Raw genomic sequence first — 61900 nt, 5'->3', positions numbered from 1 at the left:
TAGGCCCAAGCATTATCTTATTCGTAACCAATAAAACAGCACATATACAGAACTTCCCACACCAACCTCTCCATTCCCCGCAGTTAACTTTGAATGCCTTGAGTGACCCCTTGTCTTCTTTCTAGGTTATACATTTAACAGTTAGGGTCTCACTGTGCAGCTTCTCTGACTTGGCCTGGAACTTGCTGTAGCCTTTAACTCACAGAGAGATCTCTGCCTATCTCTGCCACCACACATGCTCCATAGACTTTTTATTTTGAGACAAGGTCTTTTATTAGGCATGGTTTTCTAGAGGAACCCAATTTATAGAATGTAAGTAGGTGGGTAGAGAGATAGGTAGGTCGATGGTAGATATAAAGAAGATCTATTAGTCGCTTACAGGCTGTGGGTCGGCTAGTCCAGCAATGGCTGCCTAGCAACGGAAAAGTCCAAGAATCTAGTAGTTGTTGATTGAGGTGGGACACCTCATCTGGTCTTCAGCAGGTGCTGGAATCCTGAAGGAGGCTCTAGTGCCAGTGAAGGAATGGACCTGCCAGCAATAGCAAGCAGGCAAAGAAGAGCCACCTTCCCCATGTCCTTTCTCTAGGCTGCCACTAAAAGGTGTGACCCAGATTAAGGGTCGGTCTTCCTTCCTCAAAAGATCCAGATTAAGAGTGACTCTTCCCACTTCAAATGATTTAAGAGGAAAAAAACTGTCCCTCACAGGTGTGGCCAGTTGCTTGGGTTTTAATTAAATTCCAGATGTAGTCGAGTTAACAACCAAGAGCAGCCATTACAAGCCCACCCCTTGTCAACATACCATCATATCTCCAATGTTATGCTTAACTTCAAATGGAAATTATAACCATGTGATAATCATGCCTAACATGATAGAACTATCCCTCATATAACTACAAACACATTATAAATTGAAGAATATTTATCTTGGTAACTCAAAACAAATACTGATACTGTCTCTTAATTGATGCTACATTACATGATAAATCGAGCCAGTGTGGTAGGGCTCATTAACTCCGGCACCTGGGAGGCAGAGGCAGGCAGATCTCTTGAGTTTGAGGCCAGCCTGGTCTACAGAGTGAGTTCTAGGACATCTAGGGCCACACAGAGAAACCCTGTCTCAAAAAACCAAAAGAAGAAACACCTGTGCAAGCGCGGTGTTTTCCTCGGGGTTATTACTGGGATGAAACACCATGACTAAGCAACTTGTGGGGAAGAGTTTGCTTGACTTTTGTTCCCACATCGCTCTTCTCATTGAAGTCAGGATAGAAACCGGGAGGCGGGAGCTGATGCACAGACCGTGGAGGGGTGCTGCTTACTGGCCCCACCCAGAATGGGCTGTCTTCCCCCAACCTCGCCCAGCAGTCACTAAGAAAAGGCCCCAGGGCTCTGCAGTTGTTTTCTCAGGTGAGGTGTCCTCAGCTCCTGGTGTGCTGGCTTTTGTCAGGTTGACATAAAGCTATCCGGCACACACAGAAAGGTCGGTTATGATCCTCATTTCTGCAACTGGTCACGTAGCCTTAGCTAGTGTTTCATGACTGCCTTCTCCACCCATTCTGTCTCTCCTCTACCCTCAACACACCCCTCAGCTGGTCTTGATTCTTTTCCTCGAGGAGTGGCCCTTCCCTTCATTCCTGAGGGCCTGTGCCTTTTGTCATCCTGCCTGGATTAGACTGTAGTTTCCCATTGACTTTACTTACAGGACGTGGTTGCAACAAGAGATAACCTGAAAGATCTCCTGTACTCCAGACATCTTTCTTACCTCCATCGTGGAGAAACAGTCCAGTTTCCTCCTGGTGATAGGGATCAGTCACCCCTCCTAACACTGCTATTCCGTTCCTAGCCTGGAGGTGTAAGGACATCCAAAGCCCAAAGTGGCCAAGAGGCAGTCAAAGCTTCTAGTTCAAGGGAATGTTGGTTCTCCTACATCTCCTACATTAGGGAGCAGAAGCGCTCCCTAATCTGAAGCCAGAACTTAAGGTTGCAGGAACAGGAAGTAGCGTTCTTCTTAGAGGGTCACTAGGGGTAATAATGGGGCTATCCCCTTCCCACCCCTTGATTCCTGGACCTGTGGATCTTAACTAGAGGAGAAACTATCATATACTGGATGCTGACTGGAAGCACCCACATACTGCCTTCTGGAGAACCCTGCCTCAGCCCTCCATGCTGCTGCCAACTCCTTGGCACTGTAACTGTCTTCAAAAGGCCATTCCATCTTTCTATCGGGCCAGCTGCGTCAGGATGGTGGGGAACGTGGTGACCAGTGAATTCCATGGTCGCGGGTCCGCTGTCACACTTCTGGAGCTCAGGAGTAAGTTCCTTCCTTGGTCAGAAGCAATACTGTGTGGAATATGTCGGTGGATAAGGCATTTTGTAAATCCACTGATGGCGGTTTTGGCAAAGGCATTGTGTGCAGAAAGAGCAAATCCACAACCAGAACAAGTATCTACTCCAGTAGGGACAGAGAGTTGTCCTTTCCAGGGAGGAAGTGGTTCAGCATAGTCAGCTTGCCCTTGGGTTGAAGCTGGAGCCTGGCCAGCTTTGGTGAGTGATAGCCATGTTGTTGAGCCATCTATAGACCCCATCTCTGCCACTGTGGCCACTTTGTTCATGTGCCCATTGGGCAGCGACAGGGATGGCTGAGGAGGAAGGCTGCCTGTTCACAGAAGGAGTCATCCTCTAATTCACTTTTCTTCGGTGGTTTTTTTTTTTTTTTTTTTTTTTTTTGGATTTTCGAGACAGGGTTTCTCTGCGGCTTTGGAGCCTGTCCTGGAACTAGCTCTTGTAGACCAGGCTGGCCTCGAACTCACAGACATCCGCCTGCCTCTGCCTCCCGAGTGCTGGGATTAAAGGCGTGCGCCACCACCGCCCGGCCGGTTTTTTTTTTTTTTTAATTCATTTTTCAAGCCAGGACTATCTTCGTATCCTTCACCCATTTGGAGAGGCAGTATTTCAGGTTGTGGGGGTAGAAGTTCATCTTCTGCTAAGGGTGCAGAGACTACTTCCTCAGATGAGATAAACCCTCCAAATCTGAGGGTTCAAAGCTTTCAGTCTCCATGGGTCCTCCCTCACATCTCCACCCCAGGTCCCAGGATCCCAGTCTTTACGAGTCAGTGTCCACTCTAACTGCTGACACACTTGACGCTGGGACTTGAATTTTCTTTGCAATTCCGTCTTGGAATGAGTGCTTCCTTTGATTTTCTGCAACTGAGTTCTGTGGCTGCGGAAGAGGCTTCTCTCCCAGGGCGCACTTGGAGCCCTTCAGCGAGTTTATAGTCACCTGGAGCTGTTCACTTTCACCGCTGCATTTATTGTTGTCCTTCACCGTGTTCTGAGATATTTGAAGTTGGCTCATTTTTCATCACAGAGTCCATTCTCTTCCTTTGTCGAATCATCCAGAGATGCTAGGAGCGGAGCGTCCACCCAGCACCCACATTTTCTTTGCTTTCCCAGAAGCAGATTGTTATGTAGAATCACCAAATCCCTTGTCTTGCACAATTGGTGCATCAAAATAATCAAATGCATTTGTCTCCTCACGTGTGTAAAATACTTCGCACCATGGGTTTTCAGTACTTGTGCCCCCAGGAGAGGCTTCAGTAGCAGTAGGTGCTGGCAAATTGGAAAGCCTATTCCAGATACTTGGAAATTTTATCCTTGTACTTCTTTTGTTCCAGAACCACTTCTGGTACCAAATGTGTATTAGTGTCCTCTAGAGGAACAGGACTGAGAGAGTATGTGGGGGGTTTATTAAGGTGGCTGACAGCTGAGTGGTGGTAGCACATGCTTTTAATCCCAGCACTTGGGAGGCAGTAGATCTCTGCATTCTAAGACAGCCTGGGCTACACAGAGAAACCCTGCCGTCTTAGGGTTTCTATTGCTGCGAAGAGACACTGACCACACCAACTCATAAAGGAATAAAGGAAAACTTCTAATTGGGGTGCTTATATTTTCAGTTTAGTCCATTATCATGGCCTGACGTGGTGTGCAGCCAGACATGGCACTGGAGAAGTAGCTGAGAGTCCTACAGCTTGACTTGCAGGAAGTGGTCTGTCTTACTGGATGTGGCTTGAGCATATATGAGACCTCAGAGCCTGTCTACAGTGACACACTTCCTCTAACATGATAGTCCTCTTTCTTCCAGACCATACCTGCCTGTGGGGTGGCTGATAGGCTGTGGTTCAATTAGTCCAGCAATGGCTGTCTACCAACAGAAGATCCAAGAAATCCAGAAATTATTAAATTCATGATGCTGGATATCTCAGCTGGTCTTCTGTATATTCTGGAATCCTGAAGAAGTAGGCTCCAATGCCAGTGAAGGAATGCACTTGCCAGCAAGAGAGAGAGCAATTTCTTCTTCCCTGTCCTTCGTATAGGCTGCCAGCAGGAGATGTGGCCCAGATTAGCTATTAATGGTGAATCTCCCCACCCTAAAAGATCCAGATTAAAAGTGAATCTTCCCACTTCAAATGATTTAATTTAAAAAAAATCACTCTTGGGGGCTGGAGAGATGGCTCAGTGATTAAGAGCTCTGGCTGCTCTTTCAAAGGTCCTGAGTTCAATTCCCAGCAACCACATGGTGGCTCACAACCACCTGTAATGAGATTTGGTGCCCTCTTCTGGCCTGCAGGGACACATGCAGGCAGAGCACTGTATAAATAATAAATAAAATTTATTAAAAAAAAAAACATACCCAGCCATTGGGTTTAGTTAATTACAGATGTAGTCAAGCTGACAAGACAGGTCTCCTACAACCCATGCTGGCCTCACTGCTATGTAGGAGCAGTTGGAAGCTCACACTGCTGCTCAGAAGACTGGAGTTTAGTTCACAGGTGGTTTAGAAACACCGTTGTAGCCACGTCACAGGATCTAACACCCCCTCTTAGTCTGTGTGGGTACGAATGCACGTGTGCACACACACACACACAATACCCTCTTAGTATAAAGATAACCTTGAACATTTGGTCCTCCTGAGGTTGAGATTAGAGGTGTGAGCCACCACCCCTGGTTTATTCAGTGCCAGGGGATGGAACTCTTCCTATACAATAGGCAAGTCTTCCACCGAGGCTGTTCCCAGCTTCATAGATTTTTTTTTTTTTTTTTTGGTTTTTCAAGACAGGGTAGCTTCATAGATTTTTGGGGACAGTTGAGGAACAGGACAAATACTAGTCTACTCCACAAGGTACTTGCCAGGATGAGGGAGGGTTCGTGTGGCAAAGTGGTACCCCACCTAACAGAGATGGGTCCCTAGTTACATAAGGGATAACATGCTGGGCTCTAACAACATAGGGTGGTAAACCATGCACTCTGGGAATCCGGGGGTTGAGAAATGTTCTTTGTAGATCAGAGAGGTCTGGAAACTACGGCTTGCAACCTGCTGCCTGCTGTTGCTATAAAACAACACAGTGGGCTGGGCAGTGGTGGCGCACACCTTTACTCCCAGCACTCGGGAGGCAGAGGCAGGCGGATCTCTGTGAGTTTGAGGCCAGCCTGGTCTACAAGAGCTAGTTCCAGGACATCCAGGAAATAATAAACTAGAAATAGGGGACATTTCTTGGAACCCATGGTGGGGAATAGGATTTTACTGGTGGGTTTTTGAGTGACATCAACTTTGGTGGCAATGGAAAGAAAACAATAAAATGATGTCATTGCATGCCTTTAATCTCAGCACACATGAGAGTGGCAGGTGGATCTCCGTGAGTTCAAAACCAGCCTGGTCTACAAGAGCTCTAAAACTACAGCGAAACCCTGTCTTAAAAAATTAAAAAAAAAAATGAAAATAAAAAAAAAAATTAAAAAAATGGCCGGGCGGTGGTGGCACACGCCTTTAATCCCAGCACTCGGGAGGCAGAGGCAGGCAGATCTCTGAGTTCGAGGCCAGCCTGGTCTACAAGAGATAGTTCCAGGACAGACTCTAGAAACTACAGGGAAACCCTGTCTCAAAAAACCAAAAAAAAAAAAAAAATAAAAAAATAAAAAAAAAACAAAAACAAAAAAAGAGAAAAGACATGAGTTTAGAGGCTAGAGTAGAGGTGAGGCTTAATCAGTGGAGTGCCCACCTGGCATTCACAAAGCCTGGGTTTGATCCCCAGCTTCGTGTCCCACACCTGTAATCATAGTACTTTTTGGAGGCTGAGACAGGACTGAGAGTTCAAGGCCAGCCTGACCCTGGCAAGTCTAAAGAGTAGACTGGGGATTAGCAAGATGTCAGTGGTACATAGCATTTGGGCAGCTCACCTCCGCCGCCGCTAACTCCAGTTCCTGTCCATCCGCTGTGCTAACTCCAGTTCCTGTCCATCCACTGTGCTAACTCCAGTTCCTGTCCATCCGCTGTGCTAACTTCACTTCCTGTCCATCCGCTGCCTCTTCTGGCCTCCACATACATGCACAGCTGCACACATAGAAATCTTTTCAGGGGAGCCGGAGAGATGGCGCAGTGGTAAGAGCTCTTGTTGCTCTTGCAGAGGACCCAGGTTGGATCGTTGGCATCCACATGTTAGCTCACAGCCATTTGTGACTGCAGTTCTAGGGAACCCAATAGGAAGGCACAAGGTAAAGCAGTCACATACACAACTTCTTGAAAATAATTTTTTAGAAACAAAAAATGGGCTGGAGAGATGGCTTGGGGGTTAAGAGCACTTAATCTTGCAGTGGACAGAGATTTGACCCCAACACCTACAAGGTGGCTCACAACCATCCATAATTTCAGTCCCAGGAAATCTGATTCCCTCTTTTGACGTCCACAGGACCAGATACACAGGGGCTGCATAGGCAAAAACACAAAAATATTAAAAATAAAACAAACTGAGCATGATAGTGTTCCCCTTTAATCCCAGCACTGGAGAGTCAAGGGCAAGCAGATCTCTGAGTTCAAGGCCTGCCTGATTCACATAGTGAGTTCCAAAGGCTATAGTAAGAGCCTGTCTCAGAAAAACCAGACTGGCAAGGTTGTTAGCAGGGCAAACGTGCTTGTTGCTGAGCCTGCTGGTCTGAGTTCGATTCCTTGGATGGACATGAAGGAGAGAAGGGACTCCTACACGCTGTCCTTTGACCTTGATAGGCCTGCTTACGAACACACAAGGTAATTGCACACGCTGTATGTGGGGGGAGGGGCTGTGGATGGATCTGGACCTGGATGGATGGCTCAACAGCTAAGTGCTTGCTGCTCTTCCAGAGGACCTGAGTTCAGCACCCATGTCAAGCAACTCAAAACCACCTGTAACTACAGCTCACAAGATCCACTGCCAGGCCAGCACTCGGGAGGCAGAGGCAGGCAGGTCTCTATAAATTCAAGGCCAGCCTGGTCTACAAGAGCTAGTTCCAGGACAGGCTCCAAAGCTGTCTCGAAAAACAAAAAACAAACAACAACAAAAGATTCACTGCTGCCCAATGGTTTCTTCAGGCGCCTGCCTGAATAATACATGCACACAGACACACAAAATAAATTTTTTTCAAAAATAAAAGATGGATTTGGGGTTATTTGCTCAGAGATTATCAATATATGCTAGAGACTGATACTCATGATAGACTAGAGGAGCTGGTGCCCACCTATAATCCCGACTCTCTAGGGACCGATGCTGAGATAGATTAGGTGGTACCCGCCTGTATACCCGACACTCCGCAGGTGGAATAGGAAATGTGCCGTGAGTACCAGGCAAGCACAGACCATGTACCAAGCAGCCCTGCCTCCTAATAAAGCTACTTGTGGTGAGACATACCTATACTCCCAGTTTGTGGGAGGTAAATGCGAGAGGGACAGAAATTAACCTCATCTGCTACTTAGGGAGCTCCCAAGCTACCTGAAACCGAGCTCAGAAAGCTACACTTAGAGAAGACGCACAAAGAAATAGAAGGCAATGGATGGGACCTAGGTAAACGACAGAGGAATTAAAGAACAAAGGAAGAGACATGATGAAACTGACAGTTTTGAAGCAATGAATCATTGTAAGGTGGCTCGTAAAGCAGCTGTCAGGGGTTCCCGAAGTGTCCGCGCATGCCATCCTTCCTAGCAGCTCTGGGGTAAGGTCGGTTCAGCCCAAGTCCTCTGATTTGCTTTAGGACAAACCACAGATGCTTAACCAAGCCTTTTAAAATTTGAAGCAAGTCATTAAACTGAAAGGGGATATTAAGCTATGAGTGATGGATTCTTCCTACGGTTGTGCCCCCTCCCCATGTGTATGTGATGTGTAAAATTAGAATGACTCAGTGGGTTAAGAGCATTTGCTGTTTTTGCGTAGGATCTGAATTCAGTTCTCAGGAGCCATGTTGGGCAGCTCAGAACTGTCTGTTATTCCAGCTCAGAGGATCTTGCGCCTTCTCTGGGCTTCCTTGGGCACCGGCACTTATACATACATGCAAATATACACAGAAATAAAAAATTTAAATAATTTAAAAATCTATCAGTTACATGAAACTATTTTGGTTTGTAGTTGAGGTCATTGGAGAGTGGTGTTAGCCTGCTGCTGTTTATAATGAGAAGAGTCACCAGGACAGCAGGAACTTGCTGTCGCATGGAGTCACATGTCACCAACCTGCCTAGGTGTGGAATATTTTACTGGGAAGAATATAAGGTTTCCAGGCGGTGGTGGCACACCCCATTAATCCCAGCAGGTGGAGGCTTGCAGATCTCTGAGAGTTCGAGGCCAGCCTGGTCTATAGGGCGAGTTCCAGGTCAGACTACACAGAGAAAGCCTGTCTCCAAAAAACAAACAAAGGTTAAAAAGGAAGAGGTTCTAATAGAACTTAGAGGAATCAACCTGGTCCTGGATCCTATCCAAAAGTCTCTGCTGAGGACAAGCTCTCAAAACACCAGGAGGCCTTGTGCAAGCTGCCAAAGGAGAAAAATCAATCAATAGTCCTGCCAACTATAAAATCTATAGACCACAACAATGACCAGCATGGCAGGATAACCCGAAACATGCAATAGTGATTGTTAAACTGGATTTGAGGCCCATTCAACGGGAAAATTCACGCCTGGTGACTGATCAACCATTGTGGCTAGTGAGGTCATGGGGCTTGGAGGGCCTACCATTGGCAATTATTGGACCAGTATAATTTCCAACTGCATCCTAAATACTTATCCTAATACCCACAGATGAGTGTAGTTGGTTTGTTAATCTTTACTCTTTGGGGGCCCACCACCCAGACCCCAAATACATGGAAACCTAGTCTTACGTTTAAATACACAGCTTTAACTTGGCTTGTTTCTAGCCAGCTTTTAACTTAAATTGTCCCATCTACTTCCTGCCTCTGGGCTTTTTACCTTCCTGTATTCTATATTCTGTCTTTACTTCTTACTTCATGATTGGATGTGCGGCTGGCCCCTGGCACCCTCCTCTCCTCCTCTCTCCTCTTTTCTCTCCTCTTCCTATGTTATTCTCTCTGCCCACCAGCCCTGCCACTCTCCTGCCTTGCTATTGGCCGTTCAGCTCTTTGTTAGACCAATCAGGTGTTTTAGACAGGCAAAGTAACACAGCTTTACAGAGTTAAACAAATGTAACATAATGCAACCCATCTTTGCATCTTTAGGTAATACTCCACAACAGAAAAGTGTAGCTCTCGCCCCTCACAGGGAAAGCTTCCTCTTGAAGCAGAGAAGAGACCATTCCAGGAAGCCACAAGTGATCAAATGTAGCGAGCGTGGTTGGCCGGCAATGGGAAATAACCAAACTAGCCTTATATGAAATACTCAGCTTTGATAAAAGGAGAAACTTACAGAGCCAGAGTTCCAGCGAAGAGCAGGGAACCAAGAGAGCAAATCACCAAAACACTGATCTTTTAAAGGTATTTTGTGCCCTGGAGGGGTCATGCCCCTCAGACAAGGGATTGGTCAGCTACCCCATCAATCAAAGTGCAGAGAAATGACTGTGGGGTGCCCATCACCAACGAACACATCCACAACACGACTCCTACATCTAAGGACCAGGGGACGTTGAGGAAGAGGAGGAGGAAAGACTGTAAGAGCCAGAGGACAGGACATCTGCTGTGAGATTGTGTCTTGTGTATGACAGGAAGCTGCACCCATGAACCCTCAACAATATGACCAAACAAGAACAAGTCCAACACCAGCTGACATGCCAGCATGGCTGAGGGGACTCTCGTGGAGCCCCACTTCTAGATTTAAAGCTACAAACAGTGATTCCTGAAAGAGGCAGAATTGGTCTTTCCCAGGGTTGAGCCCCTAACTGGTCATCCAATCAGTGCCTAGCCCTAAAACACACGAACAACACAGTTTGTTCATAACCTCAGCAGGTTATATTTATTTTTTCTTTTAAGATTTTTATTTATTTGTTTATTATGTATACAGTGTTGATGCGTGCCAGAAAAGGGCAGCAAATTTCATTATAGATCATTGTGACTCACCATGAAGTTGCTGGGAATTGAACTCAGGACCTCTGGAAGAGCAGCCAGTGCTCTTAACCAATGAGCCATCTCTCCAACCCAGGTTATATTTATTTTATTTTTTTCTAGACAGGGTCTCTCTGACTGTCCTGGAACTTCCTCTGTAGACCAGGCTGGCTTAAACTCACAGATCCTCCAGTTTCTGCCTCCCAATGCTGCTAGGATTAAAGGCATGTGCCACCATGCTCAGTTTATATGTTTATATGAGTGTGTGTGTGTGTGTGTAAGAGAGAGAGAACGACAATAAGAAAGTGAGATAGGGCATAGTGGTGCACACCTTTAATCCCAGTTTTCAGGAGGTAGAGGCTGGTGTATTTCTATAAATTCAACGCCAGTCTGTGCTCTGTAGTGAAACCAGGCCTCAAAAGAAGGAAGGAAGGAGGGAGGGAGGGAAAGAAGGAAGGAGGGAAGGAAAAATAAGAAGGCAGAAGGAAGGCAGGCCATGAATTTAAGGGTTAGGAAATTACATGGGATGAGTTGGTAGGAGAAGGGAGAACTGTTGTAAATATATGAAATTTAAAGAATAATTTTAATCTAAAAGATATCCAGGTAGTGGGAAGCTAAAGGCAAAAAGACAAACTTTTTTTCTGATTTTTTTTATTGATATTTATTGAGCTCTACACTTTTCTCTGCTCCCCTCCCTGCCTCTCCCCACCCCCCTTCAGCCCTCCCCCCAAGGTCCCCTTGTTCCCAATTTACTCAGGAGATCTTGTCTTTTTCTACTTTCTACTTCCCATGTAATTATATCTATGTCTCTCTTAGTGTCCTCATTGTTGTCTAAGTTCTCTGGGATTGTGGTTTGTAGAATGGCTTTCTTTGCTTTATGTTTAAAAACCATCTATGAGTAAGTACATGTGATAATTGTCTTTCTGTGTCTGGGTTACCTCACTCAAAATGATGTTTTCTAGCTCCATCCATTTTCCTGCAAAAATCAAGCTGTCATTTTTTTTTTTCTGCTGTGTAGTTCTTCATTGTGTAAATGTACCACATTTTCCTTATCCATTCTTCGATCGAGGGGCATTTAGGTTGTTTCCAGGTTCTGGCTATGACAAACAATGCTGCTATGAACATAGTTGAGCACATGTCCTTGTGGCATGATTGAGCATCCTTTGGATATATACCCAAAAGTGGTATTACTGGGTCTTCAGGAAGGTTGTTTCCTAATTTTCTGAGAAATCATCACACTGACATCCAAAGGGGCTGTACCAGCTTGCATTCCCACCAGCAATGCAGAAGTGTTCCCTTTTCCCCATAACCTCTCCAGCATAAGTTGTCATCAGTGTTTTTGATCTTGGCCATTCTTACAGGTGTAAGATGGAATCTCAGAGTTGTTTTGATTGCATTTCTCTGATGACTAAGGATGTTGAACATTTCCTTAAGTGTCTTTCAGCCATTTTAGATTCCTCTATTGAGAGTTCTCTGTTTAGGGCTGTACTCCATTTTTTTAAATTGGATTATGTGTTCTTTTGATGACCAATTTCTTGCTTTCTTTGTATATTTTGGAGATCAGACCTCTGTCTGATGTGGGGTTATTAGTAAAGATCTTTTCCCATTCTGTAGTCTGTCATTTTGTCTTGTTGACCATGTTCTTTGCTTTACAGAAGCTTTTCAGTTTCAGGAGGTCCCATTTATTTGTTTCTCTCAGTGTTTGTGCAGCTGGGGTTATATTTAGGAAGTGGTTCAATGCGTTCAAGTGTACTCCCACTTTCTCTTCAATAAGGTTTAGTGTGGCTGGATTTTTGTTGAGGTCTTAAAAAGACAAACATTTTATCTGAAAAATAAAAATAAAAACTACTGTCAGCCAGGCAGTGGTGGTGCACGCCTGTAATCCCAGCACTCAGAAGGCAGAGGCAGGTGGATCTCTGAGTTCAAGGAACCCTGTCTGGAAAAACCAAAAATCAAAAACCAAGCCAAATCAAACAGAATACTGTAAGATCGTTCAGCAGTGAAAGGTGCTTGCCACCAAGCTTGAAGACCTCAGCTTGATCCCTGAGTCTACACAGTGGAGAGGACCCCTGAAGGCTGCTGGCTCACTTCTACAGGCATGTACTCAAACACCCCACATATACACACACTACAAACTCTATTTCGTGGGGAACGGAGGATGTCCTGAACGAATGCGTACCCTTGGCATGGGCACAGTCGTGTCAAGTGCCACAACCCACCACGAGACTCAGAAGGATGCCAAGGCTGTCCTCTCATCCGTGTGCAGTTGATAGTCATACAGAACACGTCTACCATAGCGTTATCCCTCTTCCCTGACACTCCTGAGGGCTCTTCTCCTGCAGAGACTTCTGCTGAGATGAACTAGAGCTACTTCCTCATTCAGCTGTATATTGTAATCGAGACACCTCCTTCAGATGTATTCAGTAACCCGACCCTTGACTCTCTGTTCAACTGTATATAATAAACACCCTGAGCTTCCAGGGTGCTGTAGCTGTCCCATCAGAACGGCCTGTCTAAGTGATCTCAACTTGTTTCTGTCCATGAGTATCCATCATTTCTTCAGTCTCTAGATGCCCCAGTAAGGTTCGTCCCGGGAGCCGTTCAAGGATTAGGGAGTGTTAGACCTTCGTACTGCAAGCACGTGGAAGGCTGGAGCGGGAGGACTGAGAATTCATGTCCAGGCTAGAGATAGAGCTCAGGGGACGACTTGCTTGTCAGGGTCTCAGGTTCAATAGCACAGGAGGGGGCAGGAGTTGGAGGCCATTTTAGACAATACAGCAAATTCCAGTCCAGCCTGGATTATATAGTGAAACCCTATAAAACAGAACAGGCCAGGCATGGTGGTGCTCACCTTTAATTCCAGCACTCAGGAGGCAGAGGCAGGTGGTTCTCTGAGTTCAAGGCCTGCCTGGTCTACATAGTGAGTTCCAGGACAGCTAGGGCTACACAATGAGATTCTGTCTCAAACAAACACAAACTAACAAACCAACGGGGGTGGTGGAGCTTGCCTACAATTCCAACACTGAAGAGGCTGTGGGAAGAGGATGATAGGCTTGACTAGCCTGGGTTAGACAGCCAATTCTAGGGCAGCCTGGGCTACCTAATAAGACCTTGTCTAAGTTAAGTAAATTAACAAACAAGAACACAGTGGTTTGGAATTTCCAAGTGAAGGTGCCTTGTTCTGTCTGTCCTGATTTCATGAAGTACTGACCCGGGGAGGACAGGAGAATTTCAAGGTTGTGCTGTCTAATTTTATGCCAACTTTGTAGGCAAAAGTTTTTGTCTCATCAGCCAACTACCATAGAACCACACAGAGATTTACTATTATAAATGCTCAGCTGATCGCTTAGGCTTATTATTAACTAGCTCTTACAACTTAAATTAACCCATATTTACATGCTGGCATGTGGCTCATGGCTTGTCAACTCACCTTCTACATGTTGTGCTTCCTCTGTCTGACCGGCAGCTCCCCCCATCTTCGAGGAGTTCCTTCTGTCTGGCCCTTCTGCCTATACCTCCTCCTGCCTAGTTATGGGCCACTTAGCTCTTTATTAAACCAATGAGAGCAACATATCTTCATAGTGTACAAAAAGATTTTTATATGACACAACTTGACATAGGCTATGGTCACCCAACAGGAAGAAACCCCAACTAAAAAAAAATGCTTCCATAAGATCCAGCTATAAGGCATTTTCTTAATTAACCCATTGTGGGTCATGCCATCCCTGGGACGGTGGCTCTGGGTTCTATAAGAAAGCAGGCTGATCAAACCTGCAAGCAGCATCCTTCCCATAGCCTCTTCATCAGCTCCTGCCTCCAGGTTCCTGCCCTGTTAGAGTTCCTGTCCTGACTTCCTTCAGTGATGGGCTAAGATAAGGAAGTGTAAGCGAAATAAACCCTTTCCTCCCCAACTTGCTTTTGGTCATGTGTTTCATTGCAGCAATACAAACCCCAAGACAAAGGTGTTATGGAAGATTTCATAGGAGGCCAGGACAGCAGGATTGTAAACCTCAGTGAAGGTAAATGGGAGAAGATGAGCTGAGAACTCAAACAATGAGCAGAGTGTAAATATTCGAGAAGAGGGAGGGACAGCTCATCCACTGCAACATGAAGTCAACGGACAAATGGAGTCTGTTGGGGCAGACAAAAGGCTAAAAAAAAAAAAAAAAAGTAAAGAGTATGTCTATAATGGTAAAATAATATAACAATAAAAATAACTCTTTAGCCAGATGGTGGTGGCGCACACCTTTAATCCCAGCACTCGGGAGGCAGAGGCAGGTGGATCTCTGTGGGTTCGAGGCCAGCCTGGTCTACAGAGTGAGTTCCAGGACAGCCAGGAGGAACTCTTGTCTCGAAAAACCAAAAATAAATAAAATAAAATATATTCTTGTAAAATTGTTTTTTAAGGCAGGGTCTCATTACAGCCCAAATTGGCCTTGAACTTAACAAGCAATGAAGCCCAAGTTGATCTCTAATTCGTGATCCTCCTGCCTTACTCAGTCTCATCTTTGCTGGGGTCACAAGGATGTGCCACCATTCCTAACTAGAAATTCGAAGTACCTATTGCACACCCAGGTCAGAAACCCTGGCGTCTCCCACCTAAAGGTTCTGAGGTAAGTCTCTGAGAGTGGAAGGGATGATCCATCATGAACTCCCAAGCGTGGGGAGCTCCTCCTCCTTCTGCAGCCTCCATTTTGTAAACTGCGGGGCCTTCTCCGCCTCACAACATGGCTGTCGACTGCCCTCTGCTGGTCAGTTCTTCTACTGGTGCTCCAGATTTTTAATCTAAAAGCATGCAAAAAAAAAAAAAAAAAGGCGGGGGGGGGGGGGGGGAGGATTCTGCTAACTCTCAGGACACCTACAGTCCAGTTGGAATGAAGACGAAAACACACGTACATTCATTTACATAGCAAGGGAAAGGACTTGGCAGAAGAAAGACTTCCTGTGCGGTTTAGGGTGGAGGATGGGATGAGCAACAGGTGATCAGGAAGGTTCTGGGTTTTTTTGTTTTTTTTTTTTTTTTAATGGTTTTAAGACAGGGTCTGTAGCAGAAGATGATTTTGAACTTCCGACTCCCCCATCACACCCAGTTCATGTAGTTCTAGGCTTCACAATTCTAGCACTCAACCAGCTGAACCGAGACTCCAGTCAGTGCAACCCAACCCGACCTTGAACCGACAGCAGTCTTCCTCATCTTCAGAAGTGCTGGGATTGTGCACCAGAGAGAAGGTAAGGATGAGGAAGAGCATGTCAACACAAAACAGCCGGGACAGGGCCAGATGACCAGGGGACGGAATGCAGTAAAAACCTGCCAAGAGTGGTTAAGAGTCAGGCCATGCCACACAAGCAGCCATGGCAGGGGTTAAGGTTAGTGACCGTGGCTACTCCAATATACCCAAACATATAAATATATAAATGGCTCCTCAGAGGAAGACAGGGTGATGTGGGACTTCCCTCTGTATGCTGTGATTAAAGAAACTGCTTTGGACCTATAGGAAGGCAGAACTTAGCTAGTCGGGAAAAACTAAGATGAATGCTGGGAGGAAGAAGTGCAGAGTCAGAGAGAAGCCATGTAGCCCCACCAGAGACAGATGCCAGTTGGAATCTTGCCAGTAAGCCACAGCCACATGGCGATACACAGATTACTAGAAACGGGTTAAATTAAGATATAAGAGTTAGCCAATAAGAAGTTAGAGCTAATGGGCCAAGCAATGATTTAAATAATACAGTTTCTACGTGATTATTTCGGGGCTAAGTGGCTGGGAACTAACTAGTGGCCTTATTCCTCCTACAACAGGGTCTCACTATGTAGCTTGGCTGTCCTGAACCCCCAGAGACCCTCCTGCCTCTGTTTTCTGAGTGCTAGATTAAAGGCGTGCGCCAGCCTACTGCAGCTTCTCAACGAGTGACAAGCGGTAGAACCATCACGCACTGCATCCCTGAGAAAACTGGGCTGATTTAGAAGGCAGAATCAATAGAATGTGTTTGTTACACAAGAAGAGATTCCTTGCAAGGTGGGTATAATGGCTCAAACATGTCATCTTAAACAGTCAGGGGACGGAGACAGAAGGATTACGTTGAGTCTCAGCAGGCCACCCTGGGCTACAGGGAAATGCTCTCAAAAAGCCAACAAGTAAAAAGATTCCTTGTACGCAATTTATTGTTGATGGGAGAACGACAGGTTCCAGCTGGAGCGATTCAGCGCATGTGGAGCTGAAGGAATGCGGACATTTGGTGATGGGGAGGCAGCGGAACCGTGTTTAAAAGGGTGCGGGGAAGCAGTGGGAAACCAGCACAAATACAAGACAGCTCTATGAATTCTCAGAGCTCCTTCTTGGAGATTTTGCTATGCAGGAAATGAGATACAGCAAGAACAAGGTTTCCAAGAACTGGGGGCAGTGAAAGGTAAGAGGTTAAGAAAGGATGAGTTCTTAGCTTGGTTAATGTACATAAAGATTCGAACCTGTTTCTATTACCTAATAAATATTGAATACCAAGTTATCTCAGTCGTGGGATCTACAGTGCTCAGGTTTCAATAGGCCTCCTCCTAGGCCTGATCATACATTTTGGAGATACCCTCTTTCCCTAGAAATTTCGGGTTTGACTATCACTGCACAACACCCACATACCCTAACAAATCTTCTTCACCCAAATCCTTCATTATCGAATCGTTACAGAAATCCCAAAGTGTCTAGTATCCTAGCATTCAATACAAGTGCGTATGTACAATTGAGTTTCTGCCACCCCGACCTAACCCACTGAAATGGTGAGACCAGTAATTTTACTTCCTCATGTAGATGAAAAGGGGAAAGGAAAAAGGAACCTATCGTCACGAACAGGATTCGAACCTGTGCGGGGAAACCCCATTGGATTTCGAGTCCAACGCCTTAACCACTCGGCCACCGTGACTCCCAAAACTAAGCCTCGCCGCATGCTTACAGAAGGGCCCGTGACCCCGTCGCGGTGGTGGCCCCGAGGCGCACACCTCGAGCCGCGCCCTCTCGTCTCCCGCCACGCCGGACAGGGTCGGGGGCTCCGGGCTGGCAAACGGATTCCTTAATCAGAGACGACTGTCAGCACCCGGAGAACACACGGAGGCCCCCGGGGTGGCGCCAGAGGGTGCTGGGTGCACCGGCCCCGCAGCGTCAGGCGCCCGTGGGCTTGGCAGAGAAATGCGAATAAGTGAAGGAAGTTTGGGGAGCGATAGGGCTCGGAGCCTCCGGACCGTGCACGGTGGGGGCCGCTCGGGGCGACGGGGCGGGGCTCCCGGGGACCCGCGTCCCCGCGGGGTGGGAGACGAAGCCCGTTCCCGCCGCGAAACAAGCGGGAGGCCCCGTCGCGGGCCCGGGTGCGCCGCGTCCGTCCGCTCTCGCCGCCGCCGCCGCCGCGTCGTGCCGGGCCGCCGGCAGGGGGCGCTCGGCGGGCCGGGGCCGGCCCAGGCGGCGGGAGGCGGCGGCCGCGGCGGCGGGAGGCGGGCGGAGGAGGAGGCGGGAGCTGAGCTGAGCTGAGCGGGGCGGGCGGCGGCGGGGCCCGAGCCCGAGAAGATGGCGGTGCGGAAGAAGGACGGCGGCCCCAACGTGAAGTACTACGAGGCCGCGGACACCGTGACCCAGTTCGATAACGTGCGGCTCTGGCTCGGCAAGAACTACAAGAAGGTACGCCGGCCGGGCCGCACGGCGGCCGCCCCGGGGCCGCCGGGACAAAGGGCTCGCGCTCCCCGGGGCCGGCCCACCCTCGGGCCGCCGCGCCCCTCCCCGCGGCCTCCGCGGCCTCCGCGCCCCTCCCCCACCCCGCCCCCACCGTGCCCCTCTGCGCCCTCTGCCCCCTGCTCGCGGCGGCCCGGGGCGGCGGCCCGGGGCGCGATAGCCGTCGCCCTCCCTGCTAACCGGCCCGGGTGCCGTCGCGCGCCTCCTCTCCTCCGGTGTGCGAGCCGCGGTGCCCGCCGGAGCTCCCCGCCGAGCCAGGTACCGGCGCGGCCCAGGCCTCCCCGGTGCTGGCTTTGTGTGCGTCCGGAGGCAGACGGAGAAAGCAGCGGGCGATCCAGGCGCGGAGCAGGCCGTGGGAAGGGGCTCTACCTGGGGAATCACCTGTCTCCCAGGCTCGTCCCCCCTGCACCTCCTTGGGGGACAGGGCATGCGAGTCCCAGGGCAGCAGCCCCTCAGCCCGGGCCTTGGCTTCACAATAAAGTCGCTCTGCCACCCAGCCCAGCATCGCTTTGGGTTTGAGGTCCAGAGGCTGGGATAAGCTTCCTATCGCTAGACCCCACCCCCACCCCGTAACTGGAAATAATAGAGGTGGTGAACAAAAGGGTTCAGCAGCCCTTACCTGTCTTTTTTCCCTTTTTTACACAAATCTCATTCTCGTGATTTCATTGTCTCTAGGCCTTTTTTCTTTTTCCTGGATATGGCCTGCTTCCTCACTACCCCTGGCTAAGGGCTCTTTTTTTTTTTTTTTTACCCCTAGCTTTCTTTTACAACCTCCAAGTCTTCCTACCCCGGCTTTGCAGCCTGTCAGAATAGTGGACAGCTTCAGAACTCACCACTAATCCTGGTTTGAGTTTGGCCCTGGAACCGTTTGGGGTCTCTGTGGGTGTCAGACTCTTGACAAACAGCTGTTGGCTCTGTGACTTGTTTGAACCCCCAGCGTGAGGCTCTGGTTTCCAGTCTTCCGTTTTTTGACCTTTTGAAGGGAGACCAGACTAGGGTCTTAAGTCTGTAACCCCGAGGGGATTGACAGCTGTGACCTGATTCAGCTTTCAAGTGCTTAACTCTTTGTTACTACAGATCTTTTTACACCTCCCACCGAGAGGTGCTGACTCCGATTAGGGTAGAGGAAATAGGGGTCAAAAGGTAAAGAGAAAATTAGCCTCCTAGCTCTGAACAGAACAGAAAGGTAGGATCCCAGGTAGCAGGCTATGGAAATGTCTGAGGTCTCATGTCCTCAGAAAGGGATAAAAGTACGGTGTCTTCCTACTTAGTGTCAGGCTGGGTGAGTGGTCTGCGCTTCTTGCTAGAGAGGAGACCCAACAATGACAATCATGCCTGGTTTCAGTAGAAGCAAAATGTACAGGCTTAGTTTGTAAGTCGGCTTGCCCTGCCTCTCTCTCCTTTTTGCCCTTTTAAAACACCAGTATGTGGAAACCTGGTCCTTTATCATGGTCCCCCAAGAAGTACATTGTTTCACTTAAAGCCTCAAAGAGATGTTTGTTTTCTTGCCTTGAGCTCTGTAAACCTTGCAGATTTTACTGTTGTTTGGGGACGAGGTGGCCAGATATCAGGGTGTCCTGCAGTGTCAGTGTCGGGGTGCAGATAGACTTCAGGAGCTGCTGGAGCCCTCTTTATATAGACAAGACATGTCTGCCCCAGGGGCTTGCAGGAACTCACGGGGAAGAAATGGGAGGCAGTAGAGAATCTGCCTGCCATCCCTGTCTTTCTTTCCTTACTTCCCCAGTACATACAGGCAGAACCACCGACCAACAAGTCTCTGTCAAGCCTGGTTGTGCAGTTGCTCCAGTTTCAGGAAGAGGTTTTTGGCAAACATGTCAGCAACGCACCCCTTACCAAACTGCCGGTGAGTGCAAAGGGAGGGGATATGAGGCCTCCCAACTGGAAGGGGAGTTTTTTATTGTTTTGCTTTTTATTTTTTTTCTCTACGTGCATGTAATCCCAGAATTAGGGAAGTTGAGGCAGGAGAATCAAAAGTTGGAGGCCAGCCTGACCCACCTAGCAGTTCAGACAGTGTGTGCCATATTGTGAGACCCTGTCTCAAAAGAAAAACAAAAATAAAATCCACCTTTTTTTTCAAATTTCATACTTTTGGTAGATTTATTTCCTACAGTAACAGTTTCCACTAGTGGTCAGGACATTAGGGCTTAAACTAGCACCAGTTGACTATTCCTGTTATTTTTGAAAAAACATGCAACAAGTAATCTGAGCCTGTGGGGTTCAGTCCTCCGGTGTCTCTCTCCTGATGCCCTCTTAAAAGGGGGTGAAGTTTTGGGAGCAGGAGAGATGGCTCAGTGGTTAAGAGCACTTGCAGAGGACCTGGGTTTGGTTCCCAGTACCCACGTGGCCTTCTGATTCTCCGTCGTAGGCACTCACTCACGTGATGCACCGCAAGGCAGAACACATATACACATAAATAAATCTGAAAAAAGTCAAATTGAGTGAGGCTTGAGACCAGGCATGGCGGCACACATCTGATGTACCCACCACTTAGAAGCCTGAGTCACAGCCAGTCATGGTGTGCACGACTTTAATCCTGGCACTCTGGAGGCAGAGGCAAGCAGATCTCCAGGAATGGTAGGACTCTCTGGTCTACAAAGAGAAACCCTGTCTTGAAAAACCAAAAAAAAAAAAAAAAAAGCAAAAGAAGAATAAACCTGGGTTGGCTGAGTCAGGAAGCCTACAGACGGGGCTAAAGCTCTGGTTGAGTGTGTACCTAGCCCTAAGAGGCCCCGAATTGCGTCTGCAGTGCCACAAAGGGGGTGGCTCAGCTGATAAAGTGCTCTCTTCAGCTACCCACATGCTGGAAGGAGAGACCTCCAGGAGGACACGTGGACCGAATAAATTAATATGTGCAATCCCCGAAAAGGGGCAATGGGATTTGAGTTTGTGTAAACTTGTGTTTAGTTCTGGTTCTGTCTCATGACAGCTGTGGAGCAACCTTTATGAGTCTTAATAATTTCACCTCTCCATGAATTTGATAGCATTTCATCAGTAGTACATGAGGTAATCCAGTAGAATGCTTGGTCCAAAATGACATTTTAAAAATGAATATTGGTTTCTTTTCTAACTTTCTCCAGGTCACATGGTACAATGACATGTGGGTTTAATGCCTTTAATCCCAGTACTCGGGAGATAGAGCAGAGTAATTGCTGCAGAGCTCCAGCCCAACTTGGTCTGCGTGTGGATTCTAGGCCAGCCAGGGCTACATAGTGAGACACTGTCTTAAACACAAGCAAATGGCAGGGTGGCGCACACCTTTAATCCTAGCATTCAGGAGGCAGAGGCAGGGGGACCTCTGTGAGTTCAAGGTCAGCCTGGTCTACAAATCATGTTCCAGGATAGCCAGGGCTGTTACACAGAGAAATTTTGTCTCGAAAAAACAAAAAAGAAAAAAGGAAAAACAAGCAAACAAAATAAAACATTTGAGAGGGAGATCAGTTCAGAGTGGAATTTCTGTAGCAGGATTTTTATGTAACAAAAAAAATATACAAGCCAGGCGGTGGTGGTGCACGCCTTTAATCCCAGCACTCGGGAGGCAGAGGCAGGCGGATCTCTGAGTTTGAGGCCAGCCTGGTCTACAAGAGCTAGTTCCAGGACAGGCTCTAGAAACCACAGGGAAACCCTGTCTCGAAAAACCAAAATATATATATACACACACAATGTAACTTTCACACCTCTCCCTGTCTCAATTTCCAGATCAAATGTTTCCTAGATTTCAAAGCAGGAGGATCCCTGTGCCACATTCTTGCAGCTGCCTACAAATTCAAGAGTGACCAGGGATGGTGAGATGCCTTCTCTCTGCTCTTTTATTTAGTTTAAAGACAATTTCCATTATTTTCTGGGGTCCTTCTGAAGTGAGAGAACACATTAGAAATGCTGTGTGTCTTTTCTTTTGATAGGTCAGAAAAATAGCTGTCACAGTCAGAACAGTCCCCAAGAATGAGGGAGGGGTGTGAAGTCTAGGAAGAGGCCTCTTAGGTGGACATCTCAAACTTTGTCCTTTTGGATTAAACAGAGTGATTTATGCAGTTGAGACCAGGAATTCTTTGTTCCCTTTGATTTGGGCAAAATTTGTGACAAGATTACCGCCTAATTTCCCTTGGTAAGAAGTTATGTACCAAACAGGGTGATGGTGCCTACCTTTAATCCCAGCACTCAGGAGGCAGAAGCAGGTGGACCTCTGTGAGTTCAAAGCCAGCCTGGTCTACAGAGCAAGTTTCAGGACAGCCGGGGATGTTACACAGAGAAACTCTATCTCAAACAAACAAATAAAAAAGACAAAAGTTATGTACTGTCAAGACTAAAGACAGCTCAGTGGTGGTTAAGTGCACTGGCTGCTCTTCCAGAGGACATGGTCCCATTCCCACATGGCTGCTCACAACCTTCTGTAACCTCAGTTCCTGGGGATTCGGTGACCTTTTCTGGCCTCCTCAACACATGGTACATACAAGCAGGCAAAACAGCCATACAAGTAAAATAAAAATATAAATTAAAAAGAGAGAGAAAATCCTGCACCCTCGCCTTTCCCAGACAAAGAATATAACTGACTAGGTTACTGTTCCTTCACAAGGCGGCGTTACGATTTCCAGAACCCGTCCCGCATGGACCGCAACGTGGAAATGTTCATGACCATTGAGAAGTCCTTGGTGCAGGTAAAATTCCAGCACGCACCCTCTCCACTTCCCTCTCCACAGTGAGAACACACAGCAGCCTTTCCTCATCTCAGCTACTTCTTCTCCTCACAGAACAATTGCCTGTCTCGACCTAACATCTTCCTGTGCCCAGAGATCGAGCCCAAGCTGCTGGGGAAATTAAAAGACATTGTAAAGAGACACCAGGTGAGTGAGAGGGGGCTGGTAAGTCAGAAGCTTCTGAACTCCTGACTGCTGTACACACTGTTGCCATGGTTACACGGTGTTCCTCCATGACTGATGGTGTCTCCCATCAGGAAACAGCTTGTGGCATGGTTTCTCTGTGGCCCCGTCTGCTCAGTGGAAAGCTGGCGTCTTTGGGTGGTACTTGTCCCGTTTGCTCCAGTGCCCAGGCTTGATAGAGTTGTCATTGCTCCCCTTAGCTGCATCGTCATGGTTGAAGGAGAACATCTTCCACTGAACGTGCCATATCTGATTTCTGATAAATGCAACCTTGGGATCAGGTGCAGTGATATGCTTTGGCACTTGGGAAGTAGCAGCAGAAGGATCAAAAGTTCAAAGTCATACTTGCCAACATAGTATGTTCAGGCCTGCCTGGACTATAGAGTGATATTGTTAAAACAGCCTCAACAAAATCTCTATTCTTTGGGACTTTTTTTTTTTCGAGTGCTTGGAACTAGTTTTTAATAAAAAGCAGATATTATGGATAGGCAGATATAGTCCACTTTAAATTTCCCATGGGTGCCATGTGGTGGTGGCGCACACCTTTAACCCCAGCACTCGGGAGGCAGAGGCAGGTGGATCTCTGTGAGTTTGAGACCAGCCTGGTCTACAGAGCAAGTTCCAGGATAGCTAGGGCTGTTACTCAGAGAAACCCTGTTTCGAAAAACAAAGAAGCAAAAACAAAAACAAATTCCAATGGGTAGGGCTGCGAGATGGCTCTCGGTGTGTGTCATGCAAGCATGAAGACCTGGGTCTGGATGCTCCGAACATGGGACACCCGGGTGTTGTGGTTTGGACCTACAGCTCAGTGCTGGGGGTAGAGATGAGCACATCCTGGGGCTCCTCAACCAGCTCAGGAGCCGAGGTGTCACACGGCGGAGAGTAATAAAGGACACTAGTTGACCTCCAGCCTCTGTGCACACAGGCAGCACACCACACCTGTCCACTGCAGATCCTGTGCAGAGGGCTATCTGTGGGCACACCTGTCCACTGCAGATCCTGTGCAGAGGGCTATCTGTGGGTACACCTGTCCACTGCAGATCCTGTGCAGAGGGCTATCTGTGGGCACACCTGTCCACTGCAGATCCTGTGCAGAGGGCTATCTGTGGGCACACCTGTCCACTGCAGATCCTGTGCAGAGGGCTATCTGTGGGGACATTTAGTTCTTCGGCACTTCTCCAGTGCAAACACATCATTACCTCTGTGTTTCTATGCCACTTAGGTAGTATTGCTAGGAAATACTACAAACTGATTTTAATACCTCCGCATGAAAGATGTCATTAGAGCGGCAAATCTGCGGTTTCATTTTAATTCTTTTATTTATACCTGAGAGTGATTGAAAAGGCAATAGATTTACCTGCTCTTTCTTGTGCTGCCTGTCCAGGGAACCGTTACTGAGGACAAGAGCAATGCCTCCCATGTTGTGTATCCTGTCCCGGGGAACCTAGAAGAAGGTGAGACCCACTTTCTCGTCCTCTGCTACGGTGGCTTGGGCTAGTGGGTGAAGGACAGCTTAGTTCACTGTACACCGCCTGAGGCTCTGAGCGTTGCAACCCTGCATCCTCTTTCCTGCTAGAACAGGAGACTGCTTAGTGCCTTTATCTGGTCAGTCTTTGTGCTTCTTTCCAGCTGACCTCTCTCTTCTCTGTCTCTATTCTCAGAGGAATGGGTACGGCCAGTCATGAAGAGAGACAAGCAAGTTCTTCTGCACTGGGGCTACTACCCTGACAGGTGAGGATGGGTTCTCAGAGTAGTTGGGAGAAGCAGCAGTAGCCAGACACAGAAGCCATGTGGCAGAGCAAGAAGGCACTGCTTATGGGTTGTTTATTTCCTTGTTTGGTTTTTTAGAACAGAATTTTGCTATGTAATCCAGGCTGGCATTGAACTTGCTGTGTAGCTCAGAATGGCCTCAAACTTGTAGCAATCCTCCTGCCTCAGCCTCCTCCATGCTGGTATTAAAGGCTTGCTCCATCACACTGATTTTGTGTGTGTTCCCTTTTTTTAAAATTTTTTTTAGAGTTTTTTTTTAATGTGTATAAATGTTTTGCCTGCATGTATGTTTGTGAACCATGTGTGTGCCTAGTACCTAGAGAGGTCAGAAGAGAGCATCGGATTCCCTGGAACTGGAGTTATAGATGGTTGTGAGCCGCCTTATGGGTGGAGGAAGCTGAACTTAGGTTCTCTGGAGGAGCAGCAATTGCTCTTAAATGTTTAGCCATCTCTCTAACCACTGCTTTTTGGTTTGGTGTTTGTTTGAGACCAGGTCATTCTACCAAGCTGGTATGGAACTCCTGCCTCAGTCTCCTTGGTGCTTGTGTTACCAACAAACACCACCATGCCCAGTGCCCAGTTCCTGGTATTTGTTTTATTTTGAGACAAAATTACTATGTAATTTTGGCTGACCTGGAACTCACCATGTAGACCAGGCTAACCTTGAACTCACAGAAATCTGTGTGCCTCTGCCTCCTGGATTTAAAGGCATGCACTGCTACTCCAAATGATTTTAATATATGTTCCTACTCTGTATGTGTGGGGGTGAGAGGATAACCTCAAGGTCATCCTCAGGAATGCTGTCCATTTCCTTTGAGACAGGGTTTCTCATTGGCCAGGAACTCACCAATTGGTGTAGACTGGATGGCCAGAGGGCCCTGGGGATCCTACTGTCTGTACCTCTGAAGCTTAATCCACCATGCCTAGCATTGTTTATTTAATTTTATGTTTATGTGTGTTTTGTCTGCATTTATGTGTGTGCACCACACGCATGCCTGGTGCCTACAGAGATCAGAATAGGGTGCCTACAGATCCTCTTGAACTGCAATTACAGATAGCTGTGAACCATGATGTGGGTGCCAGGAACTGGCCCTGGGTCCTCTGCCAGAGCAACAGTTGCTCTTAACTGCTGGGCCATCTCCTCAGCACCATGCCCAGAACTTTCATATAGGTTCTGGGATAGAATTCAGGTCTTTAATCTTGCTGTCTGTGTCATTCCCTGGGTCAATTTATTTTCTTTTTTATCATACATGCATACATACATACATATTTGTTTAAGACAAGGTCCCACTTATAGCCAGGCTAACCTGACTTGCTTTGTAACCAAACTGACTTTGAACTCACAAAGATCCACCAGCTTCTCTCTTCTAAGTGCTGGGATTAAAGGATTGCTCTACCACATCTGGCCTTCTCTTTCTTATTTGTATGTGTGTGTGCGCGCGCGCTTGCATGTATACAGATACACATCTGGAAGTCAGTGTTTTTACTCCGTTTTGGGTTTCTGGGATCCAGCTCAAGTCTTCAGACTTGTGTGGTAAACATTTGTACCCACTGAGCCATTCTGCGGTCTGACGTCTGTAGGTTGTCACACACCTGTAATCTCAACACTTGAGAAGCCAAAGAAAGAGGATCAAGAATTCAAAGTCATCCTTGATTTTCTGGGAAGTTTAGGGCCAGCCTAAGCTATGTGAAATCGTGTCTCAAAACAAAAGTTAAAACAGTGTAATAGTAAGGAAATTAGTGTTTCTGAAGATGTATATAATTACCTTGGGCTATTATGCAGTCTTTAAAGTGATATAATATGCATAATTTGTAGACGAATTTAAGTGAGACATGCTGGTTAGCATCTATAGTTTCAGATACCCAGAAGGTAGAGTCACTTGAACCTAGGACTTCTAATCCCTTGGGGAGACATAGTATGACCTCCCTTTTAGGGGGTTAAAAACAAGCATGTAAGATTAAAAGAAAATTATTGTAAAAAGTTAGCCAAAGAAAACAAATACCAAGTATAATGTAATTGTAATTATTTTGTTGTTGTTGTTTTTCGAGACAGGATTTCTTTGTGTAGCCCTGGCTGTCCTGGAACTCACTCTGCAGACCAAACTGACCTCAAACTCACAGAGATCCACCTGCCTCTGCCTACCGAGTTCTGGCATTAAAGGCATGTGCCATCACTTCCAGGCATAATTGCAATGATTTTTGAAGGAGTGGTATGAGCTGATGCAGGTACCCAAGACATACTGTGTGACCAGGCTGGCCTTAGACTCAAGGGAATTCTCTGCCTCAGATTCTCACAGTTGCCTATATTAGAGTATTTTCATACCTTTTTAAGAAATATTTATTTATTTATTTATTATGTATACAATATTCTGTTTGTGTGTATGCCTGCAGGCCAGAAGAGGGCACCAGACCCCATTACAGATGGTTGTGAGCCACCATGTGGTTGCTGGGAATTGAACTCAGGACCTCTAGAAGAGCAGCCAGTGCTCTTAACCTCTGAGCCATCTCTCCAGCTCCCTGGTTGGTTTTCTATTTGGGTTTTTGAGACTGAGTCTCACTATGCTCCTCAGGCTGCCTCAGACACAAGGCTTTCCTGCCTCATCTTCTAGAGTGCTGGGATTGTAGGCATGTACCACAAAGCCTAGCTTTAGTGTTTTTGAGCCTGTTTTTTTGTTGATGGTTTCTTGAGCTCAGGAGTGTGTTTTGCTCGTCAGTTACACACCACTGAGCTACCTCTAGCCCTCTTTTGCATTTTTATTATGAAACAAGATCTTACTACAGTGACCAGGCTGCCCTTGAATTCTCTATATAGTTCGGCCTGGCCCTGAACTTGCATCTGTTTTTCTGTCTCAACTCCCGAGTGTGGGGATAATAGGCATAAGTCACCACACCCAACTGCTTGAAATATTTTATAATATGCTTTTATTGCTTTGTGGTAAAAAGAATCCCAATTTAATTGGGCAAATCAACAGCTGACTATTTTTTGTAAATGGAAAAGGCAGGACTGGGTGTATAATTCAGTGGTAGAGGCCCAGGGTTTCATCATTTCTGTGCAGTGGGGAAAAAGAGAAAGAAAAGGAAAGTGTAAGGCTGCACTCGGTTCCCATCTCTCCATCCTGTTGTCTCGACTTCATGCTGAATCTCTTCCGGCAGTTACGATACGTGGATCCCAGCTAGTGAAATTGAAGCATCTGTGGAAGATGCTCCAACGCCTGAGAAACCTCGGAAGGTGAGCCTTACAACCCTCCACTCCTGGAGTAACACCCAGCACTAGCGCCCTCTGTAGGGGGCAGGGGCTCTGTGCACTCGGGTTTGTGTTGAGTCTCTAGACAGAGCCCTGGGTTCTGGTAACTCTCCCACGTGATCTGCCTTTGCCCGTCAGATTCACGCCAAGTGGATCCTCGACACAGACACCTTCAATGAGTGGATGAATGAGGAAGACTATGAAGTCAATGACGACAAAAGCCCTGTTTCCCGACGGAAGAAGATCTCGGCGAAGACGCTGACAGATGAGGTGAAATTCCGCTTGTTTTTCTTGAGCACTTAACTTAAACCTCAGAACAGGCCTCACTAGGAGCTGGAGGCTGACATTTATCCCAGTTCTCTGATGTGCAGGTAAACAGCCCGGATTCAGACAGACGGGACAAGAAGGGGGGGAACTATAAGAAGAGGAAGCGTTCTCCCTCTCCTTCGCCGACCCCAGAAGCTAAGAAGAAGAATGCCAAGAAAGGGTATGCGACCCCTAGCCAGCGCCCACGGGCACTGTCCACGTGGTGCATGCCAAAGGAAAGACGTGCTTCTTGAAGTCACTGCCCCTGGCTGGGTGTCTGAGAGGACGGGGAGGGAATTTTCACATGTCTGCTTGATGGTGGTAGTCCCTACACTGAAGGAAGCCGGCTGTACCCCCCATCACTCTACGGACCTCTCTGTTCCGCCCAGCTTTGCCCTGATGCTCTCTCTCTCCTCTCCTTCCCAGACCCTCAACACCTTACACCAAGTCAAAGCGAGGCCACAGAGAAGAGGAGCAGGAAGAGCTGACGAAAGACATGGATGAGCCCTCGCCAGTTCCAAACGTAGAAGAGGTGACACTCCCCAAAGCAGGTATGGCCAACACCCACTCTTCCCATCCCTGCTGTGCCAAGCTCCTGAAAGGGTGGGTTCTCCAGATCTAAAGTAGCTTTCCCTTCTGCATAGCTGATTAGTGAAATCAGCATTACCTTGAGAAATCCTCTTGCTTTGTATCCATGTCGGGTCCTTCCAGTTGATGGCAGTTGTCTGCACACTTCCTGTTTTCCTCTTGTGGAGATCGAACCTAGGACCTCCTGGGTCCTAGCAAATGCACTACCACAGAGCTACAGCCCTAGCCCTCCAAATCCTTTAGTGTACGTGTACACACACAAGCGTATAGAGGCAGTGCTCACCTCAGGTGTTATTCCTCAGGAGCCTCTGCCCTGTTATTTAACATTTATTTACAGTGTGTGTGTGTGTGTGTGTGTGTGTGTGTGTGTGTGTGTGTGTGGAGAGAGAGAGAGAGAGAGAGAGAGAGAGAGGGAGGGAGACAGAGGGAGAGAGAGAACTGGCCACAGTGCATATGTGGAGGTCAGAAGACAGCTGTGGGGGTTGGTTCTCTCCTTTCACCGTGTGCTGCTCCAGGGACTGGCAGTAAGTACCGTTACCCACTGTACTATCTTGCCTCTACCTTGTGTTTTGAGACCTGGGTCTTCAGGATCAGGCTAGTCTGCTTTCCTCTGGTTCCCCAATGCTGTGATTGTAAGGTCATGCCACCATGCCTGTGCCCGGCCCTGTACGTGGGTTCTAAGGACTAATCAGGTCTTCAGGCCTGTGCAACAAGCACTTTACTGACTGAGCTATCACTCTAACCTGATAGCTTTGATTATTCATTCCCATCAATAAGATACATTTCAAAAGGGGCTGGAGTGATGGCTCAGCCGTTAAGAGCACTGGCTGTTCTTCCAGAGTTCAATTCCTAGCACCCACATGGCAGCTTACAGCTGACTGTAATTCTAGTTCCAGAGGATCCAACACCCTTATACAGATGTACGTGTAGGCAAACACCAATTCAAATAAATAAATCATTAAATATGTGTATACATGTATGTGTGTGTGTGTGTATATATATATATATACATATACATACATACATATATATTCAAGGTAAATTATGCAAATTATACTACAAAAACATTACTTTAGGACCATTATAAAGCTTATGCAAACATTATGATAAAAAGATGGAGTGGCGGCGGTGGCGCACGCCTTTAATCCCAGCACTCGGGAGGCAGAGGCAGGCGGATCTCTGAGTTCGAGGCCAGCCTGGTCTACAAGAGCTAGTTCCAGGACAGGCTCTAGAAACTACAGGGAAACCCTGTCTCGAAAAACCAAAAAAAAAAAAAAAAAAAGATGGAGTGGGGCGGGAGCGGGCAGCTGGCTCCGTGTTTAAGGGCAGTCACTGCCCTTGCAGAGGCTCCTGGTTCGATTCCTGGCTCCCTAGTGGTGGTTCACAGCTGTCGAGTTCCAGTCCCAGGGGACCCAGCACCCTCTTCTGGCACTGCTGTGGGAGGAGCACATTCTAGCAAAAACACTCGTGCACATAGAAATACATCTCAAAAGTTATTTACTTTTTGTTTTTGTTTTTCAAGACAGGGTTTCTTTGTGTAGCCCTGAATGTCCTGGAGCTCACTCTGTAGGCCAGGCTGGCCTCGAACTCACAGAGATCGGCCTGCCTCTGCCTCCCAAGTACTGGGTTTAAAGGCGTGCACCACCACCGCCTGGCCTATCTTTTTTTAAAAATTTTTTTAGCAAATTTATTTATCTATTTCACATCCTGGTGCAGTTTCTCCTCCCTCGTCTCCTCACAGTGTCTGTTTTGTGCCCCCCCCCCCACGCCTTTTAAAGAACTCTGGACTGGGGTATTGCCTCCTACAGCGCTTGCCTAGTGTGCATGAGGCTCAGAGTTCAGTCTTAACACTGTGTAGCCCTTCCTTCCAGCACGTGAGAAGTATGAGACTCAGTAGCTGAAGGCACTCGGCTGCCTGAGACCCTGCCTCAAAGAAGAAAAAGTGCTGCAGAGACCTGAGTTCCGACCCTAGCGCGGCCGTCTTTGTCATGACCCCAGTACTGAGGTGGGCCTACTGGCTACTCAGTCTAGCTGAATCAGTGAGAAACCCTACCTCAAGAAATAAAGGCTACTGGTAGATGACACCAGTGTAGCCCTGTGACCCCACATGTACGCTTCACACACACAATCGACACATTTGAATTTGTTAAAAAGAAAAATACTGGGGCTAAAAAATGGCTCGGCAGTTAAGAGTACATGCTGCTCTTAGAGGACCTGGAGTTCCCAGCACCCACATTAAATAAAAACACTCCAGGAGATCCAGTGCTCTCTTCTGGCTTCCAGGGGCACCTTTACACATGTTCACATACCTGTACATGCTACACATGTTCACACACGTTACACACATTCACATACATACACATGCTACACATGCTCACATACACGTTACACATGGTCACACGTGTCACACATGGTCACATACACACGTTACACGTGTTCGCATACATGTGTTGCATATGTTTGCATACACGTGTTGCATATGTTCACATGCACGTGTTACATTCACACGCATACACATGTTACGTTCACATACATACACATGCTACACGCTCACATACACACGTGCCACACGTGGTCACATACACGTGCTACACAAGTTCACATACACACATGTTACACACGTTCGATACACACGTCACATGTGTTCACATGCACATTACATATGTTCACATGCACGAGTTATGCTCACACGTTAAGCATGCTCACGCACACACATGTTACACAGGGTCATATACACATGTCATGCGTGTTCACACACATGTTCACATACGTGTGTTACATATGTTCAGTACACGTGTTACATATGTTCACATACACATGTTGCTCACATTCACATACGTGCACGTTACACATGGTCACATACACATGTTGCTCACGTTCACATACATGCGCGTTACACATGGTCACATACACACATTACACATATTCACATACACGTGTTACCTATGTTCACATACATGCACATGTACGCATATGGCTATAAAGCAGATATTTTTAAAAAGAAGAAAGGGAAAAGAAAAACGTAAAGGGCAGCAGGAATAACTAAAGAGAAACCCTGCACTCCTTCTGTATGTCGGAGGTGACATCTGCTGCGCTGTACTCCAGTACTGGCTTGCAGTCTCTGTCCCATTCAGTAGCCTCAGAGCCTCAGAAATGCAGTCCAGGGTGAGATTTGCAGAGCTGTATGCCCAGAGTGTTTGTGTATGAATTAATGAGGAGAATTATCTTTTGCTTTAAGATGTTTATGATTAGGTTGGGAGCTGGGCCAGGGGTGGCGCACGCCTTTAATCCCAGCACTTGGGAGGCAGAGGCAGGCGGATCTCTGTGAGTTCGAGGCCAGCCTGGTCTACAAGAACTAGTTCCAGGACAGGCTCTAAAGCTACGGAGAAACCCTGCCTCGAAAAAAAACAAACCAAAACAAAGATTAGGTTGGGGTGCAGCTTATTGTGGAGCATCTGCCTGGGGGGTGCAGAGTCCTGCATTCTGCATTCATTTTTTTTTCTTTTTTCTTTTTTTTTTGGTTTTTCGAGACAGGGTTTCTCTGTAGCTTTTTTATTTTTTTTATTTTTTATTTTTTTTTAAAGATTTATTTATTTATTATGTATACAACATTCTGCCTTGATGTATGCCTGCACGCCAGAGGAGGGCACCAGATCTCAGTACAGATGGTTGTGAGCCACCATGTGGTTACTGGGAATTGAACTCAGGACCTCCGGAAGAACAGCCAGTGCTCTTAACCTCTGAGCCATCTCTCCAGCCCCTCTGTAGCTTTTTTAAAGCCTGTCCTGGAACTAGCTCTTGTAGACCAGGCTGGCCTCGAACTCACAGAGATCTGCCTGCCTCTGCCTCCCGAGTGCTGGGATTAAAGGCATGCGCCACCACCACCCGGCTCTGCATTCATTTTTTTTAAAAAAAATCTTGTTTAAATATTTAAGTTAGGCTTAGTAGCAGATAGTTTTAAATCCCAGGACTCGGGAGGCAGAGACAGATGGATCTCTACGAGTTCAAGGCCAGCCTGGTCTACAGTGAATTCCAGGACAGCCAGGGCTACACAGTGAAACCCTGTCTTGAAAAAACCAAAATAATAATAATAATAATAAAATAATAATAATAATAATAATAATAATAAATTATGATCTAACCATTCAATTAGGCGTGGTGGCATAGCATAGGTTTACAATCCCAATCACTTGCAGGACTGAGGCAGGAGGGGGATGAGTAGTGCAAGGCCTTCCTGGGCTGAGAATGACTCCTAAAGCCACCCTGTCTCAGAAGCAGCAGCAAAGTCATGACTGTCACTGTAACCCTGGCGCTGGGCAGGCCAGTTGATCAGGAGTCAAGGCCGGTCTTAGCCACGTGGTGGATTCAAAACCTACCTGAGCGACTCGAGTCTGTGTTTCTTTTAAAAAAAGATTTATTTAGATTTATTTTATGTATATGGGTGTCTGCATGTACCTCTGCACTCCAGAAGAGGGCATCAGATTCCATGGGACTACAATTACAGATGGTTGTGAGCCACCATGTGAGTGCTGGGAATTGAACTCAGGACCTCTGTAAAAGCAACCAGTGCTCTTACCTGCAGAGCCATCTCTCCAGCATAAGACTGTTTCACAAAGCCAAAACCAAAATTAAAAAGTTGGGGAGAAAAAGAAAAAAAGGAAGAGTGCTGGGGACCTGGACGTGGTGGTGATACCTGGCTGTACCCCAGCACTCGGGGCTGGAGAGTTGGAAGCCTCAAATACATGAGCCACTCTTAAGAAGAACAAACACAAGAGGCTTGGGGCTGAAGCTGTGACCCTGGTGGAGTACCTGCGTACATGCACGAGGCTCTAGATTTAGTTGCCAGCCCATCGAGGATGGCATCTGTTTATCTATAGCATGATCTAGTTCAAATTCATAATAAAAGATTATGTAGGGAAGCAAGGACCAGTCAAAGATGGCCCTCAGGATGCTGAGGCAGGCGAGTCAGGAGTTCACACACACAGAAAAAGAAGCTAAATGAAATCATTGGTTGGGTAAGGGCAGTAAATTAACAAGTCTGCTTCAGAGTGTTTTGAGAAAGCAAGACATGTAAAACTATTAACGGTTGAGAACCTAGGGCTTGGTTTTGCCAGCACGTCTGATACAGTGTCTCTTTCCTCCTGGCAGTCAACACTAAGAAGGACTCGGAGTCAGCTCCAGTTAAAGGAGGCACCATGACTGACCTGGGTAAGACAGAGCCTTAAGGCGGCAGTGCCCGGCAGGGAGAGCTCGGCTGGCCTCCCTAGCCTCTGGCTCTCAGTAGGAGGCTCTAGCCTTACATCTCGCCTTCTTTCCGTTTCAGATGAACAGGAGGATGAAAGCATGGAGACCACGGGCAAGGTGGAGCCAGTTTAGAGGGGCTCTACCTCTGTGATTGTGACTGTAGTTCCTCCTGCCTGGGCTTTTCCCACCGTAGCGTCCTCTAGCTGTTGCTCAGTGCTGCAGCCCGCTCACAGCCCCAGGGCCCATGGTGCTCGTCCTCACCACCTCTTAGTGTCCATGCTCCTGGGTGGAGGGACCGGAGGGGTGCTAGGCGGGGAGTGGGAACGCTGTGTGTCCAGCAGCCTCCGTATCATAGGATGAGGACGAGAGCAGTACGGGCAACAAGGGGGAGCAGACCAAGAATCCAGACCTGCACGAGGACAACGTGACCGAGCAGACCCACCACATCATCATCCCCAGCTACGCCGCCTGGTTTGACTACAACAGGTACAGCCAGCCCGTCCGTCAGTCCTTCTGCCTCAGTGAGGCTGATGTTGCACTGCCTTCCAGAGATGCTCCAGCACTTGAGGAGTTTCTGGCCCCTCTACAGTTTAGGGCTGCTTCGTGACCACACTCCCTTTAGGGCTCCTCTTCCACCCCTAAAACCTTCTCTTGACCCATTGTGATTTCTCCTGCAGTGTTCACGCCATTGAGCGGAGGGCTCTCCCTGAGTTCTTCAACGGCAAGAACAAGTCAAAGACTCCAGAGATGTAAGATTTCAGCTCATGGCTGTCTTTTAGTGCTCTTTCTGCTTTCACCCTTTCAGATTTAACAACATCCAGGCAGGCTCTCTGTTAGGCTTACGCACACATGGTAGATGCCACTAGCCAGCTGCAACCTGACCCTTTAAAGCATTTCTTTAGGTGCGCCTGAGGATGATGAGCAAGGTGTGCTCGTCTGTAGACTTCATTGCCTCACATTTTAACAGATGCAGAGAATTTCAGTCATAATTGTTCTCTGTAATGTACATGGCCTTAGTGTGTGCAGCAACTTTAATTAAAATGTAAATGACTAGGACTAGGTTGAAATCCTGGTAAGAAAACAAGATAAGGCCAGCCCTGGTGGCTCATGTCTGTCTGTGGTCCTAGCATGTGGGAGGGTGGCTGAAACAAGAACTCAAATTTGAGGCCAGTGTGGGCTTCCTAGCTAGATTTTTTTAAAGAGAAGAAAAAAGAAAACGAGAAGGAACTAAAGGGAAGGCCCAGCTCTGAGAAGTGCCCCAGAGCGCCTTCTGGAAGAATGGGCTGTAAGGTCCGGGGGGGGGGGGGGGGGGGGGGGGGGGGGGGGAGGTGCGCAGGAGCTGTGTCCCGGCGCTGTCTGCGGACCTCTGGGAGTCAGTCTCGTCCACACATCTGATGCCAGCCAGAGCCAGGGTGAGGGCCTGTGTGTTGGTGTTTATTGAATTTGATCACTGCTGTGTGCCATGTGGAACACACCCCCTCCTTGAGCCTGCTGTAAACTCTTACGCATCTCTCTGGCTCTTCTAAGTCGCCATACTGTGAGACTTGACAGGACGGCTGACTGGGACTGGGACGTTCCCTCTGCGCCTGCTGCTGCTCAGCCTCCCTCTGTGTGTGTTGGGTTCGGGGTAGGGGCGTCTTTTCTCCCCTGTTCTTTTCTCCCTCTTGAGGAGGGTGGGTTCGTCAGGAAGGACAGGGAGTTGGTTACCAGATGACATGGTCCCGTGTTACCACACGTGCTTTCAGGACCGATGAATGAGAACTGCTGACTTCCCCGAGAGCGGCCCCAGCACTGACTAGTCTCAGGCTGGTGACCACTGTGTCTAGCTTACACACCAGGATGCTGGCAGGAGGAGCAGATGACATTGGCACCTGAGTGAACTCACACAGCTAGTAAGATGTAAAACCAGGGTCTGACCTGTAGTTTGGCTCAGAGTCTGACTTTATACTTTATAACAGCTACCTTTTTAAATATTAAGAGTGGGTTTTGTTTTGTTTTGTTTTGTTGTTTAGTTTTGTTTTAGGCTTTGTATTTTTTCTTCTTCAAGGCAGGGTTTCTCTGTGTGACAGTACAGGCTGTCCTGCAACTCACTCTGTAGACCAGGTTGGCCTCGAACTCACAGAGATCTGCCTGTCTCTGCCTCCCGAGTGCTGGGATTAAAGGCGTGCGCCACCACTGCCTGGCAAGATTTATTTTATTTGTTAAGTTATTGTGTGTGTGTGTGTGTGTGTATGTGGGTGCAGAACCCACAGAGGCCAGTAGAGGGTGTCGGATCTGTTGGTGCTGGAGCTGGCAGCCGCCATGAGTGGTCTGGCGCCCGTGCTGGGATTTGTGTAGCCCCAGCCCAGAAGCTGCCATTTTTGAGCTACAGTGCCAGCCACAGGTAGCTCCCCACAGACATCCCGTGTGACACCAGAGGTAACTTGACACATTATCATGATAAGACTGGCATCTGGCTTTAAATCTTTCTAACTTCAAATATAAATTACATCCCAACATTTGAGTGACTGAAGCAAGATCACAAGTTCTAGGCCAGTCTAGGCTACAAAGCAAGTTCCAGACTAACCTGAACTACAAAGTGAAATCCTGTCTCACGAGGAAAAAAAAAAAAGCCAGACATGGTGGTATACATCTTTAATCCCAGCACTCAGGAGGCAGAAGCAGGTGGATCTCTGTGAGCTCAAGGCCAGCCTGGTCTATAGAGCAAGTTCCAGGACAGCCAGGGCTATATAGTGAAACTCTGTCTCAAAACAAAAAAAATCAAAAAACAAGAAGGGGTGTGTGTGGAGATAATCCGTGGTTATGAGTGTGCACTGGCTCTTGCAGAGGACCAGTCTGGTTCCTAGCACCCACGTCAAGTGGCTCTCAACTACTTACAACTCAGATAGATCCTGCATGCAATGCGCATACCCCACGGATAATTAACAATAAAACGAGCCTCAACATTTTTTAATATATTTGTGTGTGAATGCATACATGTATTCTGTACATGCACCGTGGTATGTGCAGGTGCCTTTGGAGGTCAGAAGAGGGCATCAGATCCCCTAGGATTGGAATTACATGTGTTATGAGACTCCATGTGGGTGCTGGGAACTGAGCCAGGTCCTCTGCAAGAAGAAGCACTCTTAACCTCTGAGCCATGTCTCTGGCCCCTAAAATAAAATAAATCTTTTTTTTTAAAGCAAAAACAAAAAAGGATCTGTGAGATGGCTCAGTGGGTAAGGGCGCTTGCCACCAAGCCTGATGAACTGCATGGATCCCTAGAACCCATATGGCAGGAGAGAGTGGACTCCCATAGGCTGTCCTCTGACCTCCACACATGTGGCAAACACAAATATGTGAAATGTGTGAAAACAGACAGAAGAGAGAGAGGGAGTGAGATGGCTTAGCAGCTTGGAGTCTGACCTGCATTTGGTCCCTGGGTCCCCTGTGCTGGCAGGAGAGAACCAGCTCGTGAAAGCTGCCATCACACCCTCACAGGTGTGCTGTGGATTGCGAGTGCTTACATACAAAGAATACATAAATGTAAATAATGGAGAAAACTAGTATATGTAAAAACTAACTTTAAAAAGTACAGTGTTACACATTTGTAATCAGCCCTTGGGAGGCAGAGGCAGGCAGATCTCTGTGTTCGAGGTCAGCCTGGAACTACCTATGGAGTTTCAGGATAGGCAGGGATATGCAGAGAAACCCTGTCTCAAAACCAGAAAAAAAAATTAAAAATGCAGTCTATAAGGTCCTTCTCCACCATCAGGCTGATTGGCTAGTTGCGTGGGTAAGGACTTTTTTAGTGTCTTGGGAAACAGGCATTTTTCCTTACCTTTAATTATTATTTTAAAAGTTGGGTAAGATGAGCATGGTGATCCATGCTGTAACCTCAGCACTTGGGAGAGTAGGAATCCCAGGGAAAACTGAGGTGATAATTCATTTCAATAGAAAAGCCATCAGGGTGGTCTCTTCACTGCATTTGTGGAGGGAGGTCTCAAATGGCAGCAGTTTAGTCTCTGTCTTTTCAACAGACAGCAGGCTTTGGGTGGACTGGCAAAACAATGACCTCACAATTATCTGTTCAGATCAGCTGGGCCACTGATGGCACCGCCACTTACTAGCAGCTTACTGCCTTCTTCACCTCTGGGCTGGGGATGGGTAGATGCCCGCTAAAACTTGTTCGTGATGGTCTCTCTTGACATCCTTCATCTCCTTTCCTATAGGTAACAGCAAGAATATTTTACATATAGCAAAAGATATTTTTCTAGTAAGTAGTTCAAGCCAATTAAAATGATGATAGTATAAAACAGGACAATGGAATGATTTTAGATTTTCTATATGATTTTGTAAAGTACTTTGGATATTCAAATGAATCACCTTTGTCTGAGTTTAAAAAAAATAGGCTATCAAAGATAGCTGGGCGGTGGTGGCGCACGCCTTTAATCCCAGCACTCGGGAGGCAGAGGCAGGCGGATCTCTGTGAGTTCAAGGCCAGCCTGGTCTACAAGAGCTAGTTCCAGGACAGGCTCCAAAGCTACAGAGAAACTCTGTCTCGAAAAGCCAAAAAAAAAAGGCCATCAAGGAGACTACAAGAAACATTTGTATTTTAGATTTACTTATTTTGTGTGAGTGTTCAGCTTGCATGTATGTATGTGTTCCACGTGTTCCTGGTGCCCATGGAGTTCAGAGGAGGGTGTCAGATTCCCTGGAGCTGGAGTTATGGATGATTATGAGCCAGCACAGGGGTGCAGGAACTGAACCTGGTCTGCCGTCTCCATGGAGTTAGATAGCCCTGGCTTCTCTCACACAGAAGGGGTCGGTAGCACTTTTCTCGCTTTTCCTCCCCTTGGGCCTCAACAAACATTAATTTTCTTCCTCATATTTGTCTGACTCTTGTAAGCTACCTGGCATATCGAAACTTCATGATCGACACTTACCGACTGAATCCCCAGGAGTATCTAACGTCCACTGCCTGTCGGCGGAACTTGGCGGGTGATGTCTGCGCTATCATGAGGTGGGTCTTGCTTCCGTGGACAGTGAGTTTGAGAGGACAGCTGTGTGTGTCTTGGCAGAGCTACAGATACTTTCAGGAAAATAGGGAATAAGCAGGAGAACACACCTAGAGAAACCCCCTGCCATACATAACAGGACTTAGGGGATGGGATCGGAAATGTCATGTAAAATAGGACAAAGGGACGAGTCCTCAGCTGAAAGGCAGTCGGATGGACTTCACCAGCCGCCTAGGAGGAGACGGTCCCTAGGGCATGGTCACGGAGAGAAGTCCAGGCCGGGGGTGTGTGCCTGGGTACCACTGTCAGTGACGAGTGGGTGATGGCGCAAGTCTTCCTCCTTTCTGGCTGTCCCATATGGCCCACCCTTCCTTTCTCTCACAGGGTCCATGCCTTCCTGGAACAATGGGGTCTTATTAACTACCAGGTAGATGCTGAGAGCCGACCAACCCCAATGGGGCCTCCACCCACGTCTCACTTCCATGTCTTGGCGGACACACCATCAGGGCTGGTTCCTCTTCAGCCCAAGACCCCACAGGTAGGGTGAGGGGCACTGGGGACAAGGGTGGGTGGGTAAGACGGGACTTCTTTGGACTTTTCTTTTTCTGTTCACCTTTTTATTTGCGTATGTTGTAGAGTACAGAGTCAGGGGTGCTGTAGGGCTTCTTCTTGAGCAGTGAGTTGGAAAGGGGCCACAGGAGTCAGCCCATGTGTTTCGTCCTTCTTTTAGCCCTGGCACTTGCTGAGGGAGAGAAGTTGCTCCTTGTCCCAGGGACACACAGGCTAACGTAGGAGCTGGGACAGATAGAGACATGGCTTGCCATAACTCGTATGAAGTTTTTACACTTTGTCATGTTTCCCATATTTTTTCATTTTTGCCTCATAATTATTGTCACCTTGTTTTTTTCCATTTCCATTTCATGCATTATTTAAACAGAAGAAAACATTGTGTGGCTCATACAAGATACTGACTGAATCTAGGATTAGGATCTGCCGTCCAGCTCCTTAGAGCATCTGTAAAGATACATGTGACTACAAGTGTCTATCATGCCAACCACATGTCTAATTAATCTTGGAGGCAGCATGGGACAGTGGCATGAGTGTTCCCAGAGCTTGTGGCTGCCCAGTGTACCTCTAGGCCTCCAAGGCCTTGACCTGGCCACTTTCTGCCCAGCTTCCATGACGCCGAGCTCTGTCCCCCAGGGCCGCCAGGTTGATGCTGATACCAAGGCTGGGCGGAAGGGCAAAGAGCTGGATGACCTGGTGCCAGAGACGGCTAAGGGCAAGCCAGAGCTGGTAGGTGGGGTGCAGACCCCGCTGGGCTATTTATTTGCCCCTTCACTGGGGGGCCCCTGCCTGGAAAGAAGAGACAAGAGAGCAGAAGGCAGAGGAGCCGCAGCAGTAAGGGAGGAAGTCCTGCCAGGGGAGGAAGCTCCCTCTCTCTCTCCCTCTCTGTCTCTGTCTGTTTCTTTCTCTCACTGTGTCTCTGTCTCTTTCTCTGTTTCTGTCTCTCTCTCTCTCTCTCTCTCTGCCTCCTGTGACCACTTATACTCATGTGCTCCTGTTCTCCCCTTCCATAAATAGCAGAGCTCTGCTTCCCAACAAATGCTCAGCTTTCCTGACAAAGGCAAAGAGAAACCCACGGACATGCAGAACTTTGGACTGCGCACAGACATGTATACAAAGAAGAATGTCGCCTCCAAGGTATGAGTTGCAGTCAGCCTGGGCTTGAGAATCTTCGCTCCACAGTTTGACTCTGACTGACGTACCTGTTTCTCTGCAGAGCAAAGCTGCAGCCAGCGCCACTCGAGAGTGGACAGAACAGGAGACGCTGCTGCTCCTGGAGGTAATTGGGGCAAAGCAAGGAGAGCTCTGCTATGAGGACAGAAGTGGCTGGGGTGCCAGCTGCCCCTGGGTGGGGAGCTCTCGTGCATTCTGGTGGAGTGGAGCATGGTCAGGCCTGGCTGCTCCCGTCTGTGCTGGTCACGTTTGTCCCAGGAACAGGTCCAGGTCAGGAAGTTGGGCCTTTCATCATCCCATATCCTTTCTTAGTGCTACTTGGAGATCCCTCTTGGATCCAGCCGAGTACAGAAATACCAGAACACAAAGAGCTTTGAAGCCAGATGCCCTTAGTAGGATGGGGGGAGCTGACCTTCAAGGGAAGTGGCTGAGTAAGAGGAGTTGTGTCTCCACCACTCCCACCAGGCTCTGGAAATGTACAAGGATGACTGGAACAAAGTGTCTGAACATGTGGGGAGCCGCACGCAGGATGAGTGCATCTTGCATTTTCTTCGCCTTCCCATTGAAGACCCATACCTGGAGGACTCGGAGGCCTCCCTAGGCCCTCTGGCCTACCAGCCCATCCCCTTCAGTCAGTCGGGCAACCCTGTTATGAGCACTGTTGCCTTCCTGGCCTCTGTCGTCGACCCCCGAGTCGCCTCTGCTGCTGCGAAGTCAGCCTTAGGTAATTTGGGGTGTGGGGGCCGGCCCTCTTAGACACTCAGAGTGAAACCTTCTCAAGTCTGGCTGCCCTGCTGGCCTTGTCTGTTGCTGCCTTAGGTCAGGCACCTGTCTAAACTCCATGTTGCTCTTAGAGGAAGATGGGCTTGTAAGAAAGCGTTCACAGGGATGACCAGAACTGGGCTCCTGCTTCGTCCCAGCCTCTCCCCCTCTGGGTCTTACAGAAGAGTTCTCCAAAATGAAGGAAGAGGTGCCCACGGCCTTGGTGGAAGCCCACGTGCGGAAAGTGGAAGAAGCAGCCAAGGTCACAGGCAAGGCAGATCCCGCCTTTGGTCTGGAAAGCAGCGGCATTGCGGGAACCACCTCTGACGAGCCCGAGCGCATAGGTGAGCCACTGGCTTTTAGATTTCTCCCCGGTCACCAAGAGTCAGCTCCAGCCGGCTGCCCTGTGCCGTCCCATGTGGTCTGCGCTGCACAGCACAAATGGGAGAGACTGCGGGTTTAGTGCCCTCGTGACGTCACTCTAGGGAATGTGGCTCCTTCTGGTCCTGTCCTTGAGGCGCTGTCTGCTGAGAACTTGTCACGTAGACGGGACTTTCAGACATCTCTCCTTTCTCTCCTTTCTCTCCTTTCTCCATGGGTCCAGAGGAAAGTGGGACTGATGAGGCCCGGGCAGAGGGCCAGGCGGCAGATGAAAAGAAGGAGCCGAAGGTATGGAGGAGAGACCTGGGTCTGGACGAGGCTGCTGAGTACAGCCTGTGGGGATCCAGTGGAAGGGATCCAGTGGAAGGGATCCAGTGGAAGTCTCCTGAAGGGAGGGGTCGTTGGGGCTGAGACAGTTAGTGCTAAGAGTGCTTGTTCTACAAATATGAATTAGTGTCCCTGGCACCTTTGTAAACTTTGGCATTGGCCAGGCCTTTAATCCAGCACTCAGAAGGCAGAGGCAGGTGGATCTCAGTGAGTTCAAGGCCAGCCTGGTCTACAAAGAAAGTTCAAGGACAGCTAGAATTATTACACAGAGAAACCCTATCTTGAAAAACAAACGAACAAACAAACAAACAAACAAAAACCAAGTTTGACGTCGTTTTACATTCCTGTTACACCATTGTGGGACCATTGGAAGGTGGACCTGTCTTTAAGGCAGTAAGATACCCCTGTCCTGCTCTGACCTCGGCATGTTCACACATAGGTTTACACATCCATACATGTCCATGCAGCACACGCTACACACGCACACAGAGGAGCAGTGAGTCAGAGTCAGTTACAGCCCGGGGCCTGTGAGAAGTGCATCCCCCAGTGTCCTCCTTTCTTCTGGAACTGCAGGAACCACGGGACGGAGCAGGGGTTGCAGAGGAAGAAGCGAAGGAGGAAGCCAGTGAGGCTCCCAAGAAGGATGAGGAGAAAGGGAAAGAAGGGGGCAGTGAGAAGGAGTCCGAGAAGAGCGATGGGGACCCGACAGGTGAGCCGCCCAGCATGGCGCGCGTGCACAGGAGTGGGATGTGCACTCAGAAGGCTGAGTCAGCCTTTGTCCTGCCACAGCTGATCCTGAGAAAGACAAGGAGCCAAAAGAAGGACAGGAGGAAGTGCTGAAGGAGGCGGTGGAGTCAGAGGGGGAGAGGAGAACGAAGGTGGAGCGAGACATTGGTGAGGGGAACCTCTCCACAGCTGCTGCCGCTGCCCTGGCCGCTGCCGCAGTCAAGGCCAAGGTGAGGGTCCTCCTCAGAGAAGCTGCCCGCTTCACCTAGACCTTCCCTTCTCACTCCTTAGGGCCGGGCCGGCCTCTTCCCTTTAACTTTTTTTTTTTTGTTTTTGTTTTTGTTTTTGTTTTTTTGTTTTTTCGAGACAGGGTTTCTCTGCAGCTTTTTTAGAGCCTGTCCTGGAACTAGCTCTTGTTCCCTTTAACTTTTATCCTAAATGAGTTAGTCATCTCTTTTGACCTTTTAAATCTCTTACGTTGGCTGTTTCCAGCCCTTTGATTTCTTTTACCTGTCTTATTTCTTGCTATTCTTTTTCTACATGCTTTTTATATTTTAAAAAAAATTATAGTGTTCTGAGTTGTGGTCACAGCTCCTTCCTTCTTAAACCTGCCAGCCTCTGCCCTTCCCTCTCCCCCTGGAGTGTCTGCAGCCAAGTCCTCTGGCTGACCCCGTCACATTCCTTACCTAGCACTTGGCTGCTGTGGAGGAGAGGAAGATCAAGTCTTTGGTGGCCCTGCTGGTGGAGACCCAGATGAAGAAACTAGAGATTAAACTCCGCCATTTTGAGGAGCTAGAGACAATAATGGACCGGGAGCGAGAAGCAGTGAGTAGCTCCTGTCAGGAGTCAGCAGGAACCTGGAGCCCTGCCAGAAGCCTGGGCTGGGGTTGGGGGGTGGGGAGGCTGAGGAGAGTAGGGCAGGTGGGCTGGGGCTGGGCTTCTGGCTGGAGAGTGCTTTCCTCTCTACTAGAGTTTCCCAAAGTTGAGTGAGTGAACAGATTTAAGAGGTGATAAGATACTAGGGAGGTAAATGTGGACAATAGATAGGACAGACAAGTATCAGGTCAATTTCTTTGAGGACTTAAAAAGAAGTAGAAGATGGGGACCCTGGAGACATCAGATATTTAATAGGGGGTATCAGAAACAGTTAACAATACTTAAACTACCCAGAAAATTCATATTAGAAGATTTTCTAAGGGATAGACTAGCTTAGCAGTTGGGAACAGACTGCTCTTCCAAAGGACCCATGTCAGCCCCTAGGGGACCCTTCACGGACACCCACACAGATACATGTACATACACATCATTAAAAGTAACTTTAAAATTCTTCACCTTTAATCCCAGCACTCAGGAGGCAAAGAACTCTGTGAGTTTGAGGCCAGCCTAGTCTACATAGTGAATTCCAGGACAGCCAGGGATAACAGAGAAACCCCAATTCTAAAAATAAATAAATAAATAAGGGGGCTGGAGAGATGGCTCAGAGGTTGAGAGCACTGACTGCTCTTCCAGAGGTCCTGAGTTCAATTCCCAGCAACCACATGGTGGCTCACAACCATCTGTTATGAGATCCTGTGCCCTCTTCTGGCCTGCAGGCATACATGCAGACAGAACAGTGTATACATAATAAATAAATCTTTAAAAACAAACAAATGAACAAACAAATCTGGGAGATTCAGAACAAAAACAAAATTCAGAGGTCACTGAATCCATGTAGGATGGCTCACTAGAATAGTTAAGTTTTTAGCCTGTTTTGAAGGGAGAAGAGAACTTGAATTGATAAGAACTGGAAGCATTTTCAAATCAGAGTAATAACAAGTTCAGAGTCTGGGACTGAAACAAACTGGAACCACACCAGAGGAAAGTCCAGTGCAGTGAGGAGCAGCATGGGTGGCCGGAGGCACGATGGTCTTAGAGTCTGTGGAGTGGGGTGTGCGCGAGGGTCAGTCTCGGGGACACACCAGCCTGAGCAATAGGGTCTTTCAAAAGAAAAAGTGGGGCCGAGGCGTCCGCCCAAGGACCTGGGCCTGCTGACCGATTTCCGTTGGCACTGGCAGCTGGAGTACCAGAGGCAGCAGCTCCTGGCCGACCGGCAGGCCTTCCACATGGAGCAGCTGAAGTACGCAGAGATGAGGGCCCGGCAGCAGCACTTCCAGCAGATGCACCAGCAGCAGCAGCAGCAGCCACCAACCCTGCCCCCAGGCTCCCAGCCCATACCCCCGCCTGGGGCTGCTGGGCCCCCCACGGCCCATGGTCTAGCTGTGGCTCCAGCAGCTGTGGCCCCTGCTCCTGCTGGCAGTGGGGCCCCTCCTGGAAGCTTGGGCCCTTCTGAGCAGATCGGGCAAGCAGGGTCAACTGCAGGGCCACAACAGCCACAAGCAGCTGGAGCCTCCCAGCCTGGGGCAGTCCCACCAGGGGTACCCCCCCCTGGACCCCACGGTGAGTGTGCATCCTGCAGTGTTTGTTGGCTGTAGAGAGCCAAGCAAATGTTCTGGTTCCTTTGAAGGGAATTCCTGACAGGGCCTGGCGCTAAGAGTTTCTACAGGTGGAATATTATATTATGTCTACAGACCAGCAGGGATATTCCCAAACTTATCTGGAGTTTTATTCTAGTGTCAGCTAGTGAAGCTTGAGCTGTTGTGTAGGATTTTTCTCCTCTCACGTCTTTGTTCTCTTTATTTCTAGGCCCCTCACCGTTCCCCAACCAACAAACTCCTCCCTCAATGATGCCAGGGGCAGTGCCAGGCAGCGGGCACCCAGGCGTGGCGGGTAATGCTCCTTTGGGTTTGCCTTTTGGCATGCCGCCTCCTCCTCCTCCTGCTGCTCCATCCATCATCCCATTTGGTAGTCTAGCTGACTCCATTAGTATTAACCTTCCTCCTCCTCCTAACCTGCATGGGCATCACCACCATCTCCCGTTTGCCCCGGGCACTATCCCCCCACCTAACCTGCCTGTGTCCATGGCGAACCCTCTACATCCTAACCTGCCGGCGACCACCACCATGCCATCTTCCTTGCCTCTCGGGCCGGGGCTCGGATCCGCCGCAGCCCAGAGCCCTGCCATTGTGGCAGCTGTTCAGGGCAACCTCCTGCCCAGTGCCAGCCCACTGCCAGGTGAGAAGGGGCCAGGAGGGGAGAAGGGTGAGGGAGAGGGTTCCACATGGTGGGAAGGAGGGCAAGTGGGTAAAGGGTTAGATACTAGGATTTCCACAGCCGCGTCCAGCACTCCGGTAAAACTAGAACACAGGAGGAAGGGCCTCTCTGGCTGCCCTCCACTTCCCCACTTCCAGCTGCCACCCCTGGGATGACGCTGGGGCCATTCACTGGTGGGTCGTGGAGGCGTCCAGTGCGCAGAGGACCTCCGCTGTAAACCTGGACACTAGCTGCCCATGCGCATGACGATGGCGTTCCTTTGCTTGTTCCCACCACATTCAGATGCCCCATCTAGAGTCCTTGGGGGCAGGAAGATGGTTTGGGGGTCTTCCCAGTGTCAGGTGGAAAGGGGTATTGAGGAAAAGAAGCTAAACAGAGTGGGTACCTCATCCATCTACCCACCCACTGCATGCCATGCCCAGTTTGTGTGTGTGGAGCCTGGGGCTGGTTCGTTTCCTCTGCTTGCTCCAGCTCATTTATCTTCCTTTTCTCCACAGACCCCAGCACCCCCCTGCCTCCAGACCCCACAGCTCCGAGCCCAGGCACAGTCACCCCTGTGCCACCTCCACAGTGAGGAGCCAGCCAGCCATCTTTCCCCCTCACTCCCCATGGAGGTCACAGTTCCAGGAACAGTCCTCCCCCACTTCTGGGACCTCTCTCAGCCTGGAAAGTTCATCACTACGTAAGGAAAGCTCCTCATGCCCCCTCACCGCCCCACCATGCCCATCAGAGGTGTGCAGTTTTATATCCAGTTCTTATCCACGGACTTCTGACTAAAAGATGTTCCTCATGCCTGGGAGAGAGGCTAGGGTGGAAATGGAGCCCTCAAAGGAAGGGCTAGGGAAAGATGTTTATAGGAGATTCTGCTAACCACTTCTGAGGGTGCCCCCTTCAGACTACTGTATTTTTGAAGTGGATAATGTGAAAACGAAACCCTTTAAAAGGGAGGTTTTAAAAAGACACATTGGAGTCCACAAAAAATAACTTTTTTTGAGGGGGAAGGGCAGATTTTAAGGGGAATTAAGGTTTGGGGGCGAGCTGTGGGGACGGACTAGGGTACCAAGCCTGTCTCCCTGAGCCCCTTGGCACTAAGTCAGCTCCCTCACCCATTCCAGTTTACCATGCTGAGCCCTCCCGCTGCTTCAAGTCATTGCTGCTGTTTTAGGCCACAGCTCAGCCAATGACCTTCCCTCTGAATGTCAGCTGTGTTTGTTTTTAAAAGTCACCTGCTTAGTTGATGTCAGCGTATGTGTATTTGGTGGGGATATGTATTTTGGGGGGATTCCATGGTAGACAATAGAGGAAGGGCCGCAGTTGGGGCTGTTCTTCCTGCTCTTTCTGGTTGTATCTGTGAGAGCCTAGACGGCTTGAAGCGGGAGCTCTAAGAGGATGGGGAGTTTGCAAACCCTGAAAATCTGAAAAGCACTTAAGACCTGTGGGGACACTCTGCTAACTTCTGCCCTCTCCCACCAAGCCTGACAGACACTCACTGATAGCTAGGAGCTCCCCAAATGAGGACAAAGATTTGGGGGCAGCGCAGCATGGCCCTGCTCCCTGGACTTCAGTGCCTCTGCACTCCGGTTCCTTCTCCTCACCCTCCCCGTGAGGCAGACAGGACTCCAGGCTCCACACCAATGCTTGGCCCCCTGCCAGGCCTTCTGTTCCTCCTGTCCCAGTGTTTCTTTCCTCTGCATCTTGGCACCTTTCTTCTGTTCAAAGTTTTCTGTAAAATTTCCTTTTCTTTGTTTTTTCTTTTTTTATTTTTTTTTTATAAATTAATTTGCTTTCAGTTCCATCTTGTGAATGCCTGTGTTCTCTTACTGCTAGGGAGGGGGCAGCCTTCCTGGAGTCCCTCACTGAACATTTACCACAGGCCCACAGATGTCAGTCTCTTGCCACAAAAGGCCAAAGGCAACCCAGCATTTAGGACTGCAGCAGCCACGCTCACCTGCCCTGAAATAGCTCTTGGAAGAATGGATCTAAATCCTTTTAGACAGTGGCCACATTCTTTCCCTTATTAGGGAGGGGCAGGCACTCGCCTGCCACTGTTGTCACTGCCCAGCCCTGCAGACTGGCAAGACGGGCGGTTTAGCTCCAGTGGACACCCACAGGCTTCCCACAAAGGCGGTCAGTACCGAGGAGGGTGAGGACCTGTTTCAAAGAAGCCCTAAGGCCAAGAAATGTAACTTGACCCAGAATAGAGCAAAAGGAGCCCCACTTACAAGCACACAGCTAGCTGTAGGGATTTATGACTTTCTTCATTCCCCAAAGAGGAGCCTTTCATTAATGAGGCCCTAATCTAGTTTTCCCTAACCCCCAGCCTCAGCCCTGAGCTTTGTCTCAGAACAGACATCAGTACCACCTCACCCTTTCCCCCCTCACCCTGACCAGGAACGGAAACAGAACCCAATAGGGCAAAGAGAGAATTTTATTTGGTGAAGACAGACATCCAGAAGAGACCAGATGGCAAGGTGCTGTGACAAGGGAGCCTGGGAGGGGCACAGGGATCCCACGCTGGGCACGGCACAGGCTCGGGGTCTGGGATGTCCTCAGCCGTTCAGCACCATCCGGACAAGCTCTGCGGGGGAGGTGGAGTGAGCCAGGGAAAGGGCTCGGGAGGGCGCACCACGGGCCAGGAGACCACAAGATCATGAAGGTGGCTGAGGAACATGGCCACAGCAACCAACCCTGGGGTTAGTTTGCCAAGAGCCACCTTGAGTGACCAGTTCTCTCTGTCCCTGGCTCCCCTCCCAGCAGCTGTTAGCCCCCACCCCACGCTGAGTAGCAAGAACACAGCAGAGGCAGGAGTTCTCAACTACACCTAGAGCTACTGTCAGCCACTGGCAGGAGAGGACAGTTTTGGGTTAGGTACCTCCAAGCTGTCCAGCAGAGGGATGGAGAGAACCATTTTGTTACAGTAGCAGAACGGGGCAAGCAGCCCACCCCCCTTTGCAACTCTCCATGCTCCAGGGCCAAAGAACCACTAGAAGGCAAGCCTTTTCGACAAGCTGGTGAGAATTTCCTGACACCAGCACCAAGTTCAACCTCAGAGACCGGAGAGAAGTAAGGAGTACCACACCCCCAAGCTGCTTTCCTTATTGAGGAACCCTCCCCTCCCGAGCCAGCTCCATGCAGAATCATGCCAGGAGGAAGTCAGTTGGTAGTAGCTATGGGGCTAGAGAGCACAGCTGGGAAGAAAGGAAACACCAGGGAGACACTAGAGGAGAGGCTGGGAGGAGCCGTACCCGCCCCATGGGCCCGTCACCCCGACAGGATGTGCCTCACAAATGCTGCAGGAAGGAAGAGACATTAATGGTGAAGACACTGACATGGGTGAAGGGGTCAGCAGTGGGGACAGACGTTCTGTTTACTTCCCACTCACAGCCACCCTCCTGCCACTGTTGTGTACCCAACAGCCCCCTCCCAGGCTGGACTGGACCTTGCCCCTTGACTCTTGGCTCCTTTCTGGAACCAAATCTAGGGAGAAAACTCCTCAGGTGCCATCCTTAACATGGCCTAAGCCCACTTCCTCCTCAAAGGCTCCAGTTCACAGCTGGACACTCACCTTCATAGTTGATACAACCGTTGCTGTCCTCATGACCCGCCACCAGCATCTCCACTTCCTCCTCTGTCATCTTCTCTCCTGCAGAGGAGGGGTCATTAGAGCTGGGTGACAGGTGAGGTGTATCAAGGTGGCAGCCCAGCTCCAGAGCAAGGTCACAGAGCCTTACCCAGTGTGACGAGGACATGCCGGATTTCAGCACCCATGACGGTACCATTCCCTTCCTTGTCGAACACACGAAGGCCTTCGACATAGTCCTCATAAGTTCCCTGGTCCTTGTTCTTGGCCACAGTCTGCAGCATGGGCAGGAAGTGCTCAAAGTCCAGCACCTTCACATTCATCTCTGCGTGCAGGAGGTACAAGTGTCAGCCAAGAGAGCCACTCGTGTTCTTGGAACACAAGTGCACTGATGGCTGTGGCAGAGAAGGGAGAGTCCACAGGACTGGCTGGCTGAGCCTATGAGTCACAGGGGTGCTTTTAGCTGAACAACGATAAACCCACTGGCACACTAAGTTCTTGAGAAGCTCACCATCGCTCTTGGGGTTCCCCAGGACCTTGAGCACCTCGGCGTTGGTAGGGTTCTGGCCCAGGGCCCTCATCACGTCCCCACATTGGCTGTACAGGATCTTGCCATCACCTGTTCGGTCAAACAGCTGGAAAGCCTCCTTGAACTCTGAGGATTCAAATGAACAATAGCACTGGGAATTAAGCCAGTCCAGACTGTAGAACTCTGCTGCCAATTCAACTTTAATTGTGCTGGAGAAACCGGATCCCCTGTCCTGTACACCCAAGACTGCCTATAGGGATCTATTTCTACCAACTCAAATGTCCCGCAGAAAGGCAGAAAGACAGCCACCTTCCCCTTAGCACAAGGAAGTACCCATCTGTTTGTTTACACATCCGAGCCCGCAACAGGCAGGCTCTCCACTACAACACTACTCCCTAGGAATTTGTTACCGCCCCGCTAGGTCCTGTCCATATAAGGAAGTAGCAGCGGCTAGGGACTCTATCTAGGGTCATTCTAGCCAGCCACTTCCCACCCTTCCCCTAACAGAGGTCTTCCAGGGGGGAAGTTAAGTCACATCCTCAGCAAACTCCCCAGAACCCATCTTCACAATTACCAAGGCTCTGCTCTCTACAGTATTCACAATCCAAGCTTGCGGAGAGGGGGCAGTTATCACGGGATAGGCAAAAGTGGCAGATTAGAAGAGGCAGAACACAGCCATAAATAAAACCAACACACAACAGGCAGTAACCGAACAAGTTGTTTGACATACCCACACCACCTAAAACTCGCCCAGTGCTTGGGGCTCAGATCTAGAGTGGAGGGGGAAGGAAAAAAGAATGAGAAAAGAAAATGGAGGATCGAGGGAGGAGGAGAAGGAAATCCATGTGGCACTCTCCCGGGAATGCTGAAGAGATGACAAGCTGAGATCGGAGAGTAGATGCCAGCGGAGGGTGTCCCCTCGGTAAGGGTGACCTCAGTGGGGGGCCAGAGAGGCTGCCTACCTGCGGTCTGGTCCTCGGTGAAGTCACACTGCTCGGAGAAGAAGGCACTGGTCAGCACCTCAAGTCCAACCCCGCAAGCTTCTATCCCGGCCTTACAAACTGAACCCCGACTCCTATTTCAAGGTGAGGGCTCGCTTCCTGAGGCAGAGCCCTAGACCTTCCGACCCCCACGTACAACCTTCCAAGACCTGGGCTTGCCTTTGTCCACATCCACTGGCTTCTCTTCCCCCGACCCATGGCTCCCTCCTTGCCCCAAATCCCCTAATCTCCCGATACCCGAGGCCCACCATCTTGGCTGCTCAGCTCTGCAGGACCTTTTCCGGCAGTAATGGCTCCGAGTCCCGACCCAGCCCTAGCTTTAGTACGTCCTATGGCGTACGACGTCACCTACAGTTTTACCCAATAGAAATGCTAGTCTGGGCTCATGCGGATGACATCACTACATTAGTAATGAGGTGAGAAACCCCCACCCTCCGCTCAGAAACGCCCCAGGCCTGGGTTGCGACTCTTTGGAAGCTTGTCTCCCGAGCTGCACAAAGAACAGGGAATTTGGGCTTTGGCAGAAGATGGGACTACTTCCCTCCTTCCCCTTTCTCAAAAGAAAACAGTCGGAGACCAAAGCAGGAACCATGTTTTTATTTCAAAACTGTAAGTGCCGCCTAGTGGCAGGAATGCGCTCCTAGCCGCCTGGGGGGTGGGGTAAGTATCCGTCCCGGCTGGGTCTGTGTCGGGAAAAGAAAGTTGTCCGGCCCTGGCGCTTGAGCTGCACAGATCGGGAAAAATCACTGCCTGCTCTTCTGTCTGGTTGGTCTAGGAGCCTCAGGACGACACTAGCCGGGGAGGACTCTGGGGAGCTCAGAGGCTTAGGATGTGCTTCAGGAAGGCTGCACGAGAGGGGGTGAGAGGACTTCAGAAATTGACTTCAGGGTAATCCATGGAATTTTAGGAAATTGAGAGTGCCCCCACCCACACAGAAGATGTGGTCTGCTCCTTCCCCCTTACCCTCATAGTTGATACAGCCGTTGCTGTCCTCGTGGCCTGCTAGGACAGTCTCCACCTCTTCCTCTGTCATCTTCTCTCCTGAACCCCAAACACAGAGAGCCTTGTGAGCTCAAGTCACTCCTTCTCCCACCCTGCCCTTTTCTTTCCACATGGCCCATGTCAACAGTGCCTTGGAACTGGTGGAAGCTTTGACAGACAACGAAACAAGCTGCAAGGGTTGAGTCTTGCATGGAATCAGCACAAGTCTGGCTTGCAAAGGGGACATGGGGCTCCCACCTCATCCCCTCTTCTCCGCTTGTTTGCCGGACACCTCAGCCTCTGGATGAGCGAGTTCCTCCGATTCTGCCTTTCCAGTCCCTGCCCACGATTGCAGGACTGCAATCCCATTCCAGACTTTACCTGACTCTTTCTGGGCCACCCCCTTCTCCATCCCACAGTTCTGGTCCCTGCCTCACCCAGGGTGGTAAGAACATGTCTGAGCTCTGCTCCCATGACTTTGCCATTGCCCTCTTTGTCAAACACACGGAGCCCCTCCAGGTAGTCCTCATATGTGCCTTGGTCCCGGTTCTTGGCCACTGCTTGGAGCATAGGCAGGAACGTCTCAAAGTCCACGCGTCGGGACTTCAGCTCTGGAGATGAGAGAGAGGTGAGAGAGAGGTCATTGAGGTGAGGCTCCAGTTGCGCCCATCCTGTCATAGTAACGTCACCCCCCTCAGCATTCAGGATGTTTTCCTGCCCTGTGTTCCACAACTTTTGAAGTCCCGAGATCCAGCCTGGCATCCTCGTCACCTTACCACATCATGGAAAAGTGCCACTGTGGGAGGCAGAGTGGCCAGGCGAATTCAAGGCCAGCCAAACAATTTAGTGATTCCTCATGTCTGCAGAAAAACTAAAAAGGGAGCGCTGGGGACCAGTGAAGTGGCAGGACACTCAAGACAGAGAGAAACTGCTAATCCGTGGGTGGTGGCTCGCACCTTCCTTCCCGGCACTCAGAGACCGAGGAAGGCAGCACTCTGTGAGTTTGAGGCCAGCTTGCTCTATATAGTTAGTCCCAGGACAACCTGGGCTGTTAGGGCTGCTGGAATAGAGCTGTAGGTTCAAGGGCAGTAGATGCCAGTATGGTCAGGGCCACCCTGAGTAACTGAGAATAGGTCTCAAAGAGTAGAAGAGCAGAGCTATGGTTCAGTAATAAAGGGCTTGCCTGGCTTCTACAAGGCACTGGATTCAAATCCAGCGCCACATAAGTGGAGTAATCCCAGCACTCTGGTGGGCAGAAGTAGACAGGAGGTGAAGGATCAGAACTGAAAAGCACTCTTGGCTGGGACAGAGACCCTGTCCTGAGGAGGGGGTGCACGACCGAAAGCTACAGGCTGGAAGTGGAGCTCTGCGGTGCTCGCTTCGGCAGCACGGGTACTTAAAGTGGAGCGGTACCGAGCTTAGCCCGCCCCAGAGCAAGGACGGCAGGCACATTCATGAAGCATTCCATGTTAAAAAAGAAAGGGAAGGAGAAACCCTGTTTTGAAAAACAAAAAAGGGCGGTGGTGGTGGTGCACGCTTTTAATCCCAGCACTCAGGAGGCAGAGGCAGGCGGATCTCTGTGAGTTCAAGGCCAGCCTGGTCTATGGCGCGAGTTCCAGGACAGCCAGGACTACACAGAGAAACCCTGTCTCAAAAACACGAGAGAGAGAGAGAGACAGACAGACAGAGAGACAGACAGAGAGACAGGGAGCTCAGCGTCCCAGGGCAGAACCCATACAATCTCAAAGAAGAAAACTGAGAACCCGCATATTCCAGGGTCCTTCTCACCATCGCTCTTGGGGTTCCCCAGGACCTTGAGCACCTCGGCGTTGGTAGGGTTCTGGCCCAGGGCCCTCATCAGGTCCCCACATTGGCTGTACAGGATCTTGCCATCACCTGTTCGGTCAAACAGCTCAAAGGCCTCCTTGAACTCTGAGGTGTGAGGAGAAAGTGAGAGATGGTGAGAAGTCCCATCACCTCCAGACAGAAGGGAGGTTTCGTTTGGACATTGTGTGCTACAGCTGGGCAGAACAAGGGAGGAAACCAGGACAAGAGTGGGAGGCTTCAAGGTCAGCGCTGCAGAGCAGAGACTCTGACCAAGGGTTTGGGACTCGACAGTGGGGTTTAGGAAATGGCTTCTCCTCACCCTCCAGCTGGTCCTTGTTAAACTCGATCTGTAGAGGGAAAAAAAAGAAGTGAGGAGAGGAGAGATGGCAGGGCCTTTTCAGTCCCTCTCTGGCTCGCCCACCCCACTGGCAGCCACTTCTGGGGAGGGACCCAAAGGGATGAGGCTGAGAGCCCCCCCACTTTGGTCCCATCTCCGGCTCGGGCCTTGGGAGAATCCCAAGAGGAATTATAGGGGAGGGTTTCCTGGGACCAGGGCTAATCCCATGCCACCTGTTCCCCTCCCTCCACTGCCCTGAGTTCTGCATCCCTCACATAACTGGGGGCTGAACAAAGGCTAAATTTACCCCTGCCCCCAGCTGTGATTGTCTAACAAGCCTGTCCTCTGTAGTCTCCCCTCCTGAGGTTCAGAGACATGGTCTTTTGAGTTAAACAGCCAGCCCGGGGCAGACAGCCGCTCTCCCTTCACCTTGAAACTGGCCTGGGAACCCCCAATCTCCCTACGGTGCTCATCATATTCCCACCCATTCCCTGATTCCCTGGGCTGGATCGCATCCTTGAACCTCCCCTTCCAAGCCACACTTTCCTGGGACTCACCACGACTTTGGAGAGATCAACAGGAGGCTCCTGGGTTTTTGCAGGGGTCTGGGGGGCAGCTGGCTCAGCCTTGGTCTTGGCTTGAGGGGTCCCTGCTGCAGACTTGGCAGCAGGCTTAGAGATGGGGGGCCCTGCTGGTTTCTTCACAGGAACATCCTTCTTGGGAGGCATGATGTCAGGTGGCCAAAGGACAGTGTGCCGATGGGGCACCCATCTCTGTTTAAATAGGCAGGGAGTCTGGGATGTCAAGGGGCGGGGGCAGGGACCGGGCAGGGAGCCAGTTGGCCGTGGCAAGGGTGAGGGACAGGAGAGTTACGCCTGTCTGCCTTCACTCCCCTGGCCTCCTGTAGTTCAGGACTCCTGTCCCAAAGTTTCTTCCTTCTGCCACTCCTCCCCCAAAGCTGACAAGAACATTGTTTCCTTTAAGGGTAGGGGAAAGAAATAGGAGATTTCTCAGATTTAACCTCCAGGGTGAGAATAGGGTGTTTGCCAGTGCTACTGAGATGGGAGTGAAGGGAAGAGGGGTAAAAAATGCAATGAGAGCCAGGGCAGTGGTCTCGTGCGCCTTTAATCTCAGCGCTCAGGAGGCAGAGGCGGGTGGACCTCTGTGAGTTCGAGGTTAGCCTGGTCTACAAGAGCTAGTTCTAGGACAACCCGGGCTGTTAAACAGAGTATTGTCTCGAAAAACAAAACAAAACAAAATGCAACAAAAACCACTGCATTAGCTTTAGACTGTGAAAGGCCCAAGCAATGGAAGTCTTGGGGATGGAGTAAGGAGCTGGCCAGTATAGGAACCTAGTGGGAAATTTTTAAATAAATTCTGAAAATTTTTAAATAAAGGGGGGTTGTGTTTCCACTCTCTTCTGCCCATTCCCATAGTTTAACGATCACTAGAACATGTAGTCCCTAGGCTACCCCCAACCATGCACAGCAACCGAAACATGGCATTGCCCCGTCTTCTGCACCTGGTGCTGACTTAGGGGCGCAAGTGTAGACAAGGTTTAACATCCACCACATGTACTTCCCAAGAAAGAACGTTTCCTTACAAGGTACTGTTATTCAAATCAGACAAAAGGCTAGGGTGCCTGAGGGGCTTGGAAAGAACACACACACACACACACACACACATACACACGAAGGGACGGCTCTGGGAGACAGGAGCCTAGACTCTCCAATCCGAAAGGTCACAGGATCCCGACTGGTCCATGGGTATTCCCATACCCACACCCCAAGCAGGAGCAGAAAAAAACCTGAGCTCAGCTCTGAGTCACAAACCCTGTTGGAAGTCGTGGCAAAGGGGAGGGGTCGTGTTTGGGAACTAGGAGCACGCTCTGGCTATTCTATTCTTGGAGAAAGAAGATTTAGGTAGCATTCTGAGAGACCGGTCATTCCACTTAGGCCCTGGGGAGTGATAATGTGTCTGCCTTTGTAAAAGGGCGTCAGAATCTTTTTACTGAAAATTGTCCCATTTTTTTTTTTTTTTTTGGAAAATAAGAAATCCTTCTGCAGACAACACACCTGTTTCTCTTATTCACACTCCTAAACCTTAGAGAAAAGAAGGCCCACCCAACCGTGCAAAACTTACCTCGCCGGGTGCTAGGAAGGGGCGGGGGCGAGTCGCAGGGCTGCTCTGGGCCCTGAGGGGTTAACTGCGGCGGCCGCAGAGCATGCCGGGAATCGTAGTCCGTGCGCGCTCACAGGAAACCTTTCTCCAGCGGTGAGTGGTGGCGGTGACTTCCGGCCCGGGGTGGCAGTTGGTGACTCAGGCTCCGCAGTGTGCGCGGGTTCCGGAACTGAAAGGATTTGCTGGTGCCCACCCACGACCTCACGGCTGCGGGGCCCACGGACGCCCGCAAGCCTGGGGATACCCGCAAGCCTGGTGGCGGGGCGGGGCGGAGGTTGCTTTCGCTTCCTCCCTGCGGTTGCTAAGAACCAAGCCCGCGGAATTGTGGGGCTTGAAGCTGTAAAGTTTGAATTTTTTTTTCATTTTTACTTTTGCTCTTAGGAAGCTGGTTCCTGAAATAAATGTTAAGATTTGCAGTTAAGCCGGGTCATGTGCCCCAGACGCTACTCACAGATGCCCTGAAAATGCCGCGCTGGGCTCTGCAGCCTGGGCGCTCGCCCTTTCTCCCTGGCGGTTACTAAAGGTCTGGGTGCAGAGGGAACTGGACCACTGTCTCGGGCCAGATGAGTAAATACTCTGGCGGGGTGCCCCATACTAGAGCCTGTGAAAGCAAGTGGACCAGAAATAGCTCAGGGTAGAAAACTGCCAGCGACACCGTAGGAACAATGAGGCTCGAGCCAACTTTGTGGCCAGAAACAAACACACTCTCTCCCTAGCTAGAGAAAAAGGTCTGTACGGGTGCTGGGGACGGGTGCTCAGTTGATAAGAGCGTGTGCTACCAAGCACAAAGCTCCGGGTCCCCGCACTCAGGAGGTGGAGGTTCAAGCCAGCCTGATCTACACGAGATCCTGTCTCAGAAAACAGTATTCCTGGAGGCTGTGTACCTGAGACTGGGACCTGAGAAAGGGAGTGGTCTCTCTGGTTCCATAAAGTAACTCTCGTGATTAGACACTGTTATTCTTTTGGTCCCCGCCCCTTTCCACGCACGTCAGACACGGTAACATTTTTCAAGTTTGTTTATTGAGGCAGGGTCTCTCTACGTAGCTCTGACTATCCCGAGACTCACTGTTTAGGCTGAAACTCACAGAGATCCACATGTCCCTCCCAAGTGCTGGGATTAAAGGCCTGTGCCACCATGTGCCCAAAGCTTTATTTTTATGAGTGAACGTCGTTTTGCCTGCATGTATGTCTGTGCACCGTTGCATGCCTGATGCCTAGGAAGGTCCCAGACCACGTTGGATCCCTTGGAACTGAAGCTACAGAAAGTTCTACACTGCAGGGTGGATATTGGGAACTGAACCCTAATCCAGTGCTCTTTTGATTTTTTCCCCCCTGAAACAGGTTTTTTCTTTGTTTTTCACTTTGTAGAGCAGGCTGGCCTCAAACTCATGAGTTTCATCTGCCTCTGCCTCCTGAGTGCTAGGATTAAAGGCATGGGCACCACCGCCCAGCAATCCAATGTTCGTAGCCATCGAGCCGTATCTCCTGCCCCATAGTCAGGCAATATTAACATTTGTAAAACAGAATGGAGTGTACATACTGCGAACACGGCAAAGAAAGTTCCCAACGTCAGCACGTCTATTGGCCTATTCTTGTTTGAGAGTCTCATGTCACCCGATCCTGCCTTAACTCCTGAGACTCCGCCTCTAGGTGCTGGAGGGCCTGAGCTGTGTCCCCATGCCCAACATCCCTTGTTTCACATTTTTGAAGGATTAATTGGTGTAAAAAGATGGGAGAGAGAGAAGGAATGCATTAATCATAAGTAGTTACAAGACTCTTTAGAGAAAGGTCATATATTAGGTGACGCGTTAGCTCATAACTTGCACTGAAGTTGATTTTTTGAAAGAGTTTTTTAATAGTCCAGAACCTTACCATGATTGTAGCCATGTATCACCATGCCCACTTTATTCTAATATTAGTCTCAATATAATTTAAATACACACTTCCAAAGGATATATTAAAAATCCAGCCAGGCAGTGGTGGCGCATGCCTTTAATCTCAGCACTCGGGAGGCAGAGGCAGGTGGATCATCTCTGTGAGATCAAGGCTAGTCTGGTCTACAGAGCAAGTTCCAGGACAGGCTCCAAAGCTACACAGAGAAAAATTGAGAGCTTGAAGATTCTGTGGTAGAGTCCGGGGGAGGTGGGAGCTAAGGAGAACAGCTCTCTTGGACTGTAGCTCTGTTAACAGTGTTTCCCTAGCATTCATCAGGGCCTGGGTCCAAGGGCCAGCACTAGGTAAAGTGGGCGTGGTGGCACACACCGACAATCCTAGTGTTCGAGAGGTGGAACCCGGAGGATTAGAAGTTCAGATTTAGCCTCAGCTCTGTAGTCTTAGTCCAGCCTGAGACACAGGAAGACCTTGTCTGAAACCAGAAAGAAAAATCAATGAAGTAGCCTTGGTGGTGCCTATGTGTGAGCCCGGTCTGGAGGCGGACAGAGGACAAACAACGCTGGAGGACGGCAGCCTGAGGAATGTAGAGAGACGCTATCCCCGAAGCAACAATTTTAAAAGGGCTGGAGGCAGAGCGATTGTCCGCACTGGTTCAGGTTGTAGGTTCAGTCTCCATCACCCCCCAAAGGAAGACTTTGTTTTGGGGAGAGGTCTTGCGCAGCCCAGCCTATGCTCTTAGCTAGATGTGTCGTCCAGCATGGCTTCCTTTTAAATGGCCTCACTGGCTGGTCTGGATTCCCAGGGACTCACTCGTCCCTGCCTTCCGGGTAACAGAGTTAGAGGTGTGTGCTTGACCTTGAGTGATCCATCTCCCAGTGACTGCGTTTACAAGGTTCTTGGGATTGAACCAGAGCTTCCTGCACGCCGGGCAAGCACTCTACCGATTGTACAACACCCATAGCCCTGAAAGGGAAGACATTTTGGTAACTGCACAGCGGCGCATAGTTTCAGAAACTTGGGTAATGGGTCCCCCATACAACTAGGTTTTTAAACACTAGATGGACAATAGCTTAGGTGGGGGGAACACCTACTTTCTAAAGCAACAGAAAAAAAAATTGTTAGCCAAGGTAAGTGTGCTGGCTAATTTCTATGTCAACTTGCCACAAACGCGTCATCTGAGAGAAGGCAGCCTCAACTGAGAAAGTGCCTCCAGAAAATGAGTCTGTAGGGCATTCCCTTAGTGACCACGGGAGGGCCCAGCCCATGATGGGTGGTGCCAGCCCTGGGCCGGGCAATTGTGTGCCTTAGCTGTTTGGTTGTGGAGGACGGTGATGGCATTTGGGCTGGAAAAGCGCTGAGTGCTCAGAGACCAGTGTGAAGGGGTTAAACACTCCCAGTCTCACAACTGAACTTCAGTTTGGGGTCTCTGAGAACACACAGGTGCCCCCCAGCCAATAACCAATTATCCGCTGCATCCTCACATTGGGGTGAAGGAAAAACACACATCATAGGCCTGAGTCCTCCCCTCAAGGTCTCAAAGACAGTTCCTGCAACCCCTTTGAAATCCAAAAGTGATAAACTAAACCTTAGCCAATTAGAAATAAGCGAATGTAACCGCCGCTTAGCCAACTAGGGGTGTGATGACCTTACTGTCCCCGGAACACCACTAGCTATGTTAAAAGGAGCCTGCACGCGTCTCTCAGGGTCCTCGCCATTTTGGACAGGTGTCAACCCCTGCATGCTGGAATGTTAAATGCTCTTTGCTCTTGCATACTGTTGAAGTTGGGGGTCTTTATCATTTCCTCAGACCCTACAGGCGGGCTGTTCTGTGGGAAAGACACATAAGAGCAGTGCAGAACGCAGAGGCCTGGCTTGTGAAGTTTCCAAGGGAAGCAAAGACGCCGGCCTTCCCTGTGAGGCCTCTGCTGTCTGGCCAGCTGGGGCTGAAGGGCCAGCTGTGACTCACTGAGTGGAACTCTCCCGGGAAGTGTTTCCTCAGAGTTAGCACACCAAAGCTGTGGTCCAGAGGCAGCCAAGGCTGAGCCTCATGCCGGCAGCTGAACTTGGTAGTGTAAGCGTCACCCACTGATACTGCTAAGGGATCGTACAAGAGCCGCTGAGGTTTGACGCTGTGGCAGGCCTGGAGTCCCTGAAGAGAGCCCAGGAGAGGCTGTTGGTGAAAGAGCAGCCCAGTTGCAGGAGAAGACCCCAGCGTTTGGAGATGCCGGTGCCAGGGATGGCCACCGAGAACAGCAGCAGCAGTGGAGTGGAGCCAGCATGAGCCCAGTAGACAGCCCAGGCGTGCTGCAGAGAAGGACCCAAGCCTTCGGAGGAGCGCAGACTGGGTATGAATTCCAGACACTGGACACTGTTTACACTGTTGGAATTTGGTTTTGCTTTGTTCAGATTGTACTGTAAACTGCTTCTTCCTTCTTGATGTAAGAAAGTAACTTTGGGTGGGGGTGGGTGGTTGAGACTGTGTAGCCCCGGCTGTCTTGGAACTAGCTCTGTAGACCAGGCTGCCCTCAAACTCAGACATCTGCCTGCCTCTGCCTCCTGAGTGCTGGGATCAAAGGCGTGTGCCTCCACTGCTGGCCTTACTTTTTATTTTACAGGAGCCCACAGTTAGATTTTGTACATTGTAAATAGACTGGACTTTTGCTATGTGAATTTTTGGAGATTTATTTATTTTATATGCATTGGTGCTTTGCCTGTATGTGTGAGGGTGCCAGGTCCCCTTGAACTGGAGCTATCGAGAGTTGTGAGCTGCCATGTAGGTGCTGGGAATTGAACCCAGGTCCTCTGGAAGATCATCCAGTTCTCTTAACCACTGAGTCTTCTTGCCAGCCCTAGTGTTTGAATTTTTAATGTCTATGGGACTTCTAAATTTTGGGATGTTTTGCCGGGCAGTGGTGGCACACACTTTTAATCCCAGCACTCAGGAGTCAGAGGCAGGTGGATCTCTGAGTTCGAGACCAGCCTGGTCTACAGAGCTAGTTCCAGGACAGGTAGGGCTGTTACACAGAGAAACTGGTATCAAAAAACAAAACAAAAAATACAGGGGGAGGGATGTTTTGTATTGTGATATTAATATTAGTGCACGAGCTTGGAAATGAACAGGAAAGGAAAGGTTATGGCTTTAATAGTGATGTGTGTCAAGCTGACAAAGGGGTCAGTTATCCTTGGTGGTCTGATGTCACCTGACACAGACTAGAGTCACCTGAGAGATGGGAACCTCAGTTGAGAAAATGCCTCAGTGGAGAGATGGCTCAGAGGTTAAGAGCATTGCCTGCTCTTCCAAAGGTCCTGAGTTCAATTCCCAGCCACCACATGGTGGCTCACAACCATCTGTAATGGGGTCTGGTGCCCTCTTCTGGCCTGCAGGCATACAAGG

The 61900-nt window shown here is 49.3% G+C and overlaps 3 protein-coding genes and 1 non-coding gene across 16 annotated transcripts; 1 reads left to right on the top strand and 3 right to left on the bottom strand.

Moving 5' to 3' along the window:
- Positions 1–17168: 17168 nt before the first annotated feature.
- Trnas-cga lies at positions 17169–17250 on the bottom strand. Its single transcript has one exon. It is a non-coding gene; the product is annotated as a tRNA-Ser (tRNA).
- A 589-nt stretch (positions 17251–17839) lies between these two features.
- On the top strand, positions 17840–47415 carry Smarcc2 (SWI/SNF related, matrix associated, actin dependent regulator of chromatin subfamily c member 2). 11 transcript variants are annotated; one of them, XM_038314556.1, is made up of 29 exons: positions 17840–17996; positions 19792–19911; positions 21765–21850; positions 22639–22720; positions 22814–22906; positions 24327–24396; positions 24604–24673; positions 27866–27941; positions 28095–28226; positions 28328–28443; positions 28689–28813; positions 33999–34058; positions 34174–34211; positions 34450–34580; positions 34772–34843; positions 38983–39096; positions 39476–39629; positions 40295–40387; positions 40679–40795; positions 40875–40937; positions 41297–41555; positions 41776–41937; positions 42198–42262; positions 42875–43010; positions 43091–43257; positions 43718–43852; positions 45082–45463; positions 45710–46138; positions 46675–47415. In XM_038314556.1, the coding sequence occupies exons 1-29, from the start codon at positions 17886–17888 to the stop codon at positions 46749–46751; spliced, it is 3735 nt and encodes a 1244-aa protein (XP_038170484.1). In that variant the 5' UTR covers positions 17840–17885; the 3' UTR covers positions 46752–47415. The 11 variants fall into 11 exon arrangements, with proteins under 11 accessions (XP_038170484.1, XP_038170490.1, XP_038170483.1 ...); XM_038314562.1 differs by having other exon boundaries at positions 40676–40795; positions 45710–45793; XM_038314555.1 differs by having other exon boundaries at positions 40676–40795.
- Positions 47416–48587: 1172 nt separating this feature from the next.
- Myl6 (myosin light chain 6) lies at positions 48588–51668 on the bottom strand. 3 transcript variants are annotated; one of them, XM_038314926.1, is made up of 7 exons: positions 51536–51668; positions 51249–51276; positions 50269–50412; positions 49909–50082; positions 49743–49820; positions 49423–49467; positions 48588–48755 (listed from the first exon to the last, which is right to left on the bottom strand). In XM_038314926.1, exons 1-6 carry the CDS (start codon positions 51536–51538, stop codon positions 49439–49441), a joined length of 456 nt encoding a protein of 151 aa, XP_038170854.1. In that variant the 5' UTR covers positions 51539–51668; the 3' UTR covers positions 48588–48755; positions 49423–49438. The 3 variants fall into 3 exon arrangements, with proteins under 3 accessions (XP_038170854.1, XP_038170853.1, XP_038170852.1); XM_038314925.1 differs by lacking the exon at positions 49423–49467; XM_038314924.1 differs by lacking the exons at positions 48588–48755; positions 49423–49467 and having other exon boundaries at positions 49696–49820.
- Positions 51669–51868: 200 nt separating this feature from the next.
- On the bottom strand, positions 51869–57120 carry Myl6b (myosin light chain 6B). Its single transcript, XM_038314923.1, has 7 exons — positions 56575–57120; positions 54990–55205; positions 54415–54442; positions 54057–54200; positions 52706–52879; positions 52251–52328; positions 51869–52132 (listed from the first exon to the last, which is right to left on the bottom strand). The coding sequence occupies exons 2-7, from the start codon at positions 55158–55160 to the stop codon at positions 52104–52106; spliced, it is 624 nt and encodes a 207-aa protein (XP_038170851.1). The 5' UTR covers positions 55161–55205; positions 56575–57120; the 3' UTR covers positions 51869–52103.
- Positions 57121–61900: the final 4780 nt, after the last annotated feature.

Source organism: Arvicola amphibius, chromosome 17 (assembly GCF_903992535.2).
Source record: "Arvicola amphibius chromosome 17, mArvAmp1.2, whole genome shotgun sequence".
Taxonomy (NCBI): domain Eukaryota; kingdom Metazoa; phylum Chordata; class Mammalia; order Rodentia; family Cricetidae; genus Arvicola; species Arvicola amphibius.
The sequence above is the reverse complement of the archived record's forward strand: the minus strand, read 5'-3'. Positions and strand labels throughout refer to the sequence as shown.

Excerpts from the sequence above, each read along its gene's own strand:
- Myl6 (XM_038314924.1), bottom strand. Across the intron at positions 50,083-50,268 it reads GGGGAACCCCAAGAGCGATG|AGATGAATGTGAAGGTGCTG; the intron begins GTGAGCTTCTCA and ends TCCTGCACGCAG. Across the intron at positions 49,821-49,908 it reads GCATGTCCTCGTCACACTGG|GAGAGAAGATGACAGAGGAG; the intron begins GTAAGGCTCTGT and ends CCTCCTCTGCAG.
- Myl6b (XM_038314923.1), bottom strand. The coding sequence starts at position 55,160 with ATGCCTCCCAAGAAGGATGTTCCTGTGAAGAAACCAGCAGGGCCCCCC. Across the intron at positions 54,443-54,989 it reads TTGATCTCTCCAAAGTCGTG|ATCGAGTTTAACAAGGACCA; the intron begins GTGAGTCCCAGG and ends TTCCCTCTACAG. Across the intron at positions 52,133-52,250 it reads CGGCTGTATCAACTATGAGG|CCTTCCTGAAGCACATCCTA; the intron begins GTAAGGGGGAAG and ends CCTCTCGTGCAG.
- Smarcc2 (XM_038314553.1), top strand. The coding sequence starts at position 17,886 with ATGGCGGTGCGGAAGAAGGACGGCGGCCCCAACGTGAAGTACTACGAG. Across the intron at positions 24,674-27,865 it reads TGGGGCTACTACCCTGACAG|TTACGATACGTGGATCCCAG; the intron begins GTGAGGATGGGT and ends CTCTTCCGGCAG. Across the intron at positions 43,011-43,090 it reads GAGCGATGGGGACCCGACAG|CTGATCCTGAGAAAGACAAG; the intron begins GTGAGCCGCCCA and ends GTCCTGCCACAG.